At 41.2% G+C, this 56,179-nt stretch overlaps 1 protein-coding gene across 7 annotated transcripts; it reads right to left on the bottom strand.

Annotated features, from left to right (window-relative positions):
• Positions 1–1,449: 1,449 nt before the first annotated feature.
• Positions 1,450–54,855, bottom strand: TNIP3 (TNFAIP3 interacting protein 3). Of its 7 annotated transcripts, none has more exons than XM_069012065.1 (14): positions 54,741–54,853; positions 51,120–51,258; positions 35,467–35,552; positions 28,259–28,391; positions 22,316–22,402; positions 20,748–20,837; positions 20,129–20,194; positions 19,092–19,223; positions 16,392–16,520; positions 14,040–14,156; positions 11,586–11,711; positions 9,972–10,133; positions 7,350–7,410; positions 1,450–2,284 (listed from the first exon to the last, which is right to left on the bottom strand). In XM_069012065.1, exons 3-14 carry the CDS (start codon positions 35,529–35,531, stop codon positions 2,253–2,255), a joined length of 1,200 nt encoding a protein of 399 aa, XP_068868166.1. In that variant the 5' UTR covers positions 35,532–35,552; positions 51,120–51,258; positions 54,741–54,853; the 3' UTR covers positions 1,450–2,252. The 7 variants fall into 7 exon arrangements, with proteins under 7 accessions (XP_068868166.1, XP_068868161.1, XP_068868164.1 ...); XM_069012060.1 differs by having other exon boundaries at positions 28,259–28,394; XM_069012063.1 differs by lacking the exon at positions 54,741–54,853 and adding an exon at positions 53,349–53,382 and having other exon boundaries at positions 28,259–28,394.
• Positions 54,856–56,179: the final 1,324 nt, after the last annotated feature.

The raw sequence follows: 56,179 nt of genomic DNA on the forward strand, positions 1-56,179 counted from the left end.
AAAATCCCTGTTAAGAACACTATGGCTGATTTGAACTAAAATAACTCACCCCCTCAGAGTTGTCTGGGTCACTGCAGAAAGCGTTTCCTTTGGGGGTGTTTGAGCCTGACAACGTTAATTCAGACAGATGACAGCACCTGCATTGGGGAACATACATCATTCCAAGAAAATCAAGCGGAAAAGCAACTTACAGGCATTTTATGTGCATTTCAAAAGATGCAAACTCTCTATCATACAACACCAGGCATACCCCACACTTGGCGCGATCAGGATTTGTGCGAGCCAAAGTTTACAGTCTTGTGCCCACGCCTGACAAACATTAAAAGCCTGTGACTAAAAAAGATAGCCCTGCAAACACCATTTTCTCCCTGTGAATAGCTCGCGTTCAATCGTCCTTTTGGGCCAGCTAATGCTGTCAGATAATGAGTTAAGCACCACAAATGGCCGGCGCAAACCTTCGAGGATGGTTGGGGAAAACAGTGCAAGTGAATGGAGCGGGGTGGCTGCCCCCACCCCGAGCACACAGAGCTCGTCTGTTCGGGGGATTCCCGGCAGCTTTGAGCGCGGGGTGCTCTGCCCGCAGCTCTGGTCACCTGCTGGGAGCTCCCATTGAATGAGGTTACATTCTAATTGGATTTTCCGAAGGCAGTGCATTAGCATTTTCCATGATCTCACCCTTATTAGCCAAATCACTGATCAGGAGGAGCGCGGGTATATTGTGTGCTGGTTACATTATCTGCTGCTGCAGTGTCTGTAAGTCGGCTCCAAATTAATGCAGAGATAAAAACTCCCCTCTCTCTAGCAGAGACTCGGGAGTCTATTGTGGAGCTAAGGTTGCAGTCAAACTCTGATTTTCAATAGTTCCCCAAAAAGCAACTTCCCTCCAGAGGCTGCCTCGCTCAGGGCTTTGCTCCTGCTCTTCCTGAGTCCATACTGTAAGTTAGGAATGTCAGTTCTTTCACTCCTGTTGGCAGAAGCAGCATCGCACTACAATGTAAAAGCAGAAATATCCTTTCCCATGGACTGTTCCCCACTGAGTCCAAAATCAAATGCTGGACATGTTTAATCCTGTAAGGTTATTACTTCAGTGCACAGGCCTCTGTATATGGAAGGGAATGGAAATATCTGTTCTAAAAGCAGAAACGACACATGCCGGCAGTCCTGTAGCCGATGACTCTTCTTTGCACAGCTCAAAAAACTGTTTGTGTGAGAACTTAAATCCACATTAAATACTCCTGAGGTACCAGGAAAGCAGGCAGAACATCTCATGTCCTGGAAAAATCTGTTTCTTCTTTCAGGTGGGGTCCCAGCAGGTTTGGGTACCTGTTTCTCAACAGCAGCCTTCTTAAAAGCCTGAAGGGAAGAGACAACCTTCCAAGTAAGATTATCAAGAAATGCTTGCTGGACACTCATCCACCAAAATTTTCTGAAAAAATTTAATTGTCTAAATACAATTTCACTTAAAATGCCAGGTTTTATTTCTTGGGTTAGAAGTTACATGACAACGTTCAGATTCATCACAAGAATAATTTGGAAATATAAAGCCATATTCACTGAGAAGTTAAACCCATTAAATATATCTACTAAAATTCTTTCAATACAAATAAGTACACACACAGGAAAAAAAACCCCTTGTGATTATGTTTTACATGTAATTCTAGAGCCAAAACAAAAGGAGATCTGACCTGGACTCAAAAAGGGGAAGTGGGCACCTTTTACCTGGCCTTGTATTGGTGGTACCCTGATTACAATTACAAGTATGTTTAAACAGTGAAGCAGATTTCCCTTTTACCAACCAAGAAGGAGAGGACAGAATTCAAGGTGATATATCGAATCATTCCCTGGAATCAAATAAAAACCCCCATAATTCCCAAACAACAACAACAACAAAATCACACCACTGTTGGGCTTGTAAGCTCTTGAATTCAAACCAGATGTGACAGTCTGAATCCCCAGCAAGAGCTGCATCTTTTCTCATTAGGCTTTTAAAGAGATTCTCATAAGGCAGCACAAACAGCATCTTCGGAACAAAGGGCAGTAACGCTTCCCAGCAGAGTTTAACTGGATCCTGAGGATCACCAGCCTGTATGATCAGCTTTTCTATTGTCCTCGCAGGGATTTCACCAGACAAAAATCACATGCACTGCAGAGATAAGGAGCTAGGGGCAAAAAAACCCCAGAAGAAAACAGAATAGTGAAGCTGCAAGACTCCCTTGCAGCCTTTCCTTTACACTTCTCCAGGCTGGAGGCTGTCAGCAATGGGCTCCCTTCTCTGGGGAGGAATCTGCAAAGGCAAATTAATAGGAATTATTTTGACATTGAGAAATACAACTCACTTATGAGTAATTTTCCTCCGTGTTGTAACACTTTCACACACACACACCCCCCAGAGCCAGCACTGTACTTCATTACAAGACTGTAACCAAACCAGTGCGAGTGGCAGTAGGAGTGAAGTAACAAAAGGGAGTGGGGATATCACAGAGTGTTCTAGGAGTCTCTGTCTCAATTTTCCTCTAGTCCTGATGTTGGTATAGAGCAAACAGTAGGGTCTAATGACTTAAAGCCCCCCTGCAAACCCTTCCCAGACTTCTAAAAAGATCAGCTGACATTGAGCAGTGCTCAGAGGTGTACACTGGCATTAGGTGCACCCAAGAGGGCAGCTAAAAATGACAGAAGGAATAATTAGGCAGTAGTACCCATGGCTAAACAGGTGTCTGTGGTCCAAAAATGCATTTGATAGTAAGTCACTCAAGCTAGGAAAACAAAATAAAATTGAATAAAGGAAATATGCTATTGCTGGTGCAAGACATGCTTCTCAAAGCTTCAAAAGGTTTTGGAAGTGCTGGAACACATCTCTAGTAGCACAAGCACAAGTGCACTCAGCATTTCACTTGCAAGAGGAACATTAGGAATAATAAATCTTGATCTGTTGGCTCACAGAAATAAAATGATCAAATCCTGCAGCTGTTTAAATCACATATCCTGCTCCTCTTCCCAGGAGACTTTTCTGCCTGGTACTCTGAAGAACTACAACACATTCTGTGATCTTCAGCTCAAGCTGACTTTTAAAAGCACTTTAACTTCACATGTTCTGAAGTGAGAAATCAGAAGTGTGCTAATGGCCTTTTTGCACTAGCAGAAATCAAGTCATATCAGTAAAAATGCTGAAAATAATCACATTTTCATTCCCAATGGGGATGGCAAGCTGCTAATTAAATCTGTCTTGGCTACTTGGAAGCACTGATAATTTCTCATGTAATGTATGCACTGAGGACAGGCTAATACCAAAAATGTTAAGGGTCTGGGATTTTTTTCCAGGAAGATTAAGATGTCAATTAATTGACTTTTTTTTTTTTTTTTCCCTGTCTGGTTTTTATTGAAGACCTCCACAAATCCATTTTTTTCAGTTTTTCATTTTTTCTCCCCTCTCCCTACAGATGTCATTATTTTCAGTGGCAAATCCCACACTTCTCCCTCCTCTTCTTCCAATTAGCTGTAATTATAACAACATTAGCAGCAAATTAGGTACCTTGGGGGCAAAAATCTGGGAAGCAGCGGAGTGTGGAAAGGAAGAGGAGATGAGATTATAATGGAAGTAAGCGGGCACATCCATGTGCTCATCTGGGCACCCTTAGGGCTGTGCAGGTTGAGCTCTGCTTTCCCTGAGCGTGCCAAGATGAGGAGGTGACCAGCTGCTCTCACAAGCCTCCAGAGCTGCCCCGGGAGAGGGAAGCAAAAGGCTCCATTTGGGCTTCTCCCTGTGCCTGGCATCACTGCATCCAACATAAAATCATCCAGCTCAGGCTGGAGAAACCCATTAGTTGTATCTGATGTTCTGAAGGGGCAACTGGGGTCCTTAAAAGCATGTCCTGAGAATCTTTCTGCCAAGGAAAGAAATGCAGTAGGATTCATTCCAGAAGTGAAAAAGGCAAGACATGCCAGCAGTTGCAGCACGCAAAAGGGTCCTTGCTCCGAGTAGGCTTTTGAGCAATAAACCTTTTTTCCAGAGAATCTGGCATTAAAAGTCTGGGTCCAGGGAAAATCTCCAAGATCAAGCTCTTTTTCACAACTGTCTTTTCAATTTTGCACAGTTGGATGAGGAAGGAAGTCAACATTGCTTGCCAAATAAAGTGACATTAAGTACATTTGCTGGAAATCTTTCTGCCTTGCTCCTTAAAAATTAAAAAGACCCAAATCAACCGCAAAAACCAAACAGAACCACACAACCAAGAACAGAAAGGTCAGAAACTGATATCAAGAGTGTGACAGAGCACAGAGAGACTTAGGAGCTGAAGTCCCTCCTAAGGCAGCACTGCTGCTTCAACAAGGTTAGGCTGGAAGAATTTAAGCACAATTTAGGACTAGGCTTCCTGCACAGCAAAGCAGCTGGGGAGGGACCAGTCCAGAGCTGGGAAAGAAGAGTTATTCTCTTGGAAATACATTGCCAGTGCAGTAAGAAAATATCTCATCATCTTTCTTAATCTCTGTCTTGTATCACCTACATTTCCACTTTGCTTTTCCTTCTTTATTGGGGCTTTCAAGGAAACACCTTTGCTTTTCTGGAAGACAAGCTGAACTCTGGTATGAGTTACCTGAGGTTTTAAGCAGTTTTTTGAGGGTTATTTTTTTTCCTCTCATTTTGCCCACCCTATTGCTCTCATCTTTCCTGTATTCTGGTGAATTTATTCCCAGTTTATTAGAAAGGTTTCAAATCAAAGAGTGTCAGATCCAAACCATCACACAACCACGAGAGTTCAGTGCTGGACACAACATTGCATAAGTGATCCTCTTCCAACTACCAAAACACATTTCTGGGGAAAATAACAGCCTGGAGAACAAACTTTAGAAAACAGCATCAAATAGTGTTCATCAAATTTCTGTAGCAAAGTGTTGGGGTTTTTTTAATTTAAAAAATACTTCAGAGATAATCCTGCGTCTATAGATGCAGGCAAAAAGTGTTTAAAGCTTAAACAAAATAGAAAGATGAGCTGGGTTTCACAGAGGCAGCAGACCTTGGAAACAGCCTCCTCTGAAATGGGAACAGCTAAGGAAAGTGGTGCTAGTCAGAAGAAAAGTACAGGTATGGTTATAGGAGAAGCAGAAAACATGAGGTTACAGCTGGTTACAGAAGGACCTGCAGAACCCACGTCAAATTCCAAAGTACTTTGGTGCAAACACCTTCCTCCCTCACAAGAGAGGGAGGAAAGCACAATGTGGGTGCATCTGTACAAAACTTCAGAAAAAAATTAGTAATTCCCCCTTGGAGACATACACCTTTGAAGTCCCAACGACATTATAGCAAACTAGTCAGAGTTGATGTAGAGACTCTCATACATTTCAGAGATCTGTAAAACAGGCTTTTTTGAATGGAGTATTATAGAAAAAATCAGCTTCCCAATTCATTTCACTTTTGTTCAGCTCTAAAGTTACAACCTGTGACCTTGTGTTTCATAATTATAACTTAAGAAAAAATGCCCAGCGTCAAAAGAAAATTTGTTAAGGGAAACTTAAGGGTTTTCCCTAGAAATATCAATCTACTGAAACAGCATTATTAAAGGAAACTTTTTCATGCCCAGAAGTTGCTGCACTGCTGATTTGTTTTCTATAATGAAGACCTAGCTCAGCAGAGATGAGATTTATTGGTCCATTTATCATCTACTGAGAAAATGAAGGATGAGAACTGAGAATCAGGAATGCTGCTGCACACACTGGCTCATTTAGACCCACCACTGTAATTAGCACTTGTACAAAATGGAACAAAGAAATGGGAACACCAAGAACTCTTGCTCATCACATATTCTTGGAGCTTCTATCTTGGAAACCTTTCTTAAAATACTTACAGGCAGCTTCAATATAGACAACCATATATAATACATATTGCCAGGCAAGTAACTTTTAACTGAGAATGGAAGCTTGACCTCTGTGTGATCCATGGATAAATGATCAAAATCATCTTTGTTTCAGCAGCCAGGATAAAAAGAGTAAGAGCCCAGGAGGTGTTAAAGCAGGCATCCTACACAGCACTGTGATGGGACTGTTAATAGATCTTCTTTATAGGGACTGAAGCAAAAAGGGTAGGGACAAGTCTCCAAGTGTCCTAATCCCTGTCCCATTGAGAAGGGGATGTTTGGATATTCTGGGCAATGAACAGTAATAGAAACACAAAGCACAAATTTTCAGGAAGTATTTTTCAGGGAGCCAGAAGTCAAGTCACTTAGACAAGCAGGGCAGAAGAAGAATTTTCTTCTTCAGATCCCCCAAGTGCACTGCCCTGGAGCACAGCTGCAGTTGGTGGCTGGACTGGTTTCATCCCCTGTTATAAACATCCTCCCTGTATCCTCTGGTGCAGTAAATCTCTTGGAGTTTAAGTGGGAGGAATGGCAAAATTTATCTCCTGTTCTGTTGTGCAGTCACAGCACTACTTTCCCTGTGACCACATCAGAACCCTCCAAAGAGCTGCCATGTAATTATGGGATGCTCATCAGCCATTTTGGTGAGCTACATTCCCACCCTACCCTCTCTTCTGGGCAAACCTGGATGACAGCAAATAATGGAATAGTTCCTCTGGAGCCATCTTCTTCTTCCAGATGTTACAAAACAGCTTCTGGACTCATCAGTCCCTGCCACCCCACATGGTACCCACTGGCACCGTGGGATGGCAGATTCCCACCCAGAAGAGATTCCTTGTGGTGTCCATCTTTTGAGTGGTCTGAAATAAGTACTTCAGAACACCCAGGAATGATTTCAAATCCAGATACAAATATTAAATACTCCTCCCAGTTTCCAAAGAATAGTTTGTACCGACCCTTTGGCAAGTATTTGCCAACATACAACAGAGAATAGTCTGTTCATTTGCATGGCTCTATTTTCAGACCTGGCACCCTGAACTACCAGAACAGACCAGGAAGAGCAATGGGCATTTTGCCTATAAGGTGAAACAACATCCCAAAGCCTGCACTTTTTTACCAAGGACTCCTAACCTTGCCCCATGCTGGCCCCCAGTTTTGGCACATCATTAAATTTGGTCTTTGCCAGAGCAACAGAAGCTCTAAGGAGAATTTTGAGGATATCTTTTCTTTAGGACTATTACTAGGTGTTTAATGAGGCAAATGTGTGATCCTAAAATGTGTAATAGAGACATTTTATGAATTGCAACAAAGCAGTAACGTAGATGGAATTACACCAGAAACCTCACCTGGGCTGCACACACACCAACCTTGACTCTCCAAGGCAAAGCTGTCACATAAGCACTCAACAGATAGACAGGAAAGTTTACTCTACATCTCTCAAAGGCCTCCATTTGAAAAAAAAGTACATTTAATACATGCTCTGTACAGCTGTTGTCTTACCATTTTCCTTGTGCTGCACATCTGGCGGAAGCTGGTCAGGAACATACCACTGATAGTCTGGCTGCACAGAACAATAAAACATTATTGCAGCAATATGGACTTCACAGGCACTTCAAACAAAAGAATAGTGACATGATAAAAACATAATTGTGCTGGGAAGCTTCTCATTAGCCATACAAAAGCAGTTTACAAAAAGTCTTATATTTAGGGGTATGTTTCCACCAATCCCAGTCTTCCAGCTTGCTTGCTTTCCTATGGCATAGGGGCTAGATGCTGCACCCATTAGAAAAATTGGTGTAAACCTTTCTAGATCCCACAAATCACAAGGAAACATTAACAAAACCAAACCAGATTTTAAAAGGACTAAGGAATAAAGCGCAGCAGAAGATACCAGCAAGCATCTCCCTCTACCAAAGAACCCCAGTGAAACCTGGCCCACCTGACAGGTGAAGCTGCTCCAGTTTGAATACATCTGTAACAGCTGTAAAATGCTCCAGTGTGACAGGAATTAACCATGGAATAAAGTTCTCTCTCCTCCTCCCCTTCCTTACAGGTTAGCACTCGTGTCTCTATAACATTAGCTGTTATCAAATAACTTCCTGAAAATACCGTGGGACAGGGAAAATTCCCATCTTTCTTGTAAGAGGAAGTATTGGGAAGGTTATGCCCGTGCAGGCATAGTTTTGTCCAGGGAAATCCTGGAAGAAATAGTGCATTATAGTTTATACCACCCACTGTGGTAAATGAGTAGCAAATTACCACTAGAGAAAACAACTTTGGGGCCAGCCATTTCAGCTGAAGCTGTGTTAGGCTGTCTGTCTGGAATAAGTAGTCCACGCAAGCTTGTCAAATTCTAGGTAATTGCTCCTTTAAATTAGTTACACTGGAAAAGTGATTCTTATTTCACAGAAATTACTCTTGACAAAATCATTGAGTAGTCCCAAGGGGAGTCTTGCAGATTTCAATCTGCAGGGAACAAATTTCATAGACTCCTAAAGAAATTTTACCTAAATTAAGATGGCAGGATGAAGCTGTAGATACAGAAAACAGATTTAACTTTTACATTTTGCTGTCATTCGTGCTTATACAGCAGTAATCACTCTCATACACTGTCAGGGAAAAAAAAGAAGCTGTTGTATTTTAACTTAAATTGTACCAGTCAAAGGAATAACTAACTAATCCTGTGCTTGTGGGCAAACAAAATAGGCTTTGATACAAAGCTTTAAGCACAGGTAGTTTTTCACCAGTGGCTCAAATTACACTCATTTGCACTGCTTTTTTGAGCTTCTGGTGAATTTTATGTTCTCGGATCAATTCTTCTCTTTTTATGTACCTACACCCCACAAACTCGAATGAATTTCAGGAATAAGATGTGTATTTCACATCAGACTAACCAAAATGTTTCTACTGGAGTGTAAAAAAGGAAAGAAAAAGTTCAAGACAGAAAAAAGAATGAAAAAGCAAAAGCACAGCCTAAACATGCAGGATTACGTATCAGGACACCTATTAAATTCTAACACCTTTCCTCATTGCTAACAAATTGCTCAGGGAGGTACCCAAAGCTCAGAGCAGCAACTCACACAGGCAAAGAATTGAAAAAAAAGGGTCAGAATGAAACTGGGAGTTACAAAGCAACCAGTCACACTGACCCCGGTGCTCCAGCAGGAATGGCAAAGTTGTAAACCCAGTGATCCCTCATAGAATTAGAAACCCAGATGATGAAAGTTCAGGGAGAAGAGCCAAAATAATCTGGGCCAGTGTCCAAATTGCAGGGAAAAACATTCTGCAATACTTCCAACTTTGATAAATAGGCAGATAAGCACACTCCTGAAGCACAGAAATTACTTGTCTAACCACAGCTTTTCCATTGGATTTCTACAGCCTGAAAGCCTTACATGCATTTTGCAAAAATTCAGCTATAATTTCTCAAATAATGAGCATCTTTCCATATGTGACAGCTTTATAGCCAGAAACAGATATTGTGTATTTAAAATGACATTCACCATGTTTAAATGCATTCTCACTAGATTGGAACAAGCCAGCCCACTTAGATAACCCAAAGCACTTCAAAAATATTCTTTGAAGCAGTATTTTCCTTGGAATAAATAACTACCACTCACAGAACCTGCTCCAGTGCAAAGCTATTTTTCTTCATGCTGAGGAAGACAGGACCCTGTTGTGTTCCAGGAAAAAAGGCAAATTTCCCATTGTGTTAGCCACACTCAGATAGAACTTCCAGTTCTCCTGATTTGGTTTTTATTATCTCATGTTGAAGGCTCAGAGCAGATCCCTACTTCTGAAGTGGGGTAATTATACAGCTAGAAAGGGCTCTGAATGTGTGTCATGGAAGTAAATTAACCTAAGAAATCAGCAAGACTCCAACCAAACAACATTATGTTTTTAATTAACAAACCAATGTATAAGAATCATGTTTTTCTTCTCAGTAGTGTTATAGATAAAGAGTATTTGCCAAAGTAAATTTGATCTTGATCTGGACCTGACAACAAACTAGGAAAGCACAGATTCAGTTGCTGCTGAGGATGGTACTGTGATAGCACCTGTGGTCACCATGCTGTGAGAAAATCAGTGTCCTTGTGACACAGACAATGATGAGAACCTTACCGGGCGCTGCTGCTGCTGCTCCTGTGCCCTGCGAGGCACTGGATGCACCCGAGGATCTGGATAGTGAAGCACCATCCCACAACCCCCATAACTGACACATGGAGAGAGGAAGAGTGGAGCTGGGTAACTGGGCCTCTCAGGCTGTACTGGCAGCTCTTTTGTCTGTCAAGAAAATAAGAACAAGAAGAAATGCATTAGTAGCAGAACACAACCAACAGAACATTCAGGTACACATGGGTTACAGTGCTTCTTGTTTAGCCCCCTCAGACTATTTATCATTAAAAAAATTATTTAAGGGAGCTAACTTGTGCCACACCAGACTCTTGATGCATTTTATGTGAGGAAAATATTGGTTTCAAGATATGACAAGCACATTTCTGTGTGTCTTATATACTAAAAACAATTCTATATTTTCATTACACACGGTAGCCTTTCAATAGTTTGAAGCAGAACTATAAGGATGGTCACTTGCATGACAAGATAAGTTAAAAATTTTGGTATAGGACCAAAGCTGATGGCCTCAGATTTGGGTCTGCCTTTTCATAGGCCCTCTGCATTCCAGTAGAGACAACAGGAATTTGCCTAAGGACAGAGCAAGGAGGGGTAAAAGATGATTAATATTCTGTGATTCCATGAGTCACAGCTAAATAATTTGACTTAAGAAAACAGAATAATAAATATTTTATATGCTTGCTCTCATCTTTAAAATCCTCCACAAGCTCTGTTTAATCAAGTCCCGAGGCAGGAAGAGACAAACAGGAAGATCTCCAGTGTGAACTGTGGGTGCACTGCAGGGACAGTCAAGCACAACATCGCTGAAACTGGCAGGAGTGGGGGGCACTGGGCAGCACCCGGCCTCTGACACTTTAGCAAGACCCCACCAGCACTGATGCATGGCTTGGTTGAGAATAAGACAATACTGAAGTTTCTGTGTCACAACAATGTCGGGGAGGACAATAAATCACCACAGAACATTTTGGTAATCAGATGTTCTTTTAAAGCATTGCACAATTTTGTCAAGACAGGAAACCTCGAGATTTCATCATTTTTAAATGGGGATTGAGAAAGCTCAGAGTTTTGCATGCTATGATTTTGCTATGGCTTCCTACTGACACTACTTTGAAGAGATAAAAAGGATGTTGCAAGAAAAAATTATTGCAAAGGCTGCTCAGCTAATTTGTATGGAGACCATTTTTTTTCCTCAGTGATATTAACATCACTGTAATTCAATTGCAGAGGTCAGGATTAACTACAGAAGCTCTTTATTTCAAAAGTTGGTTTGATCTTACAACTCTTATATCAAGTGCCAGTGAAACAATCAAAGTCCTCTGGACTTGTTTTTGGTTGTGTCCCACTCCCCCTCCTCCATTTTCAGATATGTTTGTAAAGTTTCTGCAATAAATACTCCCTTCATCTACTTATTTTGGAAGTCTTCTCTAATAATTTCTCATCTTCTTACTGCATTACTTCAGAATGATTTCATCCCAGGTGGTGACCTCATATAAAATCCAATGTCAATTAAGGGAAGCCAGAAAGCCTTGAGTTGTGTGGAAAGTGAGAAAAAAAAATAAAATACACATGTGCTGGCAATGGGAGCTTTCTTTTGACTCATACCTGAGAGCTGAGTTTACTCAGTTGAGATTGTAATCTCTCATTAGTTTTCTGCAATGCTTCTTTCTCCTCATTAAGCCTCACCCGGTCAGATCTCTCCTTTCTGAAGTCCTCCTCGTATATTTGGACCTGCAATCATTATGAACAGTGTGTGAACTTCAGCAGAGCCACTTTGTGGTTTGGTTGCTTTCTAAACACTGCCCAAGCAGGAGGGTGCATTCCAAAGGGATCCCTCCTCTGTACAATCCTCCAAACAAAAGTTTCCCTGGTCTTTTTTTGTGACCAATACAAAGTGACAAGCAATGGACATTCTCCAATGGCACTTGTCAATTGAAACAGTCCCCAGTGCCAGCTTTTGTACAACCTTGTCATTTAAAAGGCTGACTGGCAAATAGCAGTTTTAAATATTATAAACAAGATAGCAAAGACTAGTACCAATCTTTTTAAGGGATTAACAGTGGCAAAACAAACATTTTACTAACATTTTTCCAGTTTTCTCTTTAACAATGGGCACTTCTAACTCCCTCCTGTATCTCAGGTGCAAGGAGTTAGTGAAGAACCTCCTCACCCCAGTGTAGAGACAGAAGGGAATGTAATGTACCCAATTCCAAATGGAATGTAATGTACACAATTCCCAATGGAAATACAGATGTTTGACCCCGTTCCTAGAAAATAAGCTGCCTTGCAAATGCTGAAGGATGCAGTGGCTAAGCTCTTTTTATGTGGTCAGGAATCATAGAGCTTCATCCCATTAAAAAATATCTGACCACCCCAGGCACAGGCAGTGAGCGCATGGATTCGGAAACAAAACACAAATCCAAAAATTAATTGGTGTTAAGATGACTGCCTTAATTCTTCAGCTAATGGTCAGATGTCCACCTGGTGAGAAGCTGGAGGTTGCTGGCACTTCTACCAACAAATAATAGCAAAGGCACATTTGGGTGGGAAGCACCACCAGAACTTTCAGAAGCCCTTTCATGTCCTCTTGGTTGCTCACTAAAGCCTGCTGACAGTCTCTTCCCAAAAAACTTGCTTGCTGTGGCTCATGTCCGGCCCATTGGGCAGATCCAGTTTTCTTTGTGCTGGAAGCAGTGCTATGACTTCTCAGAAGGACTGGAAAAATGTTAATACCTCAGGGGAAGGAAAAGGTCAACACAGGGCTCTATAATTTCTTTTCCTGACCCTCCAAAGCAGAGACAAAGCTGCCACTTGCAGAAATCCCTGTATCCCTTGTCCATCTACACATTTCTCTCCTCAGTATTTCCTCATTTCTTCTCTCCCAATTCCCTTTCTGCTGTCCCACCTCCCACTCCCCAGGTGTACAATCTGCTGGAGCTGCAAGGGAACCACTTTGGCACAGTTTTGCTGTATATTCTGTTGCCCTGAGAAAGAGGAGGACACCTCCCAAGCAATGAATGCCTTCATCTCCTGCCGTGACCAGGGATGGGCTGATGACAGCTAAGCTCCCATGGGACTCTGTCACATCTCTCTTTGTTCCAGAGGTCCTCCCTCCATCCAGTTAGAGCCTTCTGCTCCATTTGTGTAGAAGGAAGTCTGGACTCACTGTACTGATTTATACAACTAGAAAAACACATTCATAAAATGGATACCCCATGAGAATTTTGGAAAAAAAAAAGGTTTACTCTATTTTATTGTGTAGAATGAAATAACTCATTACTGTACAATCAAGTGCAGGATTTTGTTCTCCAGCATGTGGCAAGCATTACATTAGAGAGCAAAATCTGGCTCTGCTGTCAAACGTGACAGAAACAAGTATTTTATTCCCATTGAATAAAATTCCCATTCTGATCACATCCATTTGTGTGTCAATAACGTTAACCCTGACACTATCCAGGACAACAGACCTGAAGTGTAAAATTATCTGAAAACTATTATGTTCTTAAACAGATTCTTTCATATGGAAAGAAAGGCAGTGCACAAAACACTTGAGTTGCTCAGAACAAAGATTAAAAAATAAATAAATACAAATCTATAGTGCTTGTGATGCAGGTTATGGATGCAACTTAGAAAAACTGCAATGCCAACACTCTGGTGTTCCAAGACTAGGATCCTTGGATAATTCACTACATTGGCAACTTGTAAGGTAAAAGGAGCAGAAGACACAATCAGTAACTCATGAAATTTAGCATTCCCTCTGGATGAAATTCAGCCCCTAGCAGAGAGCTGGCAGGACACTTCCAAGCGTCAGGAGAGCCATTCTGCTGCTTTGAGTCCTCCACAAGCCCTTGCTCCAGTCCTTTGCCAGGACTCAGATTCACTTTGTGGACACTGCTGTGATGACAGCATCTGGGGAAACATCATTCCAAAGGGCTGTGGCTAAACTGGCTCTTCCTTTCAAAAGTTCTACACAGCAAGTCTACCAGGCACAATTCCTGGGAGAGAAGGAGAAATTACGCTGTGTGAAATACATCCAGGCTTACTTTAAGATGTTCTTACCTGCTGTTTAAGAACTTCAAGTTGGGTTCTCATCTCCTCAATGCTGCTCCTGTCACCCTTCCCTGGAGGAGTCCCAACCACAGATGGATGCTGCTTTTTCAACGCATCCAGAAGGGCCTACAACATCAAACAGCAAAATTACTGAGCAGAGATCCACTACATGAAAAAGAAAAAAAAAGCTTTTAAATTATTAGAAAGAGGTTTCCCCTTCACTTGTAGTTGCTTCACTTATATACACTGGATATAAACTCACTTTACTACAGTAAAGTTTGACTGAAACATTTTCTGCACTAAAGGTAGAGGTTCCTTCACGTGGAACAAAGTAAAGCCTCCCGTTTGAGAGGAAGTTGTGTAGTCTCGATAGCTTGTCACTAGAGGGAGTTACGAATACACACAACATTGGTACCACTCTTAACTCTGTTTTACACTGGAATTCTGACACAGTTCTTTGCAGATGCTGTAATTTGCAACAGTACTACACAGCTCTCCTTTGGACTGGCATAATCTTTAAATCACTCTTACATCTGTCTATAACCATACATTATAATTATGTATTACTTTCTTTACTCTAGCACAAAAGCCATTCAGTACCTTTCAAATTCTCTCACATAAGATACGAATCCCTAACTTCATCCCTTTCAGAAGTTCAATTCGTGCTGATGATCCTCAGCTCTCCCCTGCTGCCCACTCCACGAGGGAAGGAGGGAAGGTAATTTGGAGCAGGAAGAGGAAAGGGGGAAGAAGCAGCCAAGCAGGAGAACCAGTATCCAAGGTAATCAAAGGATTAGCATTCATTATCCAAGGCCCAACAAAAATCAAGCACTTTCCATGGAAGGCACAGAAGAGAAAAGGAAGGCTTTTTATCTGATGAGCTCCTGTCCCTAAGAATTGTGCAGAAGTGAAACTGGTATAATAGTGGCAAAGCTTGTGTTCCATGCCAGTACATAAAGAAGGTTGAACTTAAACTGGGAGGGTGAAAATACAGATACCCTGATTACTGATTAACCCTTCTTCTGCCCCTCTGAGACCCCCTTTAACACCTTTTTGAGGAGGTTCTACAGCTCAGAATTATGGAGGGGGGAAGAAAAAAAGAAAAATCCAGAAAATTCAATCTTAAAAGGTTAACAGGTGAAGATTATTTTTAAACTGCATTTGGAAACAATACTGTGAGACCCTGCTTTATCCTTTCACCCAAAAAGAAGAAAAATTTACTACAAATTCCCTGAAATCAAACAACTTCAAGTGGCTGAACCTGCAATAGAAGGGAACTGAAGTTAAAAGGGCACACAGGGTCCCTTTCAGTCTTGTCTGCATTCATGACATAAGATTTGAAGGATGAAAATACACATTAAATCAGTAAATTACTGTTGGGAAAGTGTATTATATGAAATTGATGCTTCATTTAAAAGAATGGTCTATATATCCACCTGTCTTATTATAGCCACATCACAAGACAGCAAAATAAAATATTTAAGTAAGTTGTTTAACAAACAAGGCCTTGAATTAAAGTTAGACTGGAGCTTTGAGCAAGTCCTGTCAATGCATTTCAAAAAGAGCTAGAGAGATCATGGGTTCTGTCAGATTTTTTCTCATAGCAACATTATGTTTTTTGGCTCAACTTTTGCACATCATGGCCCTTTAGCTTATTAAAGCACTTATTAAAGTTACACAGCAATAGTTACTGCAGTGCATTTCCTCAGGAAGTGTTTGTGGTTCACCAAGAAATACAAAATTGTTAGAAAACACCCACTACTTTATGTGATCTTTTGATTAAACATAATTATTACTTTCCCTCAGTTGAAAAAAAAAATCCCATTTAGCTATTTAATGGCAATTTCCTCAGTGGGACACATACACACATAATATTATAGGTATGAATATATGTGTGTATGGATATAAACAGCAGGACAGGACCATGTCTTGTGAAGAGAAGCCATTGTTCTCAAATACAGAATATATGTACGACAACAGTTTTTAAACTATGTGACCTTTCTTTTCAACCACAGTGTTTCACCAGGTGCATACAGAAGCATCTTTGTGCCACTTCCCTTTTGCTCTGAGGAGGGAGGATGTAGGAAGGGCTTAGGCATGGCATGACACATAGAGAGATTTCATAGGAGCAGCCAAATACTCTCTAGATTTCTCTCTTTACAATGCAACCCTACTACCTGCCAAGAGCAGCATGCACAGGTATGAGCTGAAGTGAGTTCTTGCTTGCTTCCCCAGCTCCCAAATGGCCATCATGACTTTGCCACCAGGTTGTTCACCCAGGACTGAAAAGATGCTATCTGGTAGGTCACTGGCAACAGAGATCTTAGAATTAAAGGAATCAGCAGCTCACTCCTGCTCTACCTTGTTGAGACGACTTATTTCACTCTCATAGTGTTCTTTCTTTCTGGTCATCGAGGCATTCTTCTGCTTCAGGAGCCTGTTCTCTTCCTTCATTTCATGGAGAGCTTCACTAAGGACCTCTGTATCTTTCTGGGATGCAAAAACACAGAGAGATGCTGCTGAAATGCAGATGGAAACATTTTTCAAGAACGGTTTTCAGAATAATCTTCTGTCTGACAGATGTGCTGCATTTTTGTTGCCCCAAACACAGCTGGGAAGGGAGGCAACAGGAAGGCAGATCATTAGTACACCCAGATATGATAAAGTCCGTAGAAATTGTTTTGACCAATTGTTTTGAATTGTTTGACTCACCATATGACGAGATAGAGACAACATACCAGACTAAACCCTTGCTCTCTGCAGTTGCACGAAGGCATGAGAATGCTGGCAGGCCAAGCAGATCAAAATCACCATGACAGTTACCCCAGACCTGCATTTCTCCTGTGTACTCAGAGAAAAAGGCTGGGACTAAATGCTGGTGAAGTCCCAGCCATTCCCAGTGCCACACAACATTAAAGACAAAACCAGATCTCAGGGTCAAATAGTCTTAGGGCTTTATCCACTACATAAGATAAGGTTTCAGCTTGCTCCAGAATTACCAAGGAACCAAACAAGACTTAAAAATCCACTTTTTTGACCCCATCACAGTTGTTGTTGACATCACCTGGATGATTCCTAGTGCATATACCCACACTGTCCCTACTTACAAAAGGATTTACAGATGAGCCTTCTTTCCAAGATGGCATTGTAAGAATTATTAGAGCAGATTTGCCTAACTGTGAATTTGACTGTCTTATTCTCTTTCAGTATGGCTATTTTCAATTTACAGTGAAGGGAGCTGAGATCCAAATCAGACCCTGAAGCAAATGGCATTTTGTAAACTTCCCTCACAGGGTAAGGCATAAGGCATTCCTTACTATCCCATTTTTGCCAGACTGGTCTCAGGGCAAAGCTGTGCAGGCAAATGAAACAGAAGGCCTAGTTAAAAAAAAAAAAAAAAATTCTTCTGCAGCTGCTTTATGTGAATAAAAACGTGAGACCCAACAATCACAGGCACAGCACACCATATGAATGGGGGTTTCCTCTGTGTAACAGGCACATCTCTGTGCAGCCAGTCACAGTCTGGGCTCATCAGAAGCTCATCACCGTGAAAAACACCCCTGAGTACCTGTTGCTTACACATGAGGAACTTTACACTGCTGTGTTCAAAGTTAGCTGGAACATTTCATTTTCTCCAAAAACTAGGCAAGATTAGCAGGGGATCTCTGCAATATATATAGGAACTCATCCAGGAGCTAGCTCAAGCTGACAAGCATTTACTGGCTGAGTGTGCAACTTCAAAGAAATTGCAGATTTAAGACCAAAGTTTCATGCTGGTTAACCTATCCCCATAAAAAGTTTTTGGACTATATTGTTATTTAGCTTATTATTCATGTATGCAGTAAAAAACCTGGGAGAGTGTACTACTCATCCTTATTTTTACAAAATGGTAGCTATTTTTCCCAGGTATCATATATTAAAAGGCTGGCATTAACATGAACAGGAATATGAACTCACATTGAATCAACACTCAGAGCAAATATAGGCAGTGATTCAGCAAGTATATAATGACAAAGTTTGCCTTAAAACATGTAAATTGTGCTACGAGCTGGAAATCAAGTATGTGCCTAGCTAAGACTAATTGATAAGTAAGATGAATGTTCTGCTTATGCAGATAAAAGCTAAGGGGATTGCGTTTCTTCTCCTGCACCAGCTAACTCACATCTTATCTGAGCCTCGAAGTGATGCAACTACCACTTGTTTCAGGTTACCACATGAATAGAGAAGCCCAGCTTCAGTCATCACATGCCATCACCGTCCAGAAACTCTCACAAGAGGTCATGAAGAACGTGATACCATGAAGCAGAATGAGAACAGGAAGCACCACTCTGTGGGGCTTGCAAAAGGGAGCACAAAGTTTTGTGTAGGTGCCCATCATTCAGGCTGGTGGTTTTACTGAGGTGGGAATTCAGCTCAGGGATCTAAATTTAGATGCAAAAGCCCACCACAAGAGCCAGTGCCCAAGGAGTCCTGAGAGAGCGCCCCAACCACTCCGAGGGTGAGGTGAACAGCACCCTGGAGCAGCTGATCAGCCTAGACACTTCCAGCCCTGATAACTGCACTGACTGTGTTGCTAATATCTGCAGGGAGTTGGGATACCTACCACATGTATGAGACCCTGTACTGTCAATACCACAACCTGGGGGACTGGAGCTGCATTCATTCCTTTGAGTATTTCTTGCCAAGCACTTCGTGTACACAACCTGCAATGGTGCTCCTCTTCTACTGGAAATAACTGCAGCATTTTTGTTTGCAAAGAAATTCACCCTGAACTGAACTGTGAGGAGGGAAATCTCTGCAGTGTAGATATCAACCTGCTCTTTACTCCCCCACATACACTAATGCCGTGCTGTCTGCCAGTCCCTATTGAAATGACTCTCTATACACAGTTCTGTGATGAGGCAGATCAGCAGCCACTGCCTTGGGTACAATATTGAGGAGCCACAGTCTCACCTCTGGGCTGTGCACAACCCACGCTCTGCCTCACCCAAGGGGAGAAAGATGGAAGGTGAGAGAGTTCACCACAGAGCACAAAAGCAGTGGCACAGGGCACCCTCCTACCTTTTCCTGCAGCAGCCTCTCTCTGCCCGGCGCTCGCCACCTCTCCTCCTCTGGATGCTGCCGGTGTCTCTCCTGCTCCAGCTCACTCACTCTCCTCTCTGACACGTCCAGCTTTGCCTTCATCTCTGTCAGCTGAAAAGCAAGTGACAGACCATGCTGGGCTCATTGAGGATTCTGAAAGGCACAGCACCTCCAGGGTGTCAAGCCAGAGGGATAATACAGTTCCAGATTAAATGAGGAAGAGCCATTTGGATTCCTCTTCTCTTTGGGGGAAAAAGAAAATGAATGATCCAGATCTCAGTAAAGGTTTCTGGAAAATATTAGAGAGAAAATTTTCCTGATAAGCACATTAAGTCATTCTATAAACTTCCTTTTTACAGCAGGAAACAGTAGATGAGATGTCACTCAATGAAGCAACTTGGGTTTTGGAATACCAGGCAAAATTGTAAGCACTCAGCTTCACTAGGCAGCTGACAATAATGTCTGCAGCAATGATGACACACAGCCATAAGCAAGGAAAAAAAGCTACTGCAATTGGATCTGGGGGAAAAAAAAAAAAAAAGGAAATAAAAATACTTAATTACAATTAATTTTGAAAGTCTCTGCTTAGAGAGGGCAACTTTCACAGAGAATTTACCAGGGAGCTCCCAGGCTTCACAAGAGATGGGACAAGAACCAACAGATATGTGATGATGTGGATCAGGGGCTGGGCACACCAGGCACTGCAAGCTGATTTTCAGTTAACTGTGCTCTCAATTATGTGCAATTTTTACTACCGTGTGGAGGGCATGAAGATCTCTGCTGTCATGTCCACACTGGTCCCTCCGATTTAAGGGACACCCTGCTTCTCTGGTTAGTTTGTCCTACTGAAGACTGACACACGCTGGCTTCACTTTTATGTGGTGAAGCTTTTTTAATTTATGAGCTAAAGACAAAGGAAGGTATTTACCATGGCTATGGCTGGCTGGTATTTGAATAGAGACTTAACTGTCAGCAGGTGGCAAACATATTCCAATAGAAGCTGTCAGCATTGTTACCTGCTTTTCATAAAGCTGTTTCATACTTCTAAATTGATGATCCCATTGCTTGTTCACCTCCAGAAGCTGTAATTACCAGGAAGGCAGAGTAAATAACCCTTATTTCAACATTCTCAGTAAATCAAAAACAGATTGGCATTCTAATCCTCTGTCAATAAGTGTTCCCAACCTCCTCATCATCTGGCCAGTTCATTTCAGAAGCAGCAAGTTTAAGGTTTGGCAAGCCTTGCAGCCCATCTGCCAGTGCTTTGGTATTTCAGTTGAAGCACACGAACAGTCAGGAAGCAACACTCAGGAAACATGCAAATACACAATAAGCTACAGGTGGATCATTTGCAACACTGCACAAATCCCAAATGGCCAAGGACTTTGCTGCTAGTTTGCCACAAGTTCCATGAACATATTTCCAATTAGAAGGTCTTTGACTTCAAACAAATGAATGGAAGACTCCTACTGACTGGAATACTACTGGGTGCAAACCCTGCTTGTTGTTCCTTGGCCTTTACAATACTGATCATTAATAAAATTTGCCTTTTGTACTAAACAAACTTCTGCTCTTCCAGATTTATAGGCATGGAACAATCAGTCATCATGTGGTTAAGGGTGTATTTAAGATTACCTCTCGTCTCTGTCTTTCCAGTGTGAGGATCTGTTGCTCCAGAGAATTGGATGATAAAGCCTTCTTTTTGCTCAGTAACGTGTGCCTTGACTGGAGAAAAGGAATGTTCAAAAATTAATGCTTCTGGCCTGTTCTCTTCAAGATTCTCATGTAAAGCTCCCATCCACCCTGACAGGTGCCCATAAAGAAACTGAAACAAACATTTTCCTACACCCAATTTGTATCTGAGTACCTTCACACCTGCTGACAGCTGATTCTGGAGCGTACATCTGCTTTAACCCCACTCAGGCTGTGTTTTAATTGAAGCATTATGCAAATAGCCACTGAAATAGCCAAAATTCTATTTGTACCATCTGAGACACAGAAGACAAAATAGGATTTTAATTATCTTGCAGGTGGCAATACAAACAAGTAGTTCAAGCCACAAAAGTTGAGCATGATGTGGAGTGGGCGTAAGTAATTCCCTTCATTTACAAGAACTAGAATAATTAGTAGGATTGTCCCTGGAAAGTACTTGCAGACCCAAGGTAATAAACTTTAGCACAAAGGGCTCAAAACAAGCAATACAGAAAACAAATTGACCATTTGGAGAAATTTAGAAGATCAGTCTGTAATTGTTCCAGTTTTTTAAGTGTGGAGTTTCACCCATGCAGGACAGCAGGAGCTAGACCCTCCATTTTTTAATGGCAGTGCCTTATAACATAATTTCCAAGAAGTTTCTATGGATTGTCATGATACAAAACATGTGATCTGTTAGAGAGAGAGAGAACTGTACTGGGAAAAAAAGAGACATTCTCATAAAAATAGAACATACTCTGTTCAGATACATACTCTGGGATTTTTGTTTCCCCCCCTAAATTCTCAACCAATACATGAAAAACTAGAATAATAGTGTGAGCACTTCTGAGGTCTGGAATACATTTTCTTTAGATAGAGAATTTAATGCTGAATACCAGTGAAGATGAAAGAACAGTTTTGCTGTGTCTTTTCAAAGGCAAAAATCCCAACCACATATTTGCCCCATGGCCAGTCCTGCTGAACTCTAATGTGGAGCCCTTGACTTTCAAGCCAGAAAACACTTAATCCCTCTTCTTGTAGTTCACAGACATGTTTAATATAGAGTATCTGAAGCAATACCTGGCAGCTAATGGAGTTATTCACATGCTGAATTGCTTCCAGCATCTGGGCCTTAGGCATTTATGGAAGTGCATATTTAAGAATACTAATAAAGTGATAGGACAATTCACAAATCTAACAACTATACATACACTTGGCACCAACTAGCCCAAATGCTCACAGAAGTTGTGGGGTCACTCAACTGAACCACTTTGTACCCTTTGTGTAACTTCTGGAGGGTAAAAAAAAAACATTAGGAAAGAGCTTCTTTCTAAGAATGCCATCTGCAAAAATATGTCTACCATTTCCTTCCACTCTTACACAGTTTAAATCATTCAGAAAAATCTATTAGAACACAAAGATGAGCCCATAATTGTCAATCTAGAAAGTGACCTGCACCAGCTCCTGTTACTCAGAAAACATTTCAGAGAACAGCCAACACAGTCACTTACGTCCAATGGTTCTGCTGGAGCTTCCATGTCACTCCCACCTGCCCAGGTGCATCCAAGCCGGCCTGGAGCGTTTCCTTCACTGTGGGTCTTTGGAAGAAGAAGAGCAATGAAACAGAGATTTTATCTTGGCTAAAGGAGCAGGAGAATTGCTTTCAGACCCAGAAGATCCAGGAGTGCTGCCTGTGGAAGCAGCCACAGTCCAGAAAGAAGTGGTGGAATTCTGATTTTAACCTTTTCCTCCTTCCTGAGGGGGCTTCCCAGAAAGGATGAAGCACAATGCCTGTGACTAATGGGCCAAGCAAGGCAGCTCTCTGCTTTGTGTGCATGGAAATCACAATTGCCTGGCCAGTTCACCCCAGAGAGGAAGTTGCATGTATAAGGGAAGGAAGAGTATTTGCTTTTTCAGTAAGAGGACAGGCTTTTCTATCCCTGCTTCCAGTTATAAAAAAGGACTTAAGTAATTACAACAATTATCGACACTAAGAGTGAACTATCAGAACAGAAAAAGGAGTGAATCATGCTTCTAAAGGAGCAATAGCAAAGTCTGTTAACATCTACAGGGAAGAGCACCCCCATACAAAAACCCCAAGATACTTAGAGGAAAACCGTAATTGGAAAATTGATTTGTTTCCCTGAAGAAAAGGTGCACAAAGATGAAGAATGTTTTATTTGCACTTCTGCTACTTGCCTCACCCAAGCCCGGGTCCACCTTCAAGCTACCCAAGACTTGAGTACTCAAAGGTACCCAATGCTCCAAACTTGTGCCTTAGTTTCCCATTTGGAGAAAGATGTTTACCTTACCAGGTTAATCTCACAGGAAAGACTAACAAAGAAAAGGCTTCCACAGACTTCCTATAAAAAGTCAAAATGAAACAGAAAAGTCTAAAATGTTCTCTTCTTCAGTCTTGGAATTCTGAATAATGCTAGATTTCAGAAGGAAGCATGAAAGAAAAATCCTGCTCCTTATTGTGGAAAGATCTCTGGGTCTGTGGCTTTTGCAGTGGCAGGAGAGGTTGCTTATTCCACTTTCAAGGAATGGAATGAAAGCTAGCCTGTGAAATTTGACATAAAATAATAGAAACCCCTCTTTCAATTTCCAAAAAGGATTTAGACAAAGTAAAGCAATCCAGTGAAATGCTGGAATTTTGCAGCCACATTCCAGATCTCTGGTTCACAATGTGTGACTAAGCAACTCCTCTTTTGCAAGACACAAACCCCAATTTGGAAGAAAGCTACCATTTTATAATATTTGCATATGAAATATATCCTGCTACCCTGAGGTTCTTTTTATTTTTCTCCTCCTGTTCATGGAGCAGCTGGAACTATGGTATATCAAGAGAAAAATTATAAAACAAAGGTTCTTTTAATGAAGATGTTTCAGATCCTACATAGGAATCATCCTACCCACCCATCAAGAATGAGAAGAATTTAATCTGTACCTATATCAAAACTAGTCCTTGAGCAGGTTCAGCATTGAAGACTATAAAGTCATGCAAAGAGTCTAAATCACCAGCACTGAGTATCAGATCCATAAAAATAAAACCACAAACCTTCCACATTGCACATCTGCTCTCAAGGACGCTGTCTCTCGAGCCCAGACCCTGTCCATTCCCCAGCTCCCACTCTCACCAGTCTCATCCCCACTCCAGCAGCACCTCAGCTGTGGGAGAAAGCTCAGGTTGAACAGCTGTATTTTATGGTCTGGCCTGCAAAGGGAAAGCAGCCCCAGTTTCTGGTTTCCCCACAAGAGCACGCTGGGATGTGGTGAGTGAGGCGCAGAGTGGTCCCCGCAGTGGGGTCAGAAGAGCAAACCCAGCGCACAGCCCTACTCATGAATCACAGCTCCCACTTGAAAGATATTAATGCTCAAATTACTTTGAAGAGAGGATGAGGCTGAGACCTTGGTTGATACTGTAAGCTACGTCACAACAGCTTCCTGGAGAGCTGAGTAGTTTCCTGGAAGGCTACCCGGACATTAGGACACCAAGTCCTTTGTTGGTGATTTCTTCATGACCGCATTAATGACAACTGAATGATTTTATATAAAATTTGATAGAATAGAACTAAGACTAAAGTACTTTTCAGTGCCTGTCTCATCCAGCTTAGCATTCACATGGATAACTGGTTGCCATGTAAGAACAGACTGGAGAGAGAAAAGTATGTCTGGAATCTGTATGAACAGAAGAAATGCCAGTGAGTAGGGAACAAAAACTGAAGCTCTTCAGAGGTGGTGATATTCTTCCAGCAAAAACTGGGAGATGTTAAAGCAAAATCATTGCCTGTCTGTGAAAACAGGTAATAGCAGTGAAAACAAAGATAAGGAGATGACAACATTCATTTTCATTGATACTGCAGAGATAAAGACACTACATTTGTTTATATTTACTGCTATATAATCAAGAAAAACTTAGTTGTACAACAGCACTTCAGAAACCTGAGATATACAGAAATCCTTAACAGAAGGACCCTTGGAGAACTATCAGGCTTCAGAATTCAAAAACACCCCCAAAATATTTTAAAGCATTTATACTTGGATTGAAGCTATTGAACCAAATACACAGTTTTAAATTGCTTGGAAAATTCCAGTTGACAACCAGACTGTAAATGCAGTCACAAACCTAAAAATCTGCCAGGTACAGAAAAAGCTTTCCAGGAAGCAAATGGTAGGATCTGCTGTCCCTCACACTCCCTAACTCCCAAGTGGCAGCATACAACAGCTTAGAAGCCTTTTCTTGATTTCTATTTTATTTCCATTATATTCTGTAATTTCTATTAGTAGTAGCTTTGAGTTTTTTTTTTTTTAATGCCCTGTTTAAAAATATGAAATATTTTAGTTTGTATTCTAGGAAGACCTGAGCTTCCTGAGCATAAAAGCCTTTTAGGCATCTTTGGGAAGCTTGCAGTGGGAGAAAAATCAAAGCCTTGGAGCTTTGGCCGGTGCTGAACCCTCTCTCAAGCCTACACACCATGAGAAGATAGAAGTTCTCATTTTCAGAGTGCTGGATCTTAATTCTGGGAACAACGGTATTACAAAATGTCACTCATCAATTGAGATAATGAAAACCATTTCTCACTTCTGAAAATTGTCTGCTCAGTAACTGCAGTGAAACCAAGAACCATTAAAAGGCTTGATGCAAGCAAATGTGAGGCTTTCCTTGATGATAACAAAATGGTAAAAAACGACAAAGTAATCTTTTTCTGTTCTCTTCCTAGCTGATCATGCAACTGCTGTGAGATTTGTTGGGGACATTTTTTTTTAATTTTATTTTTATTTATTGTTCAGTTGCAGACTTGTAAAAGCTAGATTAACTCTGAGGTTACTTGGGTTAAAATCTGGTGGCTTTTGGGAAGCAGTCACTTTGCTTACGTTTCAGTTGAGCTTTGGTTTTGGCTTTATTGCTGAAGCTGTTGTTATGCCAGCAGTGCTTGCCACAATATCCATTGCAACTCCCTTTCCCATTCTGAGGCATGTGGTGAAGTGGTAAAAAATGAGAGATTTTAGCTGAAGAATAAAATTGCCTCTTGAACCAGAAGAAGACTCTGCCTCTTCCTGCCTCAACCTGGCCCCCGTGCCTCACCAGAGAGGTGTGCTAGAAAGGGGTTTTCCCTTTGGTAAGTGTGTCAGCCTCAGCCTTTTATGCTGCTCAGTTACATGCTCCCTCTGACAGAAAAATAGGTGCAGATGCAAATTTGTGTCTTAATATGTGGGAACCGGAAAAAATTAGAGCAAGAAGCGGTTTCAGAGTAAATCAAACATAGCACCGGCTCCTGCTTCAGGATTTCCTTTATCCACTAACTATAAGGGCATGGCCTCCCAAGTACCTAAGCATTTGCAAGCTCAGGCCTGATGATGAAAATCCAAATTTCATGTGAAAATAACTGGATGACAATTTGTAAATCTAAAAAATGCAAATCTATTCCCTTTCCTGGAGTGATGAATACAGCATCAGGACAAACTGCAATTGAAGGAGTCATAGTCTGAAGGATGTGCTGAGAATGAGTTCATTCTGCAGACCTACATTTTCTCTCTCTCAAATACTTGCATTTAAAACCACATTAATATCACAAATTTTTATGGAAAAAAAATCCTGGCAAAAAGGGCAATTTGTTTACAGACATATACAGATTAGTCTTGAAAGCGATTTAAGGGCAGATGGAAATGCCATTCTGCAGAGTGCAATGTGTACTCTTCACTCCAGAAAAAAAGTTACAGAATGAAAATGACCTGCTGGCTGTGACAAATAACTTCCTGGTGAATGATTGGCACTACAGGGAAAGGTACACTTTTGTTTCATTATTAACTTTTTCCTAACTCTTAAATATATAATTTGCCCCTCATTTTAAGTCAAATTAGCATAATTTCACAAAATGATATTTTTGGGTGGGGAGGAGGATTAATAGTATTTCATAATCTTCACAAAGTCTACTAGGTGTTAAAAATATGACCTCCTTTCCCAAAACACATAATTCAAGACATGTACTCCTTGCCCCTTACACCAAGGTTGTTGAAGCTCATCAGAACTGTCAAGCTGTCACTCACTTGAAGCTCAGCTCAATAACCAGCCCAGTGAAAAGTTGCTTGACTTAAAAGTATAAAGAAAAAATAGCCAGCATGTGTCTAGTGCAGAAGTATCATAAACTGTCCCTCTTTAAGCTCTGAAAAACCACACACACCTTTCACAGGCAAGAAGTGCTATAAATGCAAAGAGCATAAAAACACAACAGATTAAATACTGCCATGGTATCCTGTGTGAAGCACTGCAGCACCCCACAGAAAGGGTCCAGGTAAGCACATCCTTTTTCTTTCCTCCCCACATTCCCCACATCCCCCAAATTCTCTCCTATGTCTCCTGCTGGAGGGAGGCTAACATGTGCAACCAGGTGTTTCCATGGATCATTTGTGGCTTGTAATTTCAAAGCTTGGTTCTGCGCTGACTTCTGCTTCACCATGCTTATTTCTCCCCTGCCTCCGGGAATCCCCATCCCTGCCTGTGGCTTCTCTCTCACCGTTTCTAATCCCACTGGTCTGACCCTGGGGTGTCTCCTTGGTTTTAGGCTCAGCTTCATGCCCCGAGGTCATGAGTCATTCTGGAGATGGCGGTTTACATGTGAAAGGAGCTGTGTGTAATTTCAGATTTTGTAGAAGAGAGTCATCTCCCTTTTACCTCCTCAGAAATTTCCTGCCTCGGGGTGCAGCCTTCAGAGTTTTCCTTTCCCCATCCCGTGCTGGAGTCACACAGGTAAGTGTATCATCCCTTGCAGGTGGATGTCATTCATGGTTTAATCACTCCTCTCATCAACACCCCTCCCTCCTCCTGTTCCCAGTTTGTGGAAAACACAGAAATTCCTTCTATTCTCGCTATTTCAGGGGAGAGGAGCGAAACTGAGAGGGAAACCCAGAACAAGTTTCTGTCAGGCTTGTTAACCACTGCTTCACTGCAGGCAAAGACAACCGCCTTAGCAGGTGGCTTACGATTTTCTGTTTGCAATACCACAGAAGTGTGGGTTTGAATCATCATCATTTTCCTTCTGCTCTCTTCCTATTCATCTAAAAGCCTGACACTTCCACAGGGCTTTGTGTCCCACACCTCTGCTCATTCCCTGTTAAATCAGAACTACCAAATGCATCAAAAATGACAGTGTTTTAGGGGTTACATAGTTCTGAGGATTTGTGTTATCCAAAAGGCACATCTGGCCACAGGGTTTGACTTAGGATAATCAGTGGATAATTAGCTGACCTTTTAAAGCACTATGAAATGTACCTTCACAGTAACTCTTCCTCATAACAGAAAGTAGCTATATTAGGAAAAAAAAAAAAGTGTAGCAAGTTCATTGCATCATTTCAGAAATCCTAAAGTTTCATGCATAGTCAAGTCCCCCGGAGAACATCCCCTGAACGTTCTTTCCTGGCAGATAAACATTGCAACAGCACACTGTGATTACCTTAAGGGAACACGAAGTTCTCTGAGGGCTCAGCCTCTCTTGGGCAAGAGGTTTGGGGTCTTCACACGACTTGTAAGCGTTGCTCTTCCCTATCAGGTTCCTTATTTCAACATCCAGCTCTTTACTTTCACACCTGCTTAGGAAGAAAAAGCAGTGTTAAACTTTACACAGAACTCGAGGCTCTCTTCTGAGTGGGAGAGTGCAGAGCTGGTCCTGCACCAGCCTCCTGCTCCCTTCCTTCCTGGTAACACAAGCAGAGAGTACCAGAGCAGTGACACACAGCCTCTAAGTGGTCTGTGGCAGAAACTCATTTAAAATACTTACACAAGCAGTCTTTATGAATTTTACTGCATTTCATCTAAAAAATCCAAATTGACCCTTTTGGGGATTACACGAAGACTGTCATGTGCCCTCAACTTCACCCACTCACATGGATTTTCAAGAGTTTTAAATTCAACTTCAGCAAAAATGCAATCAGAATAGTTGAATAGGTTTAGATTTGCAAAACTAGGTGCTCAATCAACAGTCTTTTGATGGCACATTTTGTTTACTCTAACACTTTGTAACAGAAACCTGACATGCATTTTCAATTTTTTCTTCCTTAAAGTTTCCTTTTAAAAACATTTGTATCTTGTAAAAATTGGTCTGTTGTGAACATTTAAAATTTTATTTGTTTGGTGGGAAAATTCCTTTCATTCTCTCTGCTAAGGACATACAGGATATAGGTGCACATAAGGTCTTGTTCCAAATTGACAGAACTAACTAGCAACTAGGGCTGACTCACTTGATACACTCTAATGGTGCAATGTGACTTTCAGATAATTAACTGAGGCAAAATTAACACAACACCCTAAATCTTCTAGATCAACCCAAGTTATCAAGGAAGATTAATCTCTTTCGTAAGCTTAGACTTTTATTGCCTAATCAACTTAAACCAACTCTAAATATAAGTAATGCATGACCAGAAAGCAAACTGCAAGCTTCAAAAGTATCACCAACCTATTATTGCAAGATTAATTATTGATTTAGGCAGAAAATACACAATTCTTTCTTTAAACCACCAGAAAAACTGAAAGCAGTAGGAGTTTATCAATTATACTCCCTGAAGTTTAGACAGGCAATCCTCAGGGATTGCACTGCAGGTTCTGAGGAAACTCTTGAGGCAAAATTGATAAAATTACCCAGTAAACAAACCCATCTATCTTAATTATAAGAGTAAATAAGTGTGGTGAATTTCATGCTGATAGAAGGATTCATTTAATGCTCCACATTTAAAACACAGAGACTGTAACAGAAATGTATTTTCACTAAGCGTGGATACAAAATCATTTCCAAGAGGAAATAAAATACCAACAGTAGCAAATAAGGACTAGTAAAATACTAGAGGTTTGTTTTTTTTTAACTTGCTGCTGGTAGTTGGACAAGCTGTAATTTCATGGCCATGAGGATTAAAAGCAAGACCTTCCCAAGGCACATTTTCATGAACTCCACAGTGGTGCAGGAGGCTGCAGCTGCTCTGAGGGCTGCTGCCAGTTTCCAAAGCCTCAGCTGTGCGTGGGTGGCAGGTGAGCCCCAGCAGCAGCATGGGCACCACGTGGCTGCTCATGGAGAAAACTGCAGAAGGAAAGCAATGAACCTTGTGAGAGAAATCCAGCCCTTCTCTGTCTGGCTAAAATCCTGGATAAGCCAGGGCAAGTGGCACCTTTTCTTAAGCAATTCTGTGCTGAGGTTCCCGAACCTCAGGCAGCTGGCAGAGCAAGCACTCTGCACCCACAAGTGCACTTGCCTGGAAAACAGCACCTTCAGCCCATTTGGACTGCAGTTCCTGATGCTGTCTGAGACAGCTTTGTGTAACAGAGGTGCACATACCCTGTGCAGAGCCCTCACTGCTTCTGAGGCTGCTCAGAACTAAAAAGCCACAGCACGGAAGCAGCCGCTCGCTGCTGCAATCTACCACCCCCAGCTGCCAGCACAACCCACTCCCCCAGCTCGGTCAAAGTAGCCAGTGCTTCTTAAACTCTTTTAAGCCAAATAAAGCAGTTTAGCCTACGAAAAAGATACTCAGAATAAAGAAGTCTAGGTGCAGCCCTGGGGAGAGTAAAAGATGAGCAGCAGTCTGGTAGGAGTGCAGCAGCAAGTGTTTAGGCAGGCTGCACTCAGCTCTGCTGCTGGTTCAGCCACAGCAAGTGGAGATGTGTGACCACAACCTCCTGAGGTCAGAGCACAAACCAAGCTGAGCAATATCCCATAAACATGGGGGGGTTTGCTTTTATTATTTCTTTTCAGCCAGGAAGTGTTCATTCCTCTGCTCCTCACAGTTTGATGTTGTAGCTGTAAATAATTCACCTCTGGCTGCTCCTACTCTTCTCTCTCTGCATTCTTCTTTCTGGACTTACCTGGGCAAGAGCAGGACCCAGCTGTGCCTGGGTAAAAGAAATAGAACTACAAAAGGCTCAGATCCCTACAAACCAACTTCTGCTCTGTAATATCCACGTGTTTGAAGATTATCATGAAAATCAAAAAACTACTTCATTTTTAGACTGTGAAACTATTACTGCATTTATCTGCATTTTATAATCAGCCACTTTGATAATCAGGAGGATACATTTATGGTGAGGTAGAACGTTAATCATATCTGGTGTGTAGATCTGATTTAGAATCTGGACTTTCAGAGCCCAGAGATGCCCTGAGTGTTTGAATACATCAGGGGACTCATGATTAAGAGCTACTCCAGACCAAGACAAGCTGACTAACAGAGCTTCCCCTGGACAGCTCTAGAGGGCACACAGCATTCAGATTCTGCACAAAAAAGTTTTCAAAACTGCTGTTGGTTTACTGGAGTTCACAGGTACACCTCTGTACCATTAAAACTTTTCAGAAAATATTAAAAGCATTTTTCTGTGGTCATACAGGACAAAGTATATATCCCTTCTATGTGCTAAACCTTTCTAAAATATACAAAGATACAAAAACTGTACATACCAAGCTGTGATTACTGCAGGAGACAAAAAAAAGATTAGAATGTTAACTTTTCTTTGTAAACTTTCAGCTAGTTGCAAAATTTCCTTTTTTTTTTTTTTTTTTTTTTTTTAATTAAGACATTTGACATGGAAACAGAAGGTACAGATGTCATGAAGGAAGCTGGTCTCCCAGCAAAAGTTTTAACAGCTTACAGGGAAAGAAAAGAGCCCAACCTTCCTTACAATTTCCATGTCATATTTGAAAAGCCATGTCCCTCAAGAATAAGAAATTAGGTCTGTGCCCTTTGGCGAGCAAGTTGTCATATCCATGCTGAACTTCACTGTGCACCCTACTAAAGGTGTTTTCATCTCTCCCACATTGTTCAACTTGCTGCCTTTAAAATGGTTTTCACTTCTTGCTCCATGGTACATCTTTGCACCATTTCAGTTTCTAGGCTCCACTGGCCTCTTATTAATTATTGGTATTATTTATAATAGTATAATGCTCTAAATAATAATGATTTTGTTTTTATAAATGGTTGCATACTTTTTACAGAAATTCTATTTTTAAGCTGACAGCCAGAACATGATCATCCCCATACTTTGGCCTTGAGCAGCATGGATTGAGGGCTGAGAAATAGAAGTTTCTCAAATAAGCAGGTACAAGGCTCCATAAGAGTCCCAGTTTTGCATCTCTTGGCTCTCCCTGCTTTTCACCAGAAACTGGCACTATTCCTTACTTGGCAACAATGGACATACCTACAACATGCCCCAAGGTATTTATTGCACAATATTAATACCAAAGCCATATAATTCTATTTGAAATATTAATTTCAAGGGTGGTGTGCTCTTGTGATTGGTGAAAGCACAAATACACACCATAAACAATTGTGAAAAAAGGCTTTAAACCAGGATTTACAGCCAGACGCCAACACCATGGAGTCATATTTTGATGGGAAATGAATTCCAGAGTCTAATGGTAAAACACATGCTTCCTCCCCTTGGGTGGGCATTTGGGATGTAGGATTCTTGCTTGCCTAAGCCTAGGGAGTAAATTCATGGAAAGACAGAAATTTCTGCATTTGAATTATGGAGAATGAACTGGTCAGATAAAAATGTGGCAAATTTCGAGACAAATTGTTTCAGCTAATATTTCCCTTATTTAAGATAACGTACTTCATTTCAGAAAAAAGGCCTGTAAAACAAGGGGGAGAATCAGACTGAATTACAGAATATTAAACCTAACTTGTACTGTACCATAACGATTTTTTGCCTTTTCTTTTATACCCCTGTTATACCTTTTTAGTACTTTTTGCCTACATTCTTGGACTTGTTTGTTCAGCTAGGAGAGTAAACATCTTAGAAGCTTCGTAGTTAGGGATCAGTGTGCCCCAGACCCCAAGGTCCTCTCCAGAACACATTCTGTAAACTAAGATAGAACCATCCAGGGGAAGGTTCCTTGGGGAGGGGGGCTCATTCAAGCCTCTCATTGGGGAATTTTTGATAGATATGGTAATTAGTAAAATCTATAATGTTATACCAGATCTTTTGTGGGTGTGCATTGCGGGGTGCATTTCAGTGCATTCCACCTGGACACAGTGCACCTAAGGATCCTTAAAATAAATACAGAGGTAAAATCCCTTTTTCCCTTCTAACCATGTTTAACTCTTGATTTTAAAACCAGGAAAAGGCATCACTAGAAATAGACTAAAAACAGGAATAAAATTGGATATAATTCTTTTAAATGACAGTTTATCTATAGAACAAGCCTATTCTCTTATGTTCCATGTGATTTTACAGAATTTTTGCTCTCTTTTAATTCAGTTTTGTAGAATTCTTAGATTTTTTCATGCAAATACATTGGGACTTTTATATTAAAATCTTCTCCAGTTAAGACGAAATAATAGCAAAGAATTTCCAGTCCAATAAGCAATAGGAAGGATAAAAATTTTGCCAAGAAGACAAAAAGACTTTTGTTACAGAAAACAAGTTTTGCAGCCCCATAAGCTCTTAGAAGTTGAGCAGACTCGGAGCTGATAGAGAATAGTTAAAATGTGGTGCAGCTCCCTAAGGACCAGTGGTGCAATTCCAGTACTCAACACTCCACTCAAAGTTTAGGCTTGGGAATTTGAGCCAGAACTCTTGAAACTGAGCTCCACTCGTTCAATGTCCCACCTCACATGTACCACCATAAAAAAAATAGTTTATTGGGCATAAAGCATACTGTGCTGGGACAAACACAGAAAGAACACCTGCCTTTGATGATTATGAGAATATACTTAAAAAGACAGTTTGGGGGGGGGAAAATGGCAACACAATATTTCAAATTATTTCTAACTTAATATTTTAACCTGAGTTTCACCCCCAAAAATTTATCCAGTATTTCAAGAGCATAGCTGGAAAGCCAGCCGAGTGGCAGCTGAGATCTACCTGGAAGAACTGCACTGTCTTCAGAGTGAGATGTCCCACAGGTCAGTGCAGGATTAGGAATAATCTCACCCAGGTGCCAAGAAGAAAGCTCCACAAAGTGTATGATAGGGGTTAAAATATGCACTATGACCATAGCAGGGAAACCACTTTAAACTTTCCCTCAAATCTGATGTAGCCAAAACATCTGCCTCTCACCCCATAAACGTCCCTACACTTCTGTTCCCTTTATGACAAAGGAATGGGGCTTTTAAGGCACATTTAATAGCCAGCAGCTGCTGGGCTGTCAAATGCCACATCTGGAGAAGCTGTGTGCTGTTAATGTTAGCAGAAACAATTATTCTTTAATACTTTTGCTTAATTTTAAGAATTACACAAATGACAACAAAAGAGGGGCATGTTCTTAATGGAAACACATCTGGTTTCTCTGAAAATAAGCCAAAAGGGCCCAGTGATTAAGTGAAGCTGCACCTATAATCCATCCCAGCTCAGTGAAGAGAAGGAAAGCTACTGATATACAGACACACAGTGTCCCTCAGTGTTTATTCCCCACAGGAAATTTGCAACATGCAAGAAGACCATGGCTGTTGGTTTGCTCTAAATGATGTTACTTATCACACAGTGCTGTTCCCGTCCTTTGGGACTGGGTTTCCATGCAGCTGCCTCACTCCTGTACCCTGTACAGCTTGTACATCAGGAAAAGAGCATCATTCCCCTTTCACATGGATCTTCTGCCTAATTATACTACCAAGACATTGAATGTCTTCCTGATGGACAGCATTTGGGCTGCGTTCAAACCTCAGGAAAAGCCAATTAAATTATTTCCACCAACTTTCTCAGGCTTCAAACGAACCGTGAGTGAGCTGCAGACAACTGTCTCCCTGGAGAGGCAGCAAGTGGGGCACTGTCACCCACACTCAGCTCCCAGGCCTCACGTAGCTGCGTGTGGATCACTAGTGGAAAGGGAATTGATTTTTGCTGTGAAAATCAATCAGCTGGAAAGCTTGGCCAAGCAGAACCACCAAGCAGCAGATGAGCAGATGAATTCCCCCACTGAAAGACACACATGCAGAAAGCTGTGGGGAGGTGGTAGTAAAGTGTTGAAAGAACTGAAAGCTAAGAGTTAAAAGGACAAGAAGGGAGACAAATCTAGATGTTTTCAAGTGCTCACTCTTTTTCTGTGAAGATCAATGTCTAGAAAAGCTTGTGCCCCTTTCAGTGCACCTTCGTGGCCTCAGTTCGCGCCTTTTCGCTCTGGTGTCGCTCCCACAGCCCCTTCTGGACCGGCTGCTTGCCCTACAGATTCAGATGGAGCCCCACAAGTCTGTTCACATCTTACATGTGCTTGTTCCTCTGGAAAGCTGTGGCTCTGATGCAGTGCAATTGCACAGCTGACATTTTTAACTGGTACTTGACACCACTGCTCTCTTTTCCAACTGGGCATCATCATAAAAAGCCCATTCTGCCTCCTGCTTCAGCCTGGGCCAGGATGGGGAAGCTTCAGCAACGCCTTGCTGAGCTGGGCTCACACCTGGGCTGAACCTTTGGAGGAGAACAAGCCCATGATTCATTTGAGTCCTTGTGTCCTACACAGAGCTGAGGTATTTTCAGTGATCTACTGACAGCACAAGCAGGACAGACAGATGAAAACCATTTGGAAATGCAGCCAGGAAGTGTAACATACAGTAGCTGACAGGGGACAACCAGCTCTTTAAGTCAGGCCAGCTCCTTGCCTGTGGTGGCTGCCAGGCAGCCTCAGCTGAAAGGCAGAGGACACTCACTGCACTATATTTAATTCTCTCGGTATTATCAAGTCAATACCTTTCCATCTCAACACACTGATGGGGGCACAGCTCCTTGCAATCCCCTTCACCTTTCTTCTTCATTTTGAGCTCCTCACAGTGAATCTGTTAGGAACAGGGGAGAAAAAAAAAAAAGATCTTTGAAGGGGAAGTAAAAAATCAACAACTGAAGAAAAAGTTAAGCATCCAATTACAATGAGAACAGGTAACAGTGTCTTACATTTCTATTTTATTCTTCATAAACTACAAATGGTTGACAAACAAGCCAGGAATCTACATTCTCCTTCCCAGCACTATCCTCTAGTGAGTCCACCACTGTGTCAGGGACAGTTCTGCAAGAGCAGCAGCAACAACAATCTCTGGCTGCAGTGACAAAAATCTACCCAAGGAACAAAGCTGCCAGCAGTTGCAGGAACATTGGAAGGGTTGCAAAAAGCACTTTTATTAATCATCCTAAAAGAATCAATTATCTTTCATAGCCTAGAATTCAAGCATGTCCTCACATTGTCCAAGAAATTCCTATGATTCATGGAAGTGCCTAGTAAAACTACTGCTCCAAAATTAAGAGAATTTGAGTAATGACTCTGATCTAAGTCACTTGGAGAGAAAAGGAGCCATATGTAAGTTATTGAGCACAAGTGTGTTGTTCAAGCACTCTACAAGCTCCTAACAAGCTTCCCTCTGGTCAGGCAAGTTACTCTCCAGCACTGCATTTCCAAAGAGAAGGGAGAGAAATAAAAAAAACCCAAACCAACTTCCCAGAGAAAAGGGCTGTTACAGGGTAACAGTAAGCAGTCCACATTAAGATAATCCCTTAAACCTGGAGGTTTTTTGATTATAACTCCAAACATGAAAAAAGCAAGCACCATCTCTCCATCTCAAGTGGGAGAAGAGATTGTACAAAGAGTGAGCCAACATCACCTCATCCAGAGGAGCCATTCTGCTCCTTTGCTGCAGGCCAGCAGCAGCCCTGGGCATGTTACCTCAGACACCTCTAGTTAATCAGAAGCCTTATTCTTCTCTTTAGATCAGACAATATCATTGTGATAGTTGCTAGAACTGAAAATTGACAGGTTTCCTAAGATCTATCTTAAGGACAGCAAGGTGACAACTGAAATGAAGTGGGGAGCCATCCAGAGCTAAACCTGCTATTTATAAGCAAGTAAGTTTTCAATTACAAGTCACTCTATTTATTGGTAACATCAACTTAATGTGAAACCACAGCTGAACATTTTATAGAAACCATGCTGCTTCATCTATGTGCAGGGCAGAAATTTAAAATGAAAGGTTGCCAGCAGAAGATCTGAGGTGTTTGGCATCCCTCCCCCTTCTAAGTTTCAATTCCTGCAGGCATTTCACACGTTCTAAATGCATCTGGTAATCACTAATTACAAGGATCCTATTAAGAAAAAAAATGTCAATTCAGTTCCATGTGCAACTTGATTCCAGCTTGTCTGAGTTTTATGAGTGTCTGTTTAATCATAACAAAATCATGTTGAAGTATGGAAAGCTGCATTTGATTGATTTCAATGGGAGCTGCAGACACTGGGGACTAATGAGGATTAAGCCTTATTATGGAGTGCCTAAACTTGGCCTGCAGGCGTCTAACTTAAAAATATCAAATTTGAAAAATATTGACCTGGAATGAACACTCTCTACCACCACTGTACCAACAAAAGAATCAAGCAAAATGACTAAAGAAATCAGAATGAAAAGAAACCCCAAGCTGACCCAGAACACCACGGAATTCAGACTGCTACTCCAGCTCTAATTCTTCCCACTGAGCTCTGACTTTTCACCAGTTTCAGATGTATTTGCCAAGCTGGGCACAGCACTGCAGCCCACATTAAAGAGATGCAGGTTAAATGTAACTGAAAATATGACACCCATTTCAGTAAGAGTCATGTAAGAAGCAAAAAACATTCTAAAAAACTGGAAAGGAAAAAAGCAGTGAAGAATGAACAAAGATATATTTATTTAGTTATTAGATGTGTTCTTTCCTGGTTCGCAGAGTGAACTGGATTTAGGAGCCCTGCTGGGGAGCTCCCTGGGGCTGCATCGCGGCTGCTCCGGGTTTTCCGCGTCCCTACTCTGCCAAGCCAGGGAAACAGAAAAAGCTGCTCAAGCTGACAAGTCCCACATCCCTGCATGGCCCAGCTGCACACCCAGGCAGCATAAACATGCAGTTCTCCAGAAGCCCTGCTGCTCACACTGCTGGGGTGGGGGACGTTGTGCAGGTCTCCTGACTCTTAGTCATATGCAGATTTTGCAGCTAAAATCTAAATCTCCACTTGTGAACCTGAACGAAAGAGATGCGACCCAGTTGTTGTGCCCTGTGCAAGTGTTTGTTATTAGAACAACCAGAATACATACATAATATGTATGTATTTTACAACATAATATGCAATGTAACGCTGTAGGTTTTTATTAGATCTGGCAGACTGAAGCCAAGATGGATAAAATTCAGCTACTTCAAAGAATTAAGGCTCTGTAAAAGAGGGGGTTGTAATGGTCATGTAAAAGATTGCTCAGAACTACATAAATTTTCTGCTTTCTGTCAAGGCTTTTAAGAACAGGAACACCCTGAAGTAAAACAGAATCAGTTCTGCTCACGGATTTATGGGGTTTTGCAATAATTGGAAATGTTTGTTAAAAAGTGTGCAGAATTTCCTTGGTGCTCACCCACCAAATTTATCAGGTCTCCAAGCATTTCCTAGATACATCCAGAATAGGTCCAAAAGGCACTTTTTTTGGCTGGAGTATTCATTTGCGTTAAAAACAAGTTTCCCACACAGAAAAAACACACTTGGAGAGAAAAAAAATACATTGTTCAAGAAAGACAATGAGGCTCACTAATTCTAATGAAATCTTAACTGTAAAATGGATTACAACCAGAGAGGCACTCATCACACTAGTGTTTCAAAATGTTTTCCAAAATTCTTTTCACAAACATCCTTCTTGTACATTTTAAATCCCGCACTGCTCTTGCCCCATTCTCTTTTTCTTTCTTCAAGTCTAGTTCTAGCTTAAAGCATCTGATGTTCCCAAACCTTTGCTCATTTCCCCCAAACCTGCTCAGTAATTCACTTGTATTCCATTTGTACCAAAGCAATATTTTGTGGGAATGCAATGTAAAATGAATGCCAGAGATGAGCCAGACTAAAAGATGCAGAAAAAGGGAAAGGAGATTTTTGGTTTGGTTTGGTTTTCCTGCCTAGATCAACTCAATGATTCAATTTTACAGATCACCACCATCACCAGACATACTGATCCAGCACACAGAACAGAAAACAAACAATATGCCAAATAAATTAAAGTACATGCTAGCAAATCACACATAAGGAATAAACCCATTCATAAGTTACCTTTCCAGGAATTCACAACAGAAAAATGTGTAAGATGCAGGGCCTGTGACAGCCAGGCTGAGTAAATTTACCTCATTTAAGCATTACCCATGTTGCAAAATAGCTCCAAAACAAAGTGGAACAAACACCATCATCAATGCTGTTGATAAACAAGCCAGCAGGTTACACTATTTGTGCGTGGCTGTCGTGTAGGAGGGGTGGGATGGAGAAATGTGTTATTACAGTAAATGTGATCAAAATGGAAGAACAACCGGAGAAAGAAAAGAGCATTTGATGAAAGAGAGCCTAAGTGACACTCACTGAAACTAACATAAGACAGGAATAAAGCCTTCAAGACTTTTTTGGCCTGAAGAAATCAAACATAGAACATTTCGGGCGTCTCCCCCTACCTACATATTCTCAGGTTTGGTTCGCAGAGTAGCACTTGAAGCAGGCATTGCACTGCATGTCTGTCTGCCCTTTGCTGAAAATGCAGCTTCAGACACAAAAATGCTGCCTAGAAAAAGCCACAAACACAGCAAGATCTGCCAGTTATCTCCTCTCCCTGTTACTTCCTGATAAAGTGCTGAAACTTCAATATAAGACAGTTTCTAACCAAAATTTTAAATCTGAAGCTTGATTTTACCCAAAATTAAAAAGTAGATAGTTTCCTCAGTTCTGCCTTACCTAACTTAGTTTGGACAAAATGAAACTGGTACCTGCCCTGTGTGATGCAGGACGATTTAATGCTGAATACTTTAAACTGGTCTCAATATTAAGTACAATTCTCCTTGATTAAGGTAACAGCAGATTTTGGGCAGCAATCCCCCCCAAAGAACTTAACTCCCAGATGCCCTCCCATGGAGCTGTGATATCCACAACTTGATAAACAGTCTGGTCTATGAGTGCTGGTCCCCCACACTGGGTGTGTGAAAATGCTCCTCTTGACACACACAAATTAGTGTCAGTGATGAGTGCAAAACACTGCTTTAAACTACAGGGCCTTATTCAAAATCAATACAACATTTTTTTCTTGAACTGAAACTGAGACAAAAGCAATTTACAGACATGTCTGTCCCTTCGCCAATCAGCAAATTTCTAAACATCTTTGGATTTAAGATCTCGAGAAGATCTGAAAGTGAGAAAATGATTCCCCAATGAGTATAAATCCCTTCTTCAGGTAGATATCAGTGGCACAAATGTCACCAAAAAGCCACCACGGTCGTGCTCAGGCTTGCACACATTTTACATTTGGGCTTACCATGTCAGCCACTCCACACAGGCACCTGCACGAGTGAGTTTAAAGCACAGAAACTCTTTTGAAAGGCCACAAAACACGAGCTCAGTGCCAAAAATATCATGACCACACTTCCAACATGCAAAAGAGTCACATAAGAAGTGACCAGAGGAAGTTGCAAATATCATCTCACCAAGCCATCAAAGTCACATACAGCCTACGTCAGAACACCCTCAGTAGCTCTCTTCTTAAAAATGAGACTCCTCATTTTAAACACAATTAGAAGAAATCTTTTCTTCATGGGCAAAGGTTCAGTTCAGCTAAAGACAATTAGTGTACACAGGTCTGGGTGCAAAGTTCATAATACTTTGAGCCCACTTATTGTACACAATCTCCGTGGAAGCAAATTGTTAATAGAATACAAATTAATTTTTTTGGAAGTATAAAATAAGTTGATAAAATAAAGCTCTCAACAATTAATATATTTTCAATGTTATTTTCTCATTATCTGTGTCCAGCTTTAACTAGCTCAACAAATTATTTGGAGGTGGGCAAGATGGGAAGGAAGTACTCAGTTATTTGTCAAATGTCAATTGTAAATTATACAATAAAAAAAAAGGTTCTTTATTATTATTCACTGCCAAAGCATGGATAGGAAGCTTTCCAAAAAATAGAATACAAAAGTGAAAAGGAAAAATGCTGCAGGATAAAAGCAAGATTACTAACTATGATATTCATTGATAGTGCCCAAAATGGGTTGCTTTTGCTGAACCATTTTTAATAGAGATGTCACTGCAGTGAAACTGTGATGTTGTGACAGGAAAGAACAAAACTTTCTCGTAACAATCCAAACCAAGAGATCAAAGTTAAGATATATCAAATCCATGACTCTGGAATTAAATCTCTGCAGTATAAGGAGGTAGAATATAAGAAAGTAACAGAAAGGAGATTGCTCCAAGTACAGGGGCCACGTGGCCGTGAAAAAAGGCACATGCAGACCTAGCCCAAAGCTGTGTGCCTAAAAGAAGGGAAATTTAACAGCAAGAAGACAAGAAGGCTTGATTTAGAAGAGGAATGCAGCTCTGTTCTATGCAAGATTTGTTCCCTCCGAACATGCTTCAAAATCCCACCAAAAAAAAAAAAAAAAAAAAAAAAAAAAAGAGAAAGAAGAGCCCATAGAAAGGAACTATCCAACCAGCCAGTTGCAAAAAAAAAATCACTGGCATTGCTTGGCTGGCAGGAACACCAATCCCAAACAACTCAGAAGCACATATGCTGCTTTCCACACATTCCAGCACTCCCACACTTCTGGAAAAATGGTACCACTGCTGCCAGAAATTCAGATTGCACCAGCAGCATCACAGTGTCCTGAGGCTCTAGAAGCAAGCCAAGGGAAGATGAGAACTTTTGCTTCATTTTAGGAGGGAGGTAGAGCAGTCTAGAGCTCCAACAGCTGCCCCAGCACAAACAGGAATGTGCCCTCTGGCAGCAAACAACATTGGCCCTGGGAAAAGGAGGTTGTAATACCGCAGCTTCAAGTATTCCTTACTCAAGGGTAGAATGAATCAAAACTTCTTCTGAGGTGCAGCTTTAATGCCAATTTACAGCCAGAAGGCAAGCAAAATATCACCTACCCCATTCTCAAGTGCTGTGTGGATTACAGAAAATAATTTGTAGCAGATGTCCTAATGACAGAACTATCTAAGGGAATCCTGTGCCAGCTCCAAGCAGTCAGCAGCCCAGGGAACATCCCAAACTCCACGGAACAGATGAGACTTCCAAAGTTCTCAGCAGAAAGCTTATCCAGAGGGATTTTGGTCAAATCCAGTACAGGTGCACTGAATCTTTGCATCACTAGATTTACCCCAAAATAACTGTTTAATTTAGTTAGTGCTCTATATGGCAATAATCCTTTACTATTGCTGTACTCTTCACTGTCCAACTTTATGCCAGGAAAGTAAATAAAAGAACATTCCTACAGTTGTTCTATATAGACAGTATGAAGAAATTAAAAAGCCATTTTTAGGAAAAAAAGAAAAAACCTTTAAAATATCAGGTTTTGGATTTGAGGTCTTTTTGGTAGATGAGAAGGGAAAACAGGTACATGACTTCACTCTGAGGCTAGGAAGAGACCCACTAGTACAAATTTCCAATGAATGCAGATGTTACTCACCATATTTAGGGAAGGTGTCCGTCTCTGTACTGCCAGGTTAGGACATCCCAGCCTCAAATAAAGGCTCTCTGAATCAAATGAGAACTAAGTGGTTTGGAGGCAAAAGTGTATCTGTGTATATATATCTCAAGGTTTAACCTACACTCCAGGCTTAGGGAAACCCCTTTCTTAAAGTCATGCTACCACTGAGAGCACATTCATCTCTCTCAAACAAACACAGCCCACACAGAACTACTTGAAAGCACTGCTTATAAGAGACCACAGAGGATTCCCTCTCATTCTTCAGATTAGCATGGAACAGTGACACAACGCTTTGCCCACGCACCAGCAAGAGCTGCTCTGTGGGAAAAGTGGTGGTCTAGCATAGTGGAAAAGCTGCATCAACTCAAATTGAATAGAACACAAATATCAATCTAGAAGCAGAATAATTTACTGTAAGGGGCAAATAGGTCAGGGAGCCATTTCTAGGAATGCACTTTAATTAGAAGTTATTCTAAAGGTTTCCCTTACAGAATCAGTGCTCGGTTTGACCAGCTACAGTCCCCTCATCAGCAGTGACATTCAGCTCTGCCCCGACCAGAGAAACCACCCTATTATATCTGATTTTCATTCTGAGGAAGAGAGTACATAGAGGTGAAGGCTGCAGAAATGTCTCCCCTTCACCAGACAAGAAGTGATGCAGCATTTTCAAGAATCTACTATTCATTTCAGGCTATAGCCCACTGCACACAGGGGTTGATTGATCAAGTTTCACAGATGATAAAAATTAACATTATCATGCTGTCACCTAAAAGTGAAAGATTCACAATAGGTAAGCTCAGAAAAACACTCATCTCTAAGTCTGATGGTTGTATCAGTTTCGGTTTTGATGACAACAAAACCTGTGCAGCTCTGCACCAAGGACTAAAACCCTGCTGAGATTTTTAGGAGATTGCTGTTGTAACACTCATTATCTAACTGCCCTGAGAGCATTCCCATGCTCCTAGCAGAAATATGTCAGCTGCTCAGGAGAGCAGGATGGATCATTTTTTGTCAAAGCATTTACACTCAGCTTCTCACATGCACACAGACAGCAGTCATTTGCAAATTCATGTTCAATTCACTCCAGGTTTGTTCAAACAAAACTATTCTGGAGACATTTGCAATTGCAACAGAGGAAACAACAGGTCAGAATCAGGATGTGGGAAACCAAGGTCCAATTCTTTCCCCTGCCTTTCCCTGAAGGGAGTTTAACTGTGTTTGTACCTCCTGCATAAATGTTTTAACTGCTGGAGATGCAGGGTGATTTCTCCAGTCTTTTGCAATAACAGTGTTCCACTACAGATGAAGAATTTGCTGTCACTTTCTCAGACAAAATGTTAATGACTTCAGCTTGATGGTTTGCACATTTACCAACAAGAGTTCAGATTTACTGGCTGCCTGCTTAAAATAAATTAAAAAAAAAAAATGCAACAGCACCCCAACATCTTCCACTTCTCAGAACAGCGTCCTGTACAGTCAGCTCCACATCAGTCAGGTTTTCTTACCCTGATCTCTTTCTTCATTCTATATAAGCGTTTAGAAAAAACTGAACAGCCTCAACAGGGGACATTTGAAAGCAACCCACCAGCAAAGGCTCAGTAGCAAAGTGCTGGAGCAGTGTCTTGGGAGGTGAGTGACACATACTCAAATCCAAGCAGCAAAAGAAATCAAAGCCAAGAGCATCCTCTGAGGGGAAATGCTCTTCCCACTGGATGACTGAGTAAGAAGGGAACAGCATTAAATATTACTCAGCAATGCATTCATGTAGAATACAGTGAATTTAGCCTTCTATGGTTTTGGCTTTCACTGCACTCAAACAGCTTTCAGCTTTGGACTGACCAACATGCTTAATTGCAATGGGACTGGAAAGAGTTCAAGGCATGGTTGGCATTTTGTCATCATGTGTCAGCTCAACAATGACGGGGCTTACTTAAAACTCTGCATGTGTGCTGCTCCTGGGTTTATTATCCATCACCTGTTCCACAGAAGCACTGTGGCTTCTGCCAGGGAGGCCAGGAATAGCCACTTTTCTCCTCATGCAGGACAAGGCAAAGCCAGGACTGTTAAGACTAAGGTCAGGTGCCTTCCATGAGTTAAGAGAAGTGACCAAAGACAACTGATTTTGGTAAGCATTCCCTGAATAAAAGGCAAAACACAAATATTTTAACTGGAGTCCTTCTGAGCCTGGACATTTCCCGTTCTGCTGGGCTGCTCCAAGCACCAGCCATGCCCAAGGCAGGAACAGGCAGGGATGTGATGGTCTACCTGTGCAGAAGAGGTTAACAGGGCACAGCATCCTTCCTGCTTCCAGAGAAGAGGAGGTGAAAACGTGGGCCCTTCCTTTCCCTTCAGGGAGAGGGCTTCATAGCCCTCCTGACTCAAACAATTAGAGGGTTTTCTTTTTTAACTCCTGTAAACATTGGTGATATGAAAGTATTGACATTTTCAGCACAGCACAGCAGGCACATCAAAGTGTTTTGTAGAAGCAGAGAAAAGCAGTCAATGGAAAAATTGAAGGGGGAACCCTCTCTTTTAACCTCCAGTGGAAAATTGTGGGGGTACAGCAGAAATCACCTTTTTACCTGACTTTCCCACTGCCTCCATTCAGAAGAATAAAACCCCTTTGGCTACACCACACATAACTGAATAATAAAAATTTCACTGCTTCTTATGCATAACCAAACCACTTATCTAGAAAAAGACCAGGTTGGATGGTTGCCATTCAAATTATTTTATTGTCCACTGAAGAACTGCTTGTTTAGGGGCTTTCCATGGGGGAAAAAGAAGGAAATGAGTTAGAGAAAATTTAATATAATGCAAAGACAACAGCTTAAAGTACCAGATCCTTGGTGACTTGTAAAGGGCTTAATTGCCATGTAAGTATTATTCAGGAGAGAAAAGACCACTACAAAGAAGAAAGAGGACTGGGGGGGAAAAAGGCAATTTCAAAAGTACCCAAAACACTTTGGGACTCCAGTATTCTGGAGAGGCAGCTTAAGACAGATTTGCTGTCCAGAAATGTTCTGAGATTTGGCTTGAAGTTGACACTTTGATACCACACTTGGGGCATTAGGAGTTCATTCTGCTGAAACAAGGCAGCCTGCTGTTCTCCACACAAGTCTTACTCCCTGGCTGTCTGCAGCTGTCCTCCTCTCTCTCTGGTGCACGAACGAGAACTGCTCCCACGCACTCAGGGTTTTCACAAGCTAAAATACTCTCTTCTGCTTCACTCGCAAGTAGGTTGGCTGCTCTTTTTTAGTTCTATATGCTTAAACACGTTCACATGCCCCAGATCAAGAAGCAGCAGTGAGACAGCCAGTCTCAGCTGTCAGGTTTTTGAGGTGAACTAAACACTTAAAGGTGAGGTTACCTCTTATCCACACTTCATACACTATTAAAATATATTTTTGTGCTCACAGAAGTGACTTTCTGAGGGAGGTAGATGCTGCTGCCCAGCTCTACCCTAAATTTTAGTGAACTGCTTTGATTTTAGTTTGGACTAAAACAGCTTTTGCCTGAGATGTATTAAAAGTCAAGGCACTTCCCACCCATTTTGTTCCTGCTTGCTGTGTGGCTTTACTGCTTAGCCGTGAACGGAAGACCACCCACAACAAATTCTCCCTTCCTTATGGAAAAATTGGAAATGCCACAGCTCCTTTATGAGGTCTTAGATGGTGATTCTATCAATTCTTTACTTTTACTCAGATATATTATGCTATTTCACTGGATTTTCCTGAAGATGTTCATGAATTTGATAGAATATCAATATGAAAACAGGCTTTACATCAGGCCAGCAGCAGGCTCCAGCAGAACATCCCTTCCATCACATTTGTCACTCCCACAAACTTTAAGCATGCAGCTTAGTGTCAGGGAGGTTTGACTACAAATCTTTTTTTCTTGGGAATAAGGCCACCTTGTTCTCAGCTGGTTGCCCACCCACTGGTCTCTACCACTACATTTTTTACTGAAATACTTCACTGTTTATATTCTAGTCCAAGATGGAATTAAACCTAATTTTAAGCAGTGTGTAAATCCACCAAGAAAGCATTTTCTCATTCTGCACCAACTTCAGAGAGGTTTCTTTCCTCTCCATACACACTTTCACCTGCCTGCCAATTAACAAGAGAGAAAAGTCAACCATGAAGCTATCCTAAATTTACTACTGTCTACGACAACAAAATCTTAAAGCAACATTTAGTGGTTTGACAGAAAAGTGACCTTTTCCTCATAGAGACATGGTATTTTTGCAGGAAGCAAAGCATTTTCACCCAGATTCAGGGACTGCCAAAACCTGCAAGTTGCAGACACTTTCCTGCCTTTTGCTATTTCTTGGCTGGACTGCAAAAATAAAATCAGACACAGACCTCAGAGGACTTAGAATTTTCTCAACAAGCTGATCTACCACAAAACTAAGTTTCCCTGGTCTCTGATTTTCATCTCAGCAGCAAGGAGTGCAGTGAGCTGTGTTCACCCAGAAGAGTGGATACCTCCACAGAAAGGGCTAAGGATAGAATAAGGTGATACACAACAGCTGCATGAGTCTGGGTTAAAAGTGAAAGGAAAAAGGAAGGAAAGTAAGAAAAGGAAGAAAGAAAGTAATTCTTATGTACCCAGTGAGAGGTGGTGTTTGCCATCAGTACAGGTGGCTGGATAGAGCAAGATGCCTCAACCTGGGTTTGCAGCTGACCAAGGACAAAGAGCAGCAAAGGTATTTCACAGGAGGTATCCTGGTTGTTGGTGGACAGGAGGAAAGGCACTTTGGCGGAGAGGAAGATGGTGAGAGGTGACACATCTACATTTCAGATGAGAACTGTACTCTTTCCCAGCTTCTCTGGAGGATCTGATGACCTTTCCACAACCACCAGCATTCATCACAACACTGAAGCAGAAGTTGTTTGCCCCACTTTCCCCATGCAGCATATGAATCTAATTTTCCCTTTTTGTGAAATCAAGAGTAGTATCTGCTTACAACTCCGCAATATTGTTGTCCAAGTGTGTGGTAAAGCTAATAACTACACTAGAGAGAGCTCTCTGGCTGTCAGGAGCCAGATCCAAATATTCCTAAGGCAGCTCTCCATCACATAAGCATGTAGACACATACACAAATCTATAAATGCAAACACTCCTATATATCCCACAAGCAAACTGCCTTAGAGCTGTTTCCTGTTACCAAAAGAAAGGACTATAAAAATGAAGGAACTCCTGATCTTAGGCTGCTATTTCCACCTCATATGACCTTAATTTTATGGAAACTGTACCCTTGTGTTATTTAGATTTTACTCATAAAACATAGACAGAGGCAATATATAGGCATTGGGGAACAATCAAGAAAAATGTAAAACTTCTTTGAACAGTAAAGAAAAAAGTTGCTAAAATGATTGATTTTTATAAATTATGTAAGGAAAAGCCATTTGCTGTAGCGGAAATAAGGTATTTTTTTATTTTCTGTTTTCTTTTAAAAAGAAAAAGAAGGAAAAAACCAAAGTTCTTGGAGCACTAAAATGCTGTAGCAAACAAAGTTCTACTTCCCTTTTGTACTTTCCCAGCAATTACAACCTAGAAAAAAACATTAAACACTGAGGATTATTTTATAAGGTAGGGATATTTATCCACCTACTAATCATGACCTTACTCTAAGCTTCTGCAGTTCTTTGTGCATCCTACTTTGAAGGAAGCCTTAAACCACAGCAGAGTGCCAGCGAGTCTGATAAATTACTACTTGTAAGTCTTCTAAATGTTTGCAAGCACTCAAGTTTAGTTCAACCCAAACTCCTAAAAAAGTATATTCAGCCTTTGCAAAGTGAAGATGGACAATGAAAAGCAATTGAATACATATGAGAGGATTACTTGGATGAGACTTTACCTCAGGAGAAAAATAGTAATGGTCACAGAAATAAAATTGTATTCAATATTAGCAGTTCACAGCTAATCAAAGTGCCATGGTAATTGTCTAGGTAGAGATCTCACTACATAAATGCTGTGGCATTTTCAAAGTTTCTACAGAATGCACAGACTCTTTTTCCCTTTTTAGAAGTAACAAAGGCAGTCATGTCCAAATTTTCCAAACCAACCAGACTCCATACTGTGTACCTAAACACTGTATGAACTGTCAAGAGTGCACTCAGCCAGTCAGCTCCCAGCAGCCACACGTAATCCAGGCTTAAATCCAAGCCAGACCACAGACATGGGTGAACCTGGGTGCCAGCACTTGCAGGGCAGCCCAGCTCCTTTGGTCCTGTTACCAGAGAGGATTGCAGCTAAACAAACCAGGCATTTTAGGGCATTGCTATGGGATTTTGAGTCTTCAGTATCAAATACCTTTGAAGAGATGCAAATGCAAAAGCATTTTGGGAGTTGAGGGATGGAGCTGTGTCCTCCCTTTCAGCACAGGCACTCCTGTCAGGAACTTAGGAACTGACTGTCTCCCGGTCTGGTTCAGAGCAAGGCCTGTTCCAAGCATTCTTCCTAAGGAAATCCCCCCACCTTCAGCAGAGTGGTTTTTTAACTGCTCTCTTTCTTGCAGCATTAGTCAAAGGCTATGGGAAATTGTACATCTTTGTGGCTTTTATTAACTTATTTCCTTTCCAGCAATATGATGTAAAACCAGTAGTGAGACTCTGTAAACTCTAGTGTTACTGTGGTGCTATCAGCAGCCTCATGGTCCTTTTCAATGCACAATAACCACCATATCTCAATAGATAACCACAGCCTTAGAGACCTTAATATTGAACACATTGATACAAAATGCCTTTAAATGGTTCCTTTCGTGCTTTGAGGAGTTGTTTTACTGTAGCCTGTAGAAGTTCTCAAGTGAACTCTGAAAATAAGGAAGGAAATCCAGAGCTGAAAGAAGGTGCAAAGTAAGCGTTCAGAGGATAGACCTGGATTGCCTGCACACCTCTGCAGACATGAGAAGACAGGACCATGGCCTACTTCAAATTGCAACCTCCATCTCCTGTATGCACACACAGCAATTTGGGAATGGGTCCAAACTCCAGCATGACAGAGAGTTGCAGCAGTTACTTCAGATGAAAGAAAGTGATAGACGATGGTTTCAGAATATTGCAGCTTAAAGCACCAGGGCTAAACCAACAGTAATATAGATATGAGGACAGTCAGATTTATAATGAAAGAAGAAAACTGAAAGCCATCTTCCACGCCTAAAAGAACCATTCTTAAAGCAATTCAATTTTGAATCCATAACGAACATACACAGACACACACAAAAAAGCTCAAACCAAACTACACTCTTGCTGAACTGACCTTAGTATCTAGTGCTATAAACACATGAACTACTACGGTTTGGGGTGGTTTTTTGGTTCTTTATGCAGAGTTGCAGAGATACAGAATTGCTTTTTAGCTAGAGACTGGTTTTGATCTCCTAGACTTCTAAGGTGCTTACTTGTTACTGGAATTGCCATTAGTCCCCCAGTAAACAAACTAGCAGCAACACTGCTTGCTTACCCTACAACTCCCCCAGACCTTCCTCAGCTTTCAACTGCAACCTACGCAATGGAACAGGATTCTATTTTAGCAATAATACAATTTCATAGTTGGAATCCCCTTCAGTTTGAGGCAAACAGCAGCAGTGACTCATCACAAGGCATTTTAAAAAAAGGGGATTTCCTACTGAAGTAAAGCACCAATGAGCATCACAGAAGGCAAAAATCAGTGAAGATCACAGGCAAGAGGGACACCAAGGATTCCTCAGGGAGGTGATACAACTACAGAAAAAAAGTAATGGCTTTTATTTCAGCTGGAGGCTCATGATCCAAACTGGATTTGTTATTCTGAAACTGAAACCAGACACACACCAGAGTGTGAGGCTTCACTCTGAAACCCAGCTGAGCCAACACACAGCTGCTTTCAGCAGCCAGCAACGATTTTGGAGTTTTTGATTAATTCTGGATTCTGGCAGGGGCAGAACCATCATACACATCATCTACAATATGGTTCTGTGTTCTACCTAGAACACAGAACTAGGCTTGGTTTAACTGCTGAACAAGGCAGTAGAGGGAAATGCTACCAGGCAGCAGCCATTCCCCAATACCTGGGCTCCTTCCATGAGTCAGAGCCAAGCGTCTGCTGCTTTCAGTAAGTATGAAGGTCACCTTTCAAATTACTGTTTCTAGTAAAAATAAACTCCCCTGCACAGTAAAGGCAGGAGAGTGGTTGCAAACTACGTGGGTTGTTTCATACGTAGGCTGTTCATAGGAAGGGGCCACCTCCTGCCTTGAATACAGATGCCAGCAATTAGGATTTTTAGTAACTAGGTGTTTGCCCAGTGGGTGAGGCTCTCAGAGCCTCTGGCCGGCACACCAGGAAGTCGGCAGTGACATCACGTTTTTAGGGAAAGATCAGCAGGCAGAGCCTGAACCTGGGGTTGTTCTGCCACTGAACCACAGTGCTACTTCACCAAGTCACAACTTCTGTCTGCTTCAGTCCAGGAGAGAATGAAAACTGCACAGCTTCATGGCCCTCCTGCACTCAGCCCCCCAACAAGAGGCATCACTGCTGACTGAGCTGCTTATAGGTATCATCTCTGCCCTGAGTTTGGCTACAGAAGTTCTACTTCACTACAGAGAGATGGGAACAGGAACCAACATCAGCGGGTCAATCTGTCTTCTTCCTCTGCCCTCTACCTGTGCTCTAACATGAAAACAAAACACCACAGAACTGAGCAACAATTCAAATATCTCACTTTCAAATGCCAGGCATGAAAAGCAAGAAGTAAGCAGGCAGTGTCAATATACATGAATTAAAAGGAAAGCAATGTAAGGGGTACAAAACAGCTTCATTTCTCCACAGGAGCTGCAGAGGAAGACCTGGCCAACACTCCCCCCCAATTTGTTTGTATATTATTAATAACTATATAAATTAGAGGAGATCAAACTCACCCCTTTGCAAAACTGTCATTCTTTCACAGCAGAGTTTTGGGGAAGGTGTTTGAATAGAACAGGTCCTCTGGACAGACTTAGAGATTCAGGTGTTAGAAACCTCTTTTTACTTTTCTCAGGCTCAGCTTAGTGCTTGCATCTAGGGAAAAGACACAGAAACAAAGTACACTGTCAATGAAATCAAGAGCATCAATTAAAGGACTGCTCACACAGCTCCACAGAAGCCTGCAATGGCTAAGGGAGGGGCAGAAAGCCAGAGGCACAAGGCATTCAAGGGAAGGAAAGGCTGAGTGTTTAGACAAAGGAAAAAAATGATCAGTACAGCTGGGCTGTGCTGGAAGACAACCCACAGCATTTTCTTGGAAGTCTCCAATTCCTCCTTCTCAGTCAGTAAAGGATAAAGCTAAATTTCCATTCGTTATAATTAAGCACAGGCAGAAGAAATATTCTTCTGAGCAAGTAAGAAACAGTAAATCTTTGTCAAATCTCTTTTCAGTCCTCTTTCCGAAATTCTCTTCCTGTAGCAATTTATCTTGCTACATCTCCCTCACGATAATCTCCACACCATAGGCCCAGCAGTAAAACTGGTTCAAATTTTTCTAAAAAAAACTGGTCTGTCTCAAAAAAACCTGCTCTGGTCCCCCAGGGTTAGCTGGGATTCATCTTCAGACAAGAAGGGCAAGGCAGCAGGCTGAAATGCCAGATGAGTGAAGCTTGCAACCAGCATAGAACTTTAAGGACATAAAAGAGATCCATTTTTTATGCAGTCTACAGGGGCTTTTGGTTATCCCCAGACTTGGCCATTTCCACAAAATGAGAGCAAGCAACAAGAAACAAATCTTCCAATACATCTAGCCAAAACAGTTATCCAGTATCACAGGATTTCCAGTAAACAGGAAAAAAGGTCCCTCCAATTAGGTAAAAATCGCCAGAAGGTTCTATAAACGAATTATTGGATAGTGAAATACTGATTAAAGTTCTCTAAATACTCATTTTTTAACAGATTTTTTTCAATTGTTTAAGATATTTTTCCCAGCCAGCTTTTCCTCAGCACATCAAACCTTTAGCAGGCAGGAGCTAGGTAGTGAGTCCACCTAAATCACACCAGCTGCAACTGATCCACAACATTCCCACTTCTGATTGTTTCACTCTGAAGTGAATCCAAATATGTTTATTTCTAAAAGATAAATTTTATTTCTAGATAGCATTATCTGTATATCCACAAAGGGTGAAGTGTTTAAGACCTCAGTGGACTAAGGAAGGACAATTTCAACATGAGAAAGTTTACCTCTACAGTTTATTTTTAATTACAGGTGAGTGCAGAGGTTTAAGTGTATCCCACCTGGAGTATTTGGGCAGCTTTTTGCACAACAAGCCTTGCAGTTTATTCCTTCCCCAAAAAAGTTGTAGGCGAGTCTGTGAAACATCCCACAAGGTGTCACTAGAGATGCATCAGCCAAAATACTCCTCGAACGCCCTTCCCTATCCATGTTCCCCCTTCCTAGGAAACATGTTAGACAGCTTTGGAACCGGATGAGAAGGAGTTAATGCCCCAGCAGGAGAGTCCTGGTGCAGCGGGGGCCTTTCAGCTGTGCTCTGTAAGCAGCAAGGCAATGACTTGAACAGTAAATGAACCGCGTACACACAGATCAATGGGAAATGCAGACAACTTCAGCCATCAACTTTTAATGAACTACCTCAGAAAACTGACCATAATACAGAGAAACAAACAAGATCAATCATCAGCTCTGCCTCAGTTCCACGCTAATGCCAGAAAAGATGTCTTGTCTCATTTTATTTTGATCATTCATGCCCATTTTTCACTCCTAACCCTGAAAGCTACACAGATGTCTTGCAAAAACCTGCTATCAGATATAATGGTGTGCTTGTTCCTCATTTAGAGTTATCACTTAAAGCCCTTTCGATTGAACACTGCATGAACACAGCATGAATTCAAAACTACTGTGTTGGATTAAGAATATATTCCATATATCCTCCCTTCTACCACCCCCTGTATTTCCCTTTCTTGAAAAAAACAAACCAAACCAGATCTCACTTGAGAGAAAGGTTGCTTAACATTTGAAAACCATCTTTGATACAGCTCTCATGCAGAAATTACACTCCAGTGCCTAATTTTTCAAAATCTCTAAATCAGTAGGATTTACTGCCTTAGAAGATGACATAATTACTCACAGGTGAACAGAGGCACATCACTGACGCAGCACTCACCTGCTCCAAGCTGACCCAAGTACACCAGGTGTGAGGACTTACTTTGCCTATTGCCTGGCAGACACACAGCTGCAGCACAGCTTCCAGGAACAAAGTTCCAGGAGCATTTGGGATCTCCAAAATATATGAGAAAAATCAGGAAGGAATAATATGGCTGCTCTGTAAATTTACTTTGAGAGGAAAATACCACATGCTAGGAAAACAAACATTAATATGTTCCTTCAAAAGAAAAGAAAAAAAGCCAGTGTTTGCCTTGTTTTTTTACATGATTATCAAATATTTCCATTTAAAACAGCTGATTACTGTAAACTCAGAAAGTTCCTTTGCCTGTTCAGGTTACTTTGCAAACAAACCAACCACTTCTGTGGCTACATCCTTCTGTGCTCCTCCCCCCTCATCAGTAAAGTGGGTTTCTTCGACTTCAGACTTTATGAACACACATCAATACCTTATTGAAAAAACATTATCATTTCATGGGCAAATTATAACAAAGACTTTCCACTTTTCCTCATGGTTTGTGTTACCTTGGATATCCAGGATTCTTATCCTCCATTTATACTCTTAACAAGTTCACGTAATCATTTCTTCATTTGCCCTACTATTTGTGGAGCCTTAACTTAAATCACTATGGCAAGACTTGTATTTTACAGCTGATCCTGACAGGCTGCTAAATTTGTTTCCCTGCACAAGGGTATTTTTTGCTCTTTTTAAACTTTAACAGCAAAGTTCTTCCACTCCCTTTGAGAATTTAGAGGCTTTTTTGTGCGTACATAAAATGTTTAAATGAGTATCTGTGAAGACTGTAACAAAAACACCACTTTTTGAGACCCTTTATATTTTTAAGTTCACCATTTAGGAACTGAGATTTCTTCTGATTGCTAATAAATAACACTTTATTCTCTCCCCTTTCCATTTCCCCTTTGGCTTCCCTCCACTATATCACCAGATTTGGGAAGGGGGATGCCTACAGCTACAGGATTTTTAGTACACTCTGGGGAGTCTGGAAATAACTTGTCTGAAGTCTCTCAAAGAGCCTTGATCTCTATTACTTTTTTGCAGATCCATTCACTAATTTGTATTTCAAATGCTCAGCTTCAAAACCAAGAGAGACCTAAGAGTGGTATTTGTTTGTTTTGGAAAACAAGTGTTCCAAAGCCAAAGGGATGACCTGTAGATGAAAATTAAACATCTAAGATATGACTTCAAAAAAACCCAAACAAAACATTAAAACCAATTCTGACTGGGTTGTTTATACCATTGGTCCTTAGTCACTCATGAGCTCCAACTGTTTTTCAAAGCACTATTTCACAAAGGAAAAAAAACAATAATCCAACACCTCTTTCCATGTTTCCCGCTAATCCTACGGAAAGAAGAACTCTATCAAACCCTTACCAAATCCGACCATCAAATCCATGCTTCCAAACGCCCGTAAACAATTCCCCTAGGGGGGACTGGAAGAGCTCAGCTTTTCATGTGCAGCAACGATGCCATCTACAGCCCGAGCGGGGCCACAACAACCCCACCGAGCTGCTGCAGCCAAAGAGATTGCTTTCAGATGTGTTGTTGCTACGTGTCTGCTCTTCCAAAATTCACGTCTGTCTGAGGCTGAAACTTTATTATGATATTTCATATTGATATTTAGGAGGATATATTTTATACTTTACCCATGGAGACACTAAGCATTTTCTAGCTGTTTATTCTCAGGTTGCATGATCTTTAAGATTCTTCAGCTGTGGACTGAACTCACTAATAGCTAAACTGGGTGTTTAGTAGATGTATCTACTAAACCATGCATTAGAGGGAAGAAGTAGAAGAACACTACATTTCTGTTGTCACACACACAAAAGACACTACACAGAGTGTATTTTACAGACTCCCAGAAGAAAGTTACTGGACCTTTTCATAAGCCATAGTTTAGCTGTCATCTGTACAATAAAGACTGACTTGTTATTTGATGCAAGAAAAATCAACTGTCCCAGTGCAGCTGGCACATTACTGAGAGGCCTCACTTCCTAGGAATTAGAAATTTGTAAAGTCAAAGAAAAAAATATTATAATGGAAATATGTCAATAAGCAGCCTGAGAAATGTCAAGATATAAAGTCAATTCAGAAACAATAAATACACATGCAAGCCTAATGTAACCAGTAGAGTGGGCAAGGTCTTTCCAAGGGTGCCTGAAATAAGGACTGGAAATGCAGGTCATAATCTGATAATCAGACTTGATGGAATACAAATTCTGAACCACAGGGCTGCTTCACTTTGTTCTCAAAATTCATTGCCTGGTTATTCTAATCTGTATCAAAGAGATAAGGTCACAAGGAACTCAAGGAGTTGCTTCAGGAAAGCAATAGGGAAAAAAAAAGGACAGAGAGTAAGTGAAAAAGACTAAGTGAAACTGATGAGAAAAAGAAAAGGAGCAAGGCAAAAGTCACAAGTAAAAGCTCAGCTTCCTACTAAACACACAGACAGGAGCCCTGATACAAACTGAGAACTGTAATTCCACCTTTTCCCACACACTCCACTTAGCAGCTTTCTCACCCTGCTCAGCAGAATCTGGGCACTAGGGAAAGACACCTTACAAGGTAATTAAGAAGAAAAGTTTTTAGAAACCCAAACATGTTGACCTTTTCTTTTACAAGTAGAAATAATATTTCAGAAAAAATTTTTTTCCTAAAATAACTGAAATCTTTTTCTCCTCCAGTGTGATGGCTCTGTAAGTTGATGCACTTCTGCTTTATTAAGTCAGTCAAGAATTCATCTGTCAACATGGAAAATACAGTTCAACCCTGACTCATTTTTGCTTGAGCAAACTGTTGAAGCAGAAAATGAA

This window comes from Aphelocoma coerulescens, chromosome 4, assembly GCF_041296385.1.
Source record: "Aphelocoma coerulescens isolate FSJ_1873_10779 chromosome 4, UR_Acoe_1.0, whole genome shotgun sequence".
In the NCBI taxonomy this organism is placed as follows: domain Eukaryota; kingdom Metazoa; phylum Chordata; class Aves; order Passeriformes; family Corvidae; genus Aphelocoma; species Aphelocoma coerulescens.

Bases quoted from the DNA above. Each gene is read 5' to 3' on its own strand.
- TNIP3 (XM_069012060.1), bottom strand. From the start codon at position 35,531: ATGAAGAAGAAAGGTGAAGGGGATTGCAAGGAGCTGTGCCCCCATCAG. The intron at 28,395-35,466 runs GTATTGACTTGA...TTTCTTCCTAAG, and splicing joins CAGTGTGTTGAGATGGAAAG to CAGGTGTGAAAGTAAAGAGC. The intron at 14,157-16,391 runs GTAGAGCAGGAG...TTGATGTTGTAG, and splicing joins AAATAAGTCGTCTCAACAAG to GCCCTTCTGGATGCGTTGAA.